Raw genomic sequence first — 72,089 nt, 5'->3', positions numbered from 1 at the left:
ATGCGTTAATGTAGTCAAGGGTTTTGCTATTTTGGAGAAATCTTGGATGAATCTTCTGTAGTAACCAGCCAATCCTAAAAATTGACGTATATGCTTCGGAGTTTTTGGGGTTTCCCACTTTTCAACGGTTTTGATCTTTGCCGGGTCCACCTGGATACCTTCTTTGTTCACTATGTGACCGAGGAATTGAACTTCTTCCAACCAAAATGCACACTTTGAAAACTTAGCGTACAGTTTTTCTTTCTTCAATACTTCTAGCACTTTTCTCAAATGTTCTTCGTGCTCTTGATCATTCTTTGAGTAAATAAGTATGTCATCAATGAAAACAATGACAAACTTGTCAAGATATGGCCCACACACTCGGTTCATAAGGTCCATGAACACAGCTGGTGCGTTAGTCAATCCAAACGGCATAGCCATAAACTCGTAATGACCATAACGCGTCCTGAAAGCAGTTTTTGGAATATCATCCTCCTTTACTCGCATTTGATGATATCCAGAACGTAAATCGATCTTCGAATAAACCGACGAGCCTTGTAGTTGATCAAATAAGTCGTCAATTCTCGGCAGTGGATAACAGTTTTTGATGGTAAGTTTGTTCAACTCTCTGTAGTCAATACACAATCTAAATGTACCATCCTTCTTATTGACAAACAAAACAGGAGCTCCCCATGGTGATGTGCTTGGTCAAATGAAACCACGTTCTAATAGTTCTTGCAGTTGGCTTTGCAGTTCTTTCATCTCGCTGGGTGCGAGTCTATAAGGAGCACGAGCTATTAGTGCAGCTCCTGGTACAAGATCTATTTGAAATTCAACAGATCGATATGGAGGTAGTCCCGGTAATTCTTTCGGAAATACATCGGGAAATTCTTTTGCGACGGGAACATCATTGATGCTCTTTTCTTCAGTTTGTACTTTCTCGACGTATGCTAGAACAGCATAGCAACCTTTTCTTATTAATTTTTGTGCCTTCAAATTACTAATAAGATGTAGCTTCATGTTGCCCTTTTATCCGTACACCATTAAGGGTTCTCCTTCTTCTCGTACAATGCGAATTACATTTTTATAACATACGATCTCTGCTTTCACCTTCTTCAGCCAGTCCATGCCAACTATTACATCAAAACTCTCTAACTCTACTGGTATCAAATCAATCTTAAATATTTCGCTACCCAGTTTAATTTCTCGATTCCGGCATATATTATCTGCTGAAATTAATTTACCATTTGCTAATTCGAGTAAAAATTTACTATCCAACGGCATCAATGGATAACTTAATTTAGCACAAAAATCTCTACTCATATAGCTTCTATCCGCACCCGAATCAAATAAAACGTAAGCATATTTATTGTCAATAAGAAACGTACCCGTAATAAGCTCCGGGTCTTCCTGTGCCTCTGCCGCATTAATATTGAAAACTCTTCCGCGGCCTTGTCCATTCGTGTTCTCCTGGTTCGGGCAATTTCTAATAATGTGGCCCGTTTTTCCACATTTATAACAAACTACATTGGCATAACTTGCTCCGACACTACTTGCTCCGCCATTACTTGTTCCGACACCATTTGTTCCTTTCGTTCTGTTAACCCCTGGTCTGTAGACCTCATACTTTGCCGCGCTATGACCATTTCTTTTACACTTGTTGCAAAATTTGGTGCAGAACCCCGAGTGATACTTTTCACACCTTTGGCATAGCTGCTTCTGATTGTTGTTGTTGTTGCGGTTGTTATTGTTGTTGGGATGATTGTTGTAGTTGCTATTGTTGTTGTTGTTGTTGTTGTTGTTGTTGTTGTTGTTGTTGTTGTTGGGCCATTTGCTGTAGTTGCGATTGATGTTGCGATTCTTGGGATAATTGTTGCGATTATTATTGTAATTGCTGTTGTTGTTGTATTGGTGATTCTTATCACCGTTTTCCTCCCACTTGCTTCACATTGGCCTCTTCAGCCGTCTGTTCTTTAATTCTTTCCTCAATCTGGTTTACTAGTTTGTGAGCCATTCTACATGCCTGTTGTATGGAGGCGGGCTCGTGTGAACTTATATCTTCTTGGATTCTTTCCGGTAATCCTTTCACAAACGCGTCGATCTTCTCTTCCTCATCTTCGAACGCTCCCGGACACAATAGGCACAATTCTGCGAATCGTCTTTCTTACGTGGTAATATCAAATCCTTGGGTTCGTAACCCTCTAAGTTCTGTCTTGAGCTTATTGACCTCGGTTCTAGGATGGTACTTCTCGTTCATCAAGTGCTTGAATGCTGACCACGGTAGTGCGTACGCATCATCTTGTCCCACTTGCTCTAGATAGGTATTCCACCATGTTAACGCAGAACCTGTGAAGGTATGCGTAGCGTACTTCACTTTGTCCTCTTCAGTACACTTACTTATGGCAAACACCGATTCGACCTTCTCGGTCCACCGTTTCAATTCGATCGGTCCTTCGGTTCCATCAAATTCTAAAGGTTTGCAGGCAGTGAATTCTTTGTAGGTGCATCCTACACGATTTCCTGTACTGCTAGATCCAAGGTTATTGTTAGTATGCAGCGCAGCTTGTACTGCGGCTATGTTTGAAGCAAGAAAGGCACGAAATTCCTCTTCGCTCATATTCAAGGTGTGTCGAGTAGTTGGTGCCATTTCCTTCAAAATAGTCAAATGAAACAAGTTAATCATACAGAATATTAAGAGTAGTTAATAGTATTTCGTAGCATAATATGAACTCATTTATAAAAGCTTTTTCTTCATATTAGCGTTTTATAAGTTTAAATTCGGGTAGTACCTACCCGTTAAGTTCATACTTAGTAGCTAATATACAATTAAACTACTACAATTCTATATGAAAAACTGATTATAATAATATTTCGCGTTCAAACTTTTATACAATATTTTACAAACTTACAATACCGCTTATTTTACATAAAGCATGAAATATAGCACACAATAACTTTGATACAAGATAGTTGTCAAGATAATTCTAGCTAGTATACAAGTCGTTCAGCAAAGGCAATAAAGATACGTAATTCATACGTCCAGAAACAAGTCATGCATTCTGGTTTTACTAGGATTACTTCCCATCCTTGGTCTTTTGGAACATAACCGTTATGGCCGTTGATAAGATAGCGTGTTGTAACGTCGTCAAAGGGACGAGGGTTACGTAATGACCAACAGTCTCGTAATAACCTAAAAACCTCATTTCTTACCCCAATTACCGACTCCGTCACTTGTGAGAACGTTTTGTTTAATAGTTGTAGCCCGATGTTCTTTTTCTCACTTTGGCGAGAAGCGAACATTACTAACCCGTAAGCATAGCATGCTTCTTTATGTTGCATGTTAGCCGCTTTTTCTAAATCATGAAGTCCTATATTCGGATACATTGAGTCAAAATAATTTCTTAACCCGTTGCGTAAAATAGCATTTGGGTTCCCCGCAATATATGCGTCAAAGTAAACACATCGTAACTTATGGGTTTCCCAATGTGATATCCCCCATCTTTCAAACGAAAGTCTCTTATAAACCAAGACATTCTTGGAATGTTCTTCGAATGTCTTACAAACTGATTTCGCCGTAAATAGTTGTGCCGAAGAATTCTGTCCGACTCTAGACAAGATTTCATCAATCATGTCTCCGGGTAGGTCTCTTAAAATATTGGGTTGTCTATCCATTTTGTGTTTTTATACTGTAAAATAGACAAGAGTTAGATTCATAAAAAAAAAATACTTATTAATACAGGCAATTTTTACATATATCATAAAGCATAAGCACACTATATTACATATATTACACCACACGAATACAACTATCTTATTCCGACTCGCTCGTTTCTTCTTCTTCGGTTTTGGTTCGTTTTGCCAAGTTTCTAGGGATATATGATGTTCCTCTAATACGAGCTGTCGTTTTCCACAACGGTTTAGAAAAACCTGGTGGTTTAGAGGTTCCCGGGTCATTGTTACAACTTAAGGGCTTCGGGGGTTGACGATACATATAAAGTTCATCGGGGTTGGAATTAGATTTCTCTATTTTTATGCCCTTTCCCTTATTATTTTCTTTTGCCTTTTTAAATTCAGTTGGGGTAATTTCTATAACATCATCGGAATTCTCGTCGGAATTCGATTCATCGGAGAATTGGTAATCCTCCCAATATTTTGCTTCCTTGGCGGAAACACCATTGACCATAATTAACCTTGGTCGGTTGGTTGAGGATTTTCTTTTACTTAACCGTTTTATTATTTCCCCCACCGGTTCTATTTCCTCCTCTGGTTCCTCCTCTTCCGGTTCTGATTCTTCTTCCGGTTCTGATTCTTCTTCCGGTTCTGATTCGGGAACTTGTGAATCAGTCCAATATATATTCGACTCTTCATTATTATTAGGTGAGTCAATGGGATTTGTACTAGAGGTAGATATCTATCACACAATATCAAACATGTTAAGAGATTAATATATCACATAATATATACATGTTAATAATATACAGTTTCCAACAAAAATGTTAAGCAATCATTTTTAAAGAAAACATGGTCGAAGTCCAGACACACTAATGCATCCTAACAAACTCGATAAGACACACTAATGCAAATTTTCTGGTTCTCTAAGACCAACGCTCGGATACCAACTGAAATGTCCCGTTCTTATTGATTAAAAACGTTTCATATTAATTGATTTCGTTGCGAGGTTTTGACCTCTATATGAGATGTTTTTCAAAGACTGCATTCATTTTTAAAACAAACCATAACCTTTATTTCATAAATAAAGGTTTAAAAAGCTTTACGTAGATTATCAAATAATGATAATCTAAAATATCCTGTTTACACACGACCATTACATAATGGTTTATAATACAAATATGTTACATCGAAATCAATTTCTGGAATGCAGTTTTTACACAATATCATACAAACATGGACTCCAAATCTTGTCCTTATTTTAGTATGCAACAGCGGAAGCTCTTAGTATTCACCTGAGAATAAACATGCTTTAAACGTCAACAAAAATGTTGGTGAGTTATAGGTTTAACCTATATATATCAAATCGTAACAATAGACCACAAGATTTCATATTTCAATACACATCCCATACATAGAGATAAAAATCATTCATATGGTGAACACCTGGTAACCGACATTAACAAGATGCATATATAAGAATATCCCCATCATTCCGGGACACCCTTCGGATATGATATAAATTTCGAAGTACTAAAGCATCCGGTACTTTGGATGGGGTTTGTTAGGCCCAATAGATCTATCTTTAGGATTCGCGTCAATTAGGGTGTCTGTTCCCTAATTCTTAGATTACCAGACTTAATAAAAATGGGCATATTCGATTTCGATAATTCAACCATAGAATGTAGTTTCACGTACTTGTGTCTATTTTGTAAATCATTTATATAACCTGCATGTATTCTCATCCCAAAAATAATAGATTTTAAAAGTGGGAATATAACTCACTTTCACAGATTTTTACTTTGTCGGGAAGTAAGACTTGGCCACTGGTTGATTCACGAACCTATAACAATATATACATATATATCAAAGTATGTTCAAAATATATTTACAACACTTTTAATATATTTTGATGTTTTAAGTTTATTAAGTCAGATGTCCTCGTTAGTAACCTACAACTAGTTGTCCACAGTTAGATGTACAGAAATAAATTGATAAATATTATCTTGAATCAATCCACGACCCAGTGTATACGTATCTCAGTATTGATCACAACTCAAACTATATATATTTTGGAATCAACCTCCACCCTGTATAGCAAACTCCAACATTCACATATAGAGTGTCTATGGTTGTTCCGAAATATATATAGATGTGTCGACATGATATGTCGAAACATTGTATACGTGTCTATGGTATCTCAAGATTACATAATATACAATACAAGTTGATTAAGTTATGGTTGGAATAGATTTGTTACCAATTTTCACGCAACTAAAATGAGAAAAATTATCCAATCTTGTTTTACCCATAACTTCTTCATTTTAAATCCGTTTTGAGTGAATCAAATTGCTATGGTTTCATACTGAACTCTATTTTATGAATCTAAACAGAAAAAGTATAGGTTTATAGTCGGAAAAATAAGCTACAAGTTGTTTTTGTAAAGGTAGTCATTTCAGTCGAAAGAACGACGTCTAGATGACCATTTTAGAAAACATACTTCCACTTTGAGTTTAACCATAAGTTTTGGATATAGTTTCATGTTCATAATAAAAATCATTTTCCCAGAATAACAACTTTTAAATCAAAGTTTATCATAGTTTTTAATTAACTAACCCAAAACAGCCCGCGGTGTTATTACGACGGCGTAAATCTGGTTTTACGGTGTTTTTCGTGTTTCCAGGTTTTAAATCATTAAGTTAGCATATCATATAGATATAGAACATGTGTTTAGTTGATTTTAAAAGTCAAGTTAGAAGGATTAACTTTTATTTGCGAACAAGTTTAGAATTAACTAAACTATGTTCTAGTGATTACAAGTTTAAACCTTCGAATAAGATAGCTTTATATGTATGAATAGAATGATGTTATGAACATCATTACTACCTCAAGTTCCTTGGATAAACCTACAGGAAATGAGAAAAATAGATCTAGCTTCAAAGGATCCTTGGATGGCTTGAAAGTTCTTGAAGCAGAATCATGACACGAAAACAATTTCAAGTAAGATTTCCACTCGAAATAAGATTGTTATAGTTATAGAAATTGAATTAAAGTTTGAATATGATTATTACCTTGTATTAGAAAGATAACCTACTGTAAGTAACAAAGGTTTCTTGATCTTGTATGATTACTTGGAATGGATTTAGAAAACTTGGAAGTAAACTTGCAATCTTGGAAGTATTCTTGATTTTATGAAACTAGAACTTTTGGAATTTATGAAGAACACTTAAAACTTGAAGATAAAACTTGAGAGAGATCAATTAGATGAAGAAAATTGAAGAATGAAAGTGTTTGTAGGTGTTTTTGGTCGTTGGTGTATGGATTAGATATAAAGGATATGTAATTTTGTTTTCATGTAAATAAGTCATGAATGATTACTCATATTTTTGTAATTTTATGAGATATTTTATGCTAGTTGCCAAATGATGGTTCCCACATGTGTTAGATGACTCACATGGGCTGCTAAGTGCTGATCATTGGAGTGTATATACCAATAGTACATACATCTAAAAGCTGCGTATTGTACGAGTACGAATACGGGTGCATACGAGTAGAATCATTGATGAAACTGAACGAGGATGTAATTGTAAGAATTTTTGTTAAGTAGAAGTATTTTGATAAGTGTCTTGAAGTCTTTCAAAAGTGTATGAATACATATTAAAACACTACATGTATATACATTTTAACTGAGTCGTTAAGTCATCGTTAGTCGTTACATGTAAATGTTGTTTTGAAACCTTTAGGTTAACGATCTTGTTGAATGTTGTTAACCCATTATTTATTATAACAAATGAGATGTTAAATTGTTATATTATCATGATATTATGATATATAATATATCTTAGTATGATATATATACAGTTAAATGTCGTTACAACGATAATCGTTACATATATGTCTCGTTTCGAAATTATTAAGTTAGTAGTCTTATTTTTACATATGTATTTCATTGTTAATGAAATGTCCTGTTCTTATTGATTAAAAACGTTCCATATTAATTGATTTCGTTGCAAGGTTTTGACCTCTATATGAGACGTTTTTCAAAGACTGCATTCATTTTTAAAACAAACCATAACCTTTATTTCATAAATAAAGGTTTAAAAAGCTTTACGTAGATTATCAAATAATGATAATCTAAAATATCCTGTTTACACACGACCATTACATAATGGTTTACAATACAAATTTGTTACATCGAAATCAGTTTCTTGAATGCAGTTTTTACACAATATCATACAAAAATGGACTCCAAATCTTGTCCTTATTTTAGTATGCAACAGCGGAAGCTCTTAGTATTCACCTGAGAATAAACATGCTTTAAACGTCAACAAAAATGTTGGTGAGTTATAGGTTTAACCTATATATATCAAATCGTAACAATAGACCACAAGATTTCATATTTCAATACACATCCCATACATAGAGATAAAAATCATTCATATGGTGAACACCTGGTAACCGACATTAACAAGATGCATATATAAGAATATCCCCATCATTCCGGGAGACCCTTCGGATATGATATAAATTTTGAAGTACTAAAGCATCCGGTACTTTGGATGGGGTTTGTTAGGCCCAATAGATCTATCTTTAGGATTCGCGTCAATTAGGGTGTCTGTTCCCTAATTCTTAGATTACCAGACTTAATAAAAAGGGGCATATTCGATTTCGATAATTCAACCATAGAATGTAGTTTCATGTACTTGTGTCTATTTTGTAAATCATTTATAAAACCTGCATGTATTCTCATCCCAAAAATATTAGATTTTAAAAGTGGGACTATAACTCACTTTCACAGATTTTTACTTCGTCGGGAAGTAAGACTTGGCCACTGGTTGATTCTCGAACCTATAACAATATATACATATATATCAAAGTATGTTCAAAATATATTTACAACACTTTTAATATATTTTGATGTTTTAAGTTTATTAAGTCAGCTGTTCTCGTTAGTAACCTACAACTACTTGTCCACAGTTAGATGTACAAAAATAAATCGATAAATATTATCTTGAATAAATCCACGACCCAGTGTATACGTATCTCAGTATTGATCACAACTCAAACTATATATATTTTGGAATCAACCTCAACCCTGTATAGCTAACTCCAACATTCACATATAGAGTGTCTATGGTTGTTCCGAAATATATATAGATGTGTCGACATGATAGGTCGAAACATTGTATACGTGTCTATGGTATCTCAAGATTACATAATATACAATACAAGTTGATTAAGTTATGGAATAGATTTGTTACCAATTTTCACGTACCTAAAATGAGAAAAATTATCCAATCTTGTTTTACCCATAACTTCTTCATTTTAAATCCGTTTTGAGTGAATCAAATTGCTATGGTTTCATATTGAACTCCGTTTTATGAATCTAAAAAGAAAAAGTATAGGTTTATTGTCGTAAAAATAAGTTACAAGTCGTTTTTGTAAAGGTAGTCATTTCAGTTGAAAGAACGACGTCTAGATGACCATTTTAGAAAACATACTTCCACTTTGAGTTTAACCATAATTTTTGGATATAGTTTCATGTTCATAATAAAAATCATTTTCCCAGAATAAAAACTTTTAAATTAAAGTTTATCATAGTTTTTAATTAACTAACCCAAAACAGCCCGCGGTGTTACTACGACGACGTAAATCCGATTTTACGGTGTTTTTCGTGTTTCCAGGTTTTAAATCATTAAGTTAGCATATCATATAGATATAGAACATGTGTTTAGTTTATTTTAAAAGTCAAGTTAGAAGGATTAACTTTTATGTGCGAACAAGTTTAGAATTAACTAAACTATGTTCTAGTGATTAGAAGTTTAAACCTTCGAATAAGATAGCTTTATATGTATGAATCGAATGATGTTATGAACATCATTACTACCTCAAGTTCCTTAGATAAACCTACTGAAAATGAGAAAAATAGATCTAGCTTCAAAGGATCCTTGGATGGCTTGAAAGTTCTTGAAGCAGAATCATGACACGAAAACAATTTCAAGTAAAATCATCACTTGAAATAAGATTGTTATAGTTATAGAAATTGAACCAAAGTTTGAATATGATTATTACCTTGTATTAGAATGATAACCTACTGTAAGAAACAAAGATTTGTTGAGGTTGGATGATCACCTTACAAGATTGGAAGTGAGCTAGCAAACTTGAAAGTATTCTTGATTTTATGAAACTAGAACTTTTGGAATTTATGAAGAACACTTAGAACTTGAAGATAGAACTTGAGAGAGATCAATTAGATGAATAAAATTGAAGAATGAAAGTGTTTGTAGGTGTTTTTGGTCGTTGGTGTATGGATTAGATATAAAGGATATGTAATTTTGTTTTCATGTAAATAAGTCATGAATGATTACTCATATTTTTGTAATTTTATGAGATATTTCATGCTAGTTGCCAAATGATGGTTCCCACATGTGTTAGGTGACTCACATGGGCTGCTAAGAGCTGATCATTGGAGTGTATATACCAATAGTACATACATCTAAAAGCTGTGTATTGTACGAGTACGAATACGGGTGCATACGAGTAGAATTGTTGATGAAACTGAACGAAGATGTAATTGTAAGAATTTTTGTTAAGTAGAAGTATTTTGATAAGTGTTTTGAAGTGTTTCAAAATTGTATGAATACATATTAAAACACTACATCTATATACATTTTAACTGAGTCGTTAAGTCATCGTTAGTCGTTACATGTAAATGTTGTTTTGAAACCTTTAGGTTAACGATCTTGTTGAATGTTGTTAACCCATTGTTTATTATAACAAATGAGATATTAAATTGTTATATTATCATGATATTATGATATATAATATATCTTAGTATGATATATATACAGTTAAATGTCGTTACAACGATAATCGTTACATATATGTCTCGTTTCGAAATCATTAAGTTAGTAGTCTTATTTTTACATATGTATTTCATTGTTAATACACTTAATAATATATTTACTTATCATTTAACATAATTAACCAAGTGTATCAATATCTTAATATGATTCATATGTACCTAGTAAGACGTTGTTATAACGATAATCGTTATATATATCATTTTCGAGTTTCTTAAATTAATAGTCTCATTTTTATGTATATAACTCATTGTTAAAATACCTAATGAGATACATACTTATAATAAAATCATGTTAACTATATATATAACCATATATATGTCATCGTATAGTTTTTACAAATTTTAACGTTCGTGAATCACCGGTCAACTTGGGTGGTCAATTGTCTATATGAAACCTATTTCAAATAATCAAGTCTTAACAAGTTTGATTTCTTAACATGTTGGAAACATTTAATCATGTAAATATAGTTTTCATTAAACATATACTCATATAAAGGTTTGGAAATGTTCGGGTCACTACAGTACCTACCCGTTAAATAAATTTCGTCCCGAAATTTTAAGCGATTGGAGGTGTTGGCTCATCTTCTGGAAATTAGTGCGGGTAATTCTTCTTCATCTGATCTTCTTCTTCCCAGGTGAACTCAGGTCCTCTACAAGCATTCCATCGAACCTTAACAATCGGTATCTTGTTTTGTTTAAGTCTCTTAACCTCACGATCCATTATTTCGACGGGTTCTTCAATGAATTGAAGTTTTTCATTGATTTGGATTTCGTCCAACGGAATAGTGAGATCTTCTTTAGCAAAACATTTCTTCAAATTTGAGACGTGAAAAGTGTTATGTACAGCCGCGAGTTGTTGAGGTAGCTCCAGTTGGTAAGCTACTGGTCCGACACGATCTATAATCTTGAATGGTCCAATGTACCTTGGATTTAGTTTCCCCCGTTTACCAAATTGAACAATGCCTTTCCAAGGTGAAACCTTAAGCATGACCATTTCTCCAATTTCAAACTCTATATCTTTTCTTTTACAGTCCGCGTAGCTCTTTTGTCGACTCTGGGCGGTTTTCAATCTTTGTTGAATTTGGATGATTTTCTCGGTAGTTTATTGTATTATCTCCGGACCCGTAATCTGTCTATCCCTCACTTCACTCCAACAAATTGGAGACCTGCACTTTCTACCATAAAGTGCTTCAAACGGCGCCATCTCAATGCTTGAATGGTAGCTGTTGTTGTAGGAAAATTCTGCTAACGGTAGATGTCGATCCCAACTGTTTCCGAAATCAATAACACATGCTCGTAGCATGTCTTCAAGCGTTTATATCGTCCTTTCGCTCTGTCCATCAGTTTGTGGATGATAGGCAGTACTCATGTCTAGACGAGTTCCTAATGCTTGCTGTAATGTCTGCCAGAATCTTGAAATAAATCTGCCATCCCTATCAGAGATAATAGAGATTGGTATTCCATGTCTGGAGACGACTTCCTTCAAATACAGTCGTGCTAACTTCTCCATCTTGTCATCTTCTCTTATTGGCAGGAAGTGTGCTGATTTGGTGAGACGATCAACTATTACCCAAATAGTATCAAAACCACTTGCAGTCCTTGGCAATTTAGTGATGAAATCCATGGTAATATTTTCCCATTTCCATTCTGGGATTTCGGGTTGTTGAAGTAGACCTGATGGTTTCTGATGCTCCGCTTTGACCTTAGAACACGTCAAACATTCCCCTACGTATTTAGCAATATCGGCTTTCATACCTGGCCACCAAAAATGTTTCTTAAGATCCTAGTACATCTTCCCCGTTCCAGGATGTATTGAGTATCTGGTTTTATGAGCTTCTCTAGGTACCATTTCTCTCATATCTCTAAATTTTGGTACCCAAATTCTTTCAGCCCTATACCGGGTTCCGTCTTCCCGAATATTAAGATGCTTCTCCGATCCTTTGGGTATTTCATCCTTTAAATTTCCCTCTTTTAAAACTCCTTGTTGTGCCTCCTTTATTTGAGTAGTAAGGTTAGTGTGAATCATTATATTCATAGATTTTACTCGAATGGGTTCTCTGTCCTTTCTGCTCAAGGCGTCGGCTACCACATTTGCCTTCCCCGGGTGGTAACGAATCTCAAAGTCGTAATCATTCAACAATTCAATCCACCTACTCTGCCTCATATTCAGTTGTTTCTGATTAAATATGTGTTGAAGACTTTTGTGGTTGGTATATATAATACTTTTGACCCCGTATAAGTAGTGCCTCCAAGTCTTTAATGCAAAAACAACCGCGCCTAATTCCAAATCATGCGTCGTATAATTTTGCTCGTGAATCTTCAATTGTCTAGACGCATAAGCAATCACCTTTGTCCGTTGCATTAATACACAACCGAGACCTTGCTTTGATGCGTCACAATAAATCACAAAATCATCATTCCCTTCAGGCAATGACAATATAGGTGCCGTAGTTAGCTTTTTCTTCAATAATTGAAACGCCTTCTCTTGTTCATCCTTCCATTCAAATTTCTTCCCTTTATGCGTTAATGCAGTCAAGGGTTTTGCAATTTTGGAGAAATCTTGGATGAATCTTCTGTAGTAAACAGCCAATCCTAAAAATTGACGTATATGCTTCGGAGTTTTTGGGGTTTCCCACTTTTCAACGGTTTCGATCTTTGCCGAGTCCACCTGGATACCTTCTTTGTTCACTATGTGACCGAGGAATTGAACTTCTTCTAACCAAAATGCACACTTTGAAAACTTAGCGTACAGTTTTTCTTTCCTCAATACTTCTAGCACTTTTCTCAAATGTTCTTCATGCTCTTGATCATTCTTTGAGTAAATAAGTATGTCATCGATGAAAACAATGACAAACTTGTCAAGATATGGCCCACACACTCGGTTCATAAGGTCCATGAACACAGCTGGTGCGTTAGTCAATCCAAACGGCATAACCATAAACTCGTAATGACCATAACGCGTCCTAAAAGCAGTTTTTGGAATATCATCCTCCTTTACTCGAATATTTGATGATATCCAGAACGTAAATCGATCTTCGAATAAACCGACGAGCCTTGTAGTTGATCAAATAAGTCGTCAATTCTCGGCAGTGGATAACGGTTTTTGATGGTAAGTTTGTTCAACTCTCTTTAGTCAATACACAACCTAAATGTACCATCTTTCTTCTTGACAAACAAAACTGGAGCTCCCCACGGTGATGTGCTTGGTCGAATGAAACCACGCTCTAAAAGTTCTTGTAGTTGGCTTTGCAGTTCTTTCATCTCGCTGGGTGCGAGTCTGTAAGGAGCACGAGCTATTGGTGCAGCTCCTGGTACAAGATCTATTTGAAATTCAACGGATCGATGTGGAGGTAGTCCCGGTAATTCTTTTGGAAATACATCGGGAAATTCTTTTGCGACGGGAACATCATTGATGCTCGTTTCTTCAGTTTGTACTTTCTCGACGTGTGCTAGAACAGCATAGCAACCTTTTCTTATTAGTTTTTGTGCCTTCAAATTACTAATAAGATGTAGCTTCATGTTACCCTTTTCTCCGTAGACCATTAAGGGTTCTCCTTCTTCTCGTACAATGCGAATTGCATTTTTATAACATACGATCTCTGCTTTCACCTTCTTCAGTCTGTCCATGCCAACTATTACATCAAAACTCCCTAACTCTACTGGTATCAAATCAATCTTAAATATTTCGCTACCCAGTTTAATTTCTCGATTCTGGCATATATTATCTGCTGAAATTAATTTACCGTTTGCTAATTCGAGTAAAAATTTACTATCCAAAGGCGTCAATGGATAACTTAATTTAGCACAAAAATCTCTACTCATATAGCTTCTATCCGCACCCGAATCAAATAAAATGTAAGCAGATTTATTTTCAATAAGAAACGTACCCGTAACAAGCTCCGGGTCTTCCTGTGCCTCTGCCGCATTAATATTGAAAACTCTTCCGTGGCCTTGTCCATTCGTGTTCTCCTGGTTCTGGCAATTTCTAATAATGTGGCCCGGTTTTCCACATTTATAACAAACTACATTGGCATAACTTGCTCCGACACTACTTGCTCCACCATTACTCGTTCTGACACCATTTGTTCCTTTCGTTCTGTTAACCCCTGGTCCGTAGACCTCACACTTCGCCGCGCTATGACCATTTCTTTTACACTTGTTGCAAAATTTGGTGCAGAACCCCGAGTGATTCTTTTCACACCTTTGGCATAGCTGCTTCTGATTGTTGTTGTTGTTGCAGTTGTTATTGTTGTTGGGATGATTGTTGTAGTTACTATTGTTGTTGTTGTTGTTGTTGTTGTTGTTGTTGTTGTTGTTGTTGTTGTTGTTGTTGTTGTTGTTGTTGTTGTTGTTGTTGTTGTTGTTGTTGTTGTTGTTGTTGTTGCTGTTGTTGTTGTTGCTGTTGTTGTTGTTGCTGTTGTTGTTGTTGCTGTTGCTGTTGTTGCTGTTGCTGTAGTTGCTGTTGTTGTTGTTGCTGTTGTTGTTGTTGCTGTTGTTGTTGCTGTTGTTGTTGTTGTTGTTGTTGTTGTTGTTGGGCCGTTTGTTGTAGTTGCGATTGATGTTGCGATTGTTGGGATAATTGTTGCGATTATTATTGTAATTGCTGTTGTTGTTGTATTGGTGATTCTTATCACCGTTTTCCTCCCACTTCCTTTTGACTTGCTTCACATTTGCCTCTTCAGCCGTCTGTTCTTTAATTCTTTCCTCAATCTGGTTCACTAGTTTATGAGCCATTCTACATGCCTGTTGTATGGAGGCGGGCTCGTGTGAACTTATATCTTCTTGGATTCTTTCCGGTAATCCTTTCACAAACGCGTCGATCTTCTCTTCCTCATCTTCGAACGCTCCCGGACACAATAGGCACAATTCTGTGAATCATCTTTCGTACGTGGTAATATCAAATCCTTGGGTTCGTAACCCTCTAAGTTCTGTCTTGAGCTTATTGACCTCGGTTCTGGGACGGTACTTCTCCTTCATCAAGTACTTGAATGCTGACCACGGTAGTGCGTACGCATCATCTTGTCCCACTTGCTCTAGATAGGTATTCCTCCATGTTAATGCAGAACCTGTGAAGGTATGCGTAGCGTACTTCACTTTGTCCTCTTCAGTACACTTACTTATGGCAAACACCGATTCGACCTTCTCGGTCCACCGTTTCAATCCGATCGGTCCTTCAGTTCCATCAAATTCCAAAGGTTTGCAGGCAGTGAATTCTTTGTAGGTGCATCCTACACGATTTCCTGTACTGGTAGATCCAAGGTTATTGTTAGTATGCAGCGCAGCTTGTACTGCGGCTATGTTTGAAGCAAGAAAGGCACGAAATTCCTCTTCGCTCATATTCAAGGTGTGTCGAGTAGTTGGTGCCATTTCCTTCAAAATAGTCAAATGAAACAAGTTAATCATACAGAATATTAAGAGTAGTTAATAGTATTTCGTAGCATAATATGAACTCATTTATAAAAGCTTTTTCTTCATATTAGCGTTTTATAAGTTTAAATTCGGGTAGTACCTACCCGTTAAGTTCATACTTAGTAGCTAATATACAATTCAACTACTACAATTCTATATGAAAAACTGATTATAATAATATTTCGCATTCAAACTTTTATACAATATTTTACAAACTTACAATACCGCTTATTTTACATAAAGCATGAAATATAGCACACAATAACTTTGATACAAGATAGTTGTCAAGATAATTCTAGCTAGTACACAAGTCGTTCAGCAAAGGCAATAAAGACACGTAATTCATACGTCCAGAAACAAGTCATGCATTCTGGTTTTACTAGGACTACTTCCCATCCTTGGTCTTGTGGAACATAACCGTTATGGCCGTTGATAAGATAGCGTGTTGTAACGTCATCAAAGGGACGAGGGTTACGTAATGACCAACAGTCTCGTAATAACCTAAAAACCTCATTTCTTACCCTAATTACCGACTCCGTCACTTGTGGGAACGTTTTGTTTAATAGTTGTAGCCCGATGTTCTTTTTCTCACTTTGGTGAGAAGCGAACATTACTAACCCGTAAGCATAGCATGCTCCTTTATGTTGCATGTTAGCCGCTTTTTCTAAATCATGAAGTCCTATATTCGGATACATTGAGTCAAAATAATTTCTTAACCCGTTGCGTAAAATAGCATTTAGGTTCCCCGCAATATATGCGTCAAAGTAAACACATCGTAACTTATGGGTTTCCCAATGTGATATCCCCCATCTTTCAAACGAAAGTCTCTTATAAACCAAGACATTCTTGGAACGTTCTTCGAATGTCTTACAAACTGATTTCGCCTTAAATAGTTGTGCCGAGGAATTCTGACCGACTCTAGACAAGATTTCATCAATCATGTCTCCGGGTAGGTCTCTTAAAATATTGGGTTGTCTATCCATTTTGTGTTTTTAAACTGTAAAATAGACAAGAGTTAGATTCATAAAAAAAATTACTTATTAATACAAGCAATTTTTACATATATCATAAAGCATAAGCACACTATATTACATATATTACACCACATGAATACAACTATCTTATTCTGACTCGCTCGTTTCTTCTTCTTCGGTTTTGATTCGTTTTGCCAAGTTTCTAGGGATATATGATGTTCCCCTAATACGAGCCGTCGTTTTCCACATTGGTTTAGAAAAACCTGGTGGTTTAGAGGTTCCCGGGTCATTGTTACAACTTAAGGGCTTCGGGGGTTGGCGATACATATAAAGTTCATCGGGGTTGGAATTAGATTTCTCTATTTTTATGCCCTTTCCCTTATTATTTTCTTTTGCCTTTTTAAATTCAGTTGGGGTAATTTCTATAACATCATCGGAATCCTTGTCAGGATCCGATTCATCGGAGAATTGGTAATCCTCTCAATACTTTGCTTCCTTGGCGGAAACACCATTGACCATAATTAACTTTGGTCGGTTGGTTGAGGATTTTATTCTACTTAACCGTTTTATTATTTCCCCCACTGGTTCTATTTCTTCTTCCAGTTCCGATTCTTCTTCCGGTTCCGATTCTTCTTCCGGTTCCGACTCTTCTTCCGGTTCCTCTTCGGGAACTTGTGAATCAGTCCACGAATCATTCCAATTTACATTTGACTCTTCATTATTATTAGGTGAGTCAATGGGACTTGTGCTAGAGGTAGACATCTATCACACAACATCAAACATGTTAAGAGATTAATATATCACATAATATATACATGTTAATAATATATAGTTTCCAACAAAAATGTTAAGCAATCATTTTTAAAGAAAACACGATCGAAGTCCAGACTCACTAATGCATCCTAACAAACTCGATAAGATACACTAATGCAAATTTCTGGTTCTCTAAGACCAACGCTCGGATACCAACTGAAATGTCCCGTTCTTATTGATTAAAAACGTTCCATATTAATTGATTTCGTTGCGAGGTTTTGACCTGTATATGAGACGTTTTTCAAAGACTGCATTCATTTTTAAAACAAACCATTACCTTTATTTCATAAATAAAGGTTTAAAAAGCTTTACGTAGATTATCAAATAATGATAATCTAAAATATCCTGTTTACACACGGCCATTACATAATGGTTTACAATACAAATATGTTACATCGAAATCAGTTTCTTGAATGCAGTTTTTACACAATATCATACAAACATGGACTCCAAATCTTGTCCTTATTTTAGTATGCAATAGCGGAAGCTCTTAGTATTCACCTGAGAATAAACATGCTTTAAACGTCAACAAAAATTTTGGTGAGTTATAGGTTTAACCTATATATATCAAATCATAACAATAGACCACAAGATTTCATATTTCAATACACATCCCATACATAGAGATAAAAATCATTCATATGGTGAACACCTGGTAACAGACATTAACAAGATGCATATATATAATAATATCCCCATCATTCCGGGACACCCTTCGGATATGATATAAATTTCAAAGTACTAAAGCATCCGGTACTTTGGATGGGGTTTGTTAGGCCCAATAGATCTATCTTTAGGATTCGTGTCAATTAGGGTGTCTGTTCCCTAATTCTTAGATTACCAGACTTAATAAAAAGGGGCATATTCGATTTCGATAATTCAACCATAGAATGTAGTTTCACGTACTTGTGTCTATTTTGTAAATCATTTATAAAACCTGTATGTATTCTCATCCTAAAAATATTAGATTTTAAAAGTGGGACTATAACTCACTTTCACAGATTTTTACTTCGTCAGGAAGTAAGACTTGGCCACTGGTTGATTCACGAACCTATAACAATATATACATATATATCAAAGTATGTTCAAAATATATTTACAACACTTTTAATATATTTTGATGTTTTAAGTTTATTAAGTCAGCTGTCCTCGTTAGTAACCTACAACTAGTTGTCCACAGTTAGATGTACAGAAATAAATCGATAAATATTATCTTGAATCAATCCACGACCCAGTGTATACGTATCTCAGTATTGATCACAACTCAAACTATATATATTTTGGAATCAACCTCAACCCTGTATAGCTAACTCCAACATTCACATATAGAGTGTCTATGGTTGTTCCGAAATATATATAGATGTGTCGACATGATAGGTCGAAACATTGTATACGTGTCTATGGTATCTCAAGATTACATAATATACAATACAAGTTGATTAAGTTATGGTTGGAATAGATTTGTTACCAATTTTCAAGTAGCTAAAATGAGAAAAATTATCCAATCTTGTTTTACCCATAACTTCTTCATTTTAAATCCGTTTTGAGTGAATCAAATTGCTATGATTTCATATTGAACTCTATTTTATGAATCTAAACAGAAAAAGTATAGGTTTATAGTCGGAAAAATAAGTTACAAGTCGTTTTTGTAAAGATAGTCATTTCAGTCGAAAGAACGACGTCTAGATGACCATTTTAGAAAACATACTTCCACTTTGAGTTTAACCATAATTTTTGGATATAGTTTCATGTTCATAATAAAAATCATTTTCCCAAAATAACAACTTTTAAATCAAAGTTTATCTTAATTTTTAATTAACTAACCCAAAACAGCCCGCGGTGTTACTACGACGACGTAAATCCGGTTTTACGGTGTTTTTCGTGTATCCAGGTTTTAAATCATTAAGTTAGCATATCATATAGATATAGAACATGTGTTTAGTTGATTTTAAAAGTCAAGTTAGAAGGATTAACTTTTATTTGCGAACAAGTTTAGAATTAACTAAACTATGTTCTAGTGATTACAAGTTTAAATATTCGAATAAGATAGCTTTATATGTATGAATCGAATGATGTTATAAACATCATTACTACCTCAAGTTCCTTGGATAAACCTACTATAAATGAGAAAAATTGATCTAGCTTCAAAGGATCCTTGGATGGCTTGAAAGTTCTTGAAGCAGAATCATGACAAAAACAATTTCAAGTAAGATCATCACTTGAAATAAGATTGTTATAGTTATAGAAATTGAACCAAAGTTTGAATATGATTATTACCTTGTATTAGAATGATAACCTACTGTAATAAACAAAGATTTCTTGAGGTTGGATGATCACCTTACAAGATTGGAAGTGAGCTAGCAAACTTGAAAGTATTCTTGATTTTATGAAACTAGAACTTTTGGAATTTATGAAGAACACTTAGAACTTGAAGATAGAACTTGAGAGAGATCAATTAGATGAAGAAAATTGAAGAATGAAAGTGTTTGTAGGTGTTTTTGGTTGTTGGTGTATGGATTAGATATAAAGGATATGTAATTTTGTTTTCATGTAAATAAGTCATGAATGATTACTCATATTTTTGTAATTTTATGAGATATTTCATGCTAGTTGCCAAATGATGGTTCCCACATGTGTTAGGTGACTCACATGGGCTGCTAAGAGCTGATCATTGGAGTGTATATACCAATAGTACATACATCTAAAAGCTGTGTATTGTACGAGTACGAATACGGGTGCATACGAGTAGAATTGTTGATGAAACTGAACGAAGATGTAATTGTAAGCATTTTTGTTAAGTAGAAGTGATTTGATAAGTGTCTTGAAGTCTTTCAAAATTGTATGAATACATATTAAAACACTACATGTATATACATTTTAACTGAGTCGTTAAGTCATCGTTAGTCGTTACATGTAAATGTTGTTTTGAAACCTTTAGGTTAACGATCTTGTTGAATGTTGTTAACCCATTGTTTATTATAACAAATGAGATGTTAAATTGTTATATTATCATGATATTATGATATATAATATATCTTAGTATGATATATATACAGTTAAATGTCGTTACAACGATAATCGTTACATATATGTCTCGTTTCGAAATCATTAAGTTAGTAGTCTTATTTTTACATATGTATTTCATTGTTAATACACTTAATAATATATTTACTTATTATTTAACATAATTAACCAAGTGTATCAATATCTTAATATGATTCATATGTACCTAGTAAGACGTTGTTATAACGATAATCGTTATATATATCGTTTTCGAGTTTCTTAAATTAATAGTCTCATTTTTATGTATTTAACTCATTGTTAAAATACCTATTGAGATACATACTTATAATAAAATCATGTTAACTATATATATATATAACCATATATATGTCATCGTATAGTTTTTACAAATTTTAACGTTCGTGAATCACCGGTCAACTTGGGTAGTCAATTGTCTATATGAAACCTATTTCAATTAATCAAGTCTTAACAAGTTTGATTTCTTTACATGTTGGAAACATTTAATCATGTAAATATAGTTTTCATTAAACATATACTCATAGAATGGTTCGGAAAAGTTCGGGTCACTACATTTAATACACTTAATAATATATTTACTTATCATTTAACATAATTAACCAAGTGTATCAATATCTTAATATGATTCATATGTACCTAGTAAGACGTTGTTATAATGATAATCGTTATATATATCATTTTCGAGTTTCTTAAATTAATAGTCTCATTTTTATGTATATAACTCATTGTTAAAATACCTAATGAGATACATACTTATAATAAAATCATGTTAACTATATATATAACCATATATATGTCATCGTATAGTTTTTACAAGTTTTAACGTTCGTGAATCACCGGTCAACTTGGGTGGTCAATTGTCTATATGAAACCTATTTCAATTAATCAAGTCTTAACAAGTTTGATTGCTTAACATGTTGCAAACACTTAATCATGTAAATAACAATTTCATTTAATATATATATAAACATGGAAAAGTTCGGGTCACTACATATGAATTGTCCCTGAATATTCTCCGGATTCTCAATTGTGAGGTCGGGTTCAAAAAATGGATTATCGAAAATTTGAACTGGAGTACTTGGTCGACTGGATGACGATTCTAAAGAAAAATCAACGGCGGTAATATTTGCTAGATGTCTTGATCTAGTTACAGGTGGTGAACGTACAAAAGGTGGTGAACGTCTTACTCGATGCATTCACTGAATATCCTATTAGTTTTTAAAAGGAAAGAAAAATTATATAAGTTATCCAATTAATAGACTTTTCTGATTTTGCCCATGTTTCGAATAGCCAAAAGATGCAGCAGAGGGGCAGGATTCGTTTGGTCTCAATATAATTGAGGACTGTTTGGTTCCAATAACTCGGTCCACGTACAAATCCAACTATTACTACGAACCAGAAAATTTTGATGTCTATCAATTTAACCACTTAAAATAAATTTTCGTAATTTTAAGAAATTTAGATAAGAAGTAGAGAAAATTCTAAGTCCTAAAAACTAGAATAGCGAGAAATAAGAAAGAAAAAGAGCGCGTCGAAAAAGAAAAGGGTTGAAAAATAAAAGGCGTCGAAAAATAAGAAATAATAAAAAAATGACTTATAGAACTTAAAAACACTCGACTAACCCAACCTTATTACTATCACTAACTTAAAATTATAATCTCAAATTGAGATTACTAATTGGAGTGATAATTGATACATAGGTAAAAGGCGTCGAAAAATAAAAATAAGAAAGTAGCGCGTTGAAACTTAAAAAGGCACTAAAAACTAAAAATTAAAAGTTGCTTATAAAAATATTAAAGCTTACAAGTAAAACTATATCCCAAATGGCAATATCTTAAAAAGGAACTAAAACTTAAAAAGGCGTCGCAAAATTCTAAAGCACCTAAATCTTAGTCTAAAGAAAAAGCACTTAAGGGGTTTTACGGCAAAGCCTAAAAATCTAGAAATAAAAATAACTATGGCAAAAACTATGTTTTAAAACTAAAAATGAGCAAAAAATACAAATATTATGCTAAAACAAATAAAAAGGGACAAAATATAAAAATATACTAAAAGTTGTAAAAAGTACAATTTTTATAAAAATATTATTTTTATATTATTTATTTTATAAAACTATTAATTTTATAAACTAATTACACTAATTTAACTAAAAATACAAAATAAAAATAAAAACTAAATTATATAATAAAAATACCCTAATTAGGGTTTAATTTAAATAATAATAATAAAAACCCGTAATAAATGCAGGATTAGGGTTCTGTGTAACCCGTGTCAGACGGCTCCGCGAGTCGCAGTGTTTCCAGTTAAAAATCCCCGCAAGTCGCGGGGTATGTATTTTCAAACGTGTACCAGGCTAAAATCGTTCGGTTTCTGTTTATATATATATATATATATATATATATATATATATATATATATATATATATATATATATATATATATATATATATATATATATATATATATATATATATATTATTTTTCTGTTTTTAATTTAATTAAAATATTTATATAATTTAAATAAAACTTATCTTTAAAAACTAAGATAGAAATAAAATACTTTATAACAATCTAAAAAAAATAGATTTATATATATTTTTATTTTTTTTCGGTTTTTTAAAATTTTTTTATATTTTAAATAAACACAAAATATTTAAATAAAACTTATATTTTTTATAAAATAAAAATAAAGAAACTTTATAAAACTTAAATATTTAACAAACTCTTAAAAATATTTATATTTTTATTTTTCTTTTTATATTTTTGTATATTTAAAACGTATTTTTACAAAAGCGTATTTTTTTATATTAGTAAACTAAAAATAATTTTTTTTTTTATATTAGCGTTACGCTTCCGGCTTTTAAGCTAGATGTTCCCCGGCGGCGGCGCCAAAAATACTTGATGTTATGCGAGGTGTATATAAAATAGCTTAAATTTTACTAGGAAATACTATTAAATACGATACAATTTTACACAAGATATTTATTTATTTATTGAACGGATATACTTAAACTTTGCTACAACACTTATAGAGAGTGTACCTAATCGTACAGTAGTGTAGTTTTTAGTAAGTCCGGTTCGTTCCACAGGGAAAAAAAATCTTTAAACAAAGCTTAACGCTATATTAGTTTTATTTTATAAAAATACAAATATATATATAAGTAATATTATTATTATAAAGGGGGTTTTTACCGTTTAACGACCGGTTTGTCGATTTTAAAAACTTTAGTCGCAGTTAAAACCTGATGTAAAATAATAAAAATAAATATAACTTAATTTAAAGCGTAAAGTAAATAACAATAATGAAATTGCGATAAATAAAAGTGCGATAAAATAAAATTGCTATAATTAAAAAGTACGATAATTAAAAGTGCAATTAAATACAATAACAATTAATAAAAGTGCGATAATTAGAAGTGCAATTAAATATAAAATAAAGGAAATTAAATATGAAATAAAATAATTATGCTTATTTAAACTTCCGTAATCATGATGTTTGACGTGTTGATTTTAGTTTTATGCCCATGGGTTAATTGTCCTTTGTCCTGGATTATTTAATATGTCCGTCTGGTTTTTGTCCATAACAGTCCATCAGTCATAAATATAAAGTGCGAGTATCCTCATCAAATTATCCTTATACCCGAAGTTAAATATTCCAACTAATTGGGGACTTAAACTGTAACAAGATTTTAATACTTTGTTTAATAATTACACCAGGTTATCGACTGCGTGTAACCCAAGGTTTTAATACTTTGTTAACAATTATGCCAAGTGTCCTTGTATATAATTTCACCCCTGTTTTAATAATTCTAGTGGCTATTAATCCATTCCCGTGTCCTGTTAAATGAACGATTATTCGTACATATAAATATCCCACCCATCGTGTCCGATTGAGTGTATATGGTTATTTATAGGGACGTCTAATTGTAAATCTTTATATTAAAATTAACAAACTATCATTTAGTTAAACAAATATAAAGCCCATTAATAGCCCATAGTCTAATTTCCACAAGTGTCGTTCTTTTGTCCAAACCCCAATTATGGTACAAAGCCCAATTACCCAATTTTAGTAATTAGCCCAACATCATGATTACTTCGTTTTAAATAAGCATAATAATAACTTAGCTACGAGACATTAAATTAAAAAGGTTGAACATAACTTACAATGATTAAAAATAGCGTAGCGTTACACGGACAGAATTTCGACTTACACCCTTACAACATTCGCTAACATACCCTTATTATTAGGATTAAAATTAAAATTAAAATTAAAATATAAATATAAATATTTACGTATAGTTATAGAGAGGATGGATATTTGATATTTTTTTACGTCGAACTGCGCTGGCTATTATAGGAATTTTCGTCCAGGGGAGCTCCGCGACTCGCGGCATTTTTTGCCTTCAAACTCCGCGAGTCGCGGAGTTTGTTTTTACAGCTCACCCAGCTTTGGCTCTTTGTTTACCGACGATTTTTAAATATATTATAATATATATATTAATTTTAAGAATTAATTATATATTATATTATATTCATGTGCATAGTTGACTTGTAATTTTTAGTCCGTTGCGTCGAGCGTTGAGAGTTGACTCTGGTCCCGGTCCCGGATTTTCGAACGTCCTTGCGTACAATTTAATATCTTGTACTTTGCGTTTTGAATCTTGTACTCTTGTAATTTCGAGACGTTTCTTATTAATAATTGGAACCTCTTTGATTGTCTTTTGTACTTTTGAGCTTTTTGATCGTTTGCGTCTTCAATTCGTCGAATCTGCCTTTTGTCTTCACCTTTTATTATTTAAACGAATATCACTTGTAAATAGAACAATTGCAACTAAAAGCTTGTCTTTCTTGAGGAATAATGCTATGAAATATATGTTCGTTTTTAGCATTATCAACCTCTATCAAATTTCGGGGACGAAATTTCTTTAACCGGTAGGTACTGTGATGACCCGGAAATTTCCAACCAAATTTAAACTTTAATCTTTATATGTTTCTGACATGATAAGCAAAAGTCTGTAATGTGAGTCTCGGAATTTTTGAACTGTTTACATGGATAACATTTACCCTTTGACTATGTCCGATGATTCACGAACGATTATGTGTAAATAAATATGTAAATATATTTATAAATATAAACATAAGAGTATATATATAATATTTGAATAATCAAATACACATTAATCAATTGGAATTAAAAAGGTAAAATAATAAATAAAATAGTTAAGTTACCATTAAAATAAATATATATGTGATTTATATTAATAAGTATTTGTATATATATATAAAAATATATAAATATTAAATAAATGTTACCATATAATAAAATATATATTGATTGAAAAATTAATATGTTAAATGTAATTACAAGTTTAATCATAGTTATTATATTATTGTTAGATATTATTACTAACATATATAAAATGTAATACTTACTATGATATAATACATATTATATAGTTATGTTACATAATCTATACTGTGTAAATACTAATATATTAAATATAGTAATTATAATAAATTTTGTTATTACTTTTAATATTAACATCAATATCAGTGTTATTAATCTCATTATTTTAAAATATAATATATAAATATGAAATGTGATATTATTATTACTAATGCTATTATCAATACTAATATAATTAGTATTATTATAATAATATTGTTATTATTATCAATTTTATTAAAATTATACTATTGTGACTTATTATTATTATTACTCTTATTATTATCATTATTAATATTATCGTTATTATTATTATTTGTATTTAGATTATTATTAATATAATTATAATTATAATCATTAATTAATAATAATAATAATAATAATAATAATAATAATAATAATAATAATAATAATAATAATAATAATAATAATAATAATAATAATAATATAAAAACATACGTATGACTATAAGATCCAATTCAGTTTCACAAAGCTTTCAACTGTATTAGATTGAAGATTCTGTCTGATTTACATAACAAATTGATTCCACAATCAAACAAATTCAGTTGGATGTTTGTATCATTTTTTTATTTTGTTTTCTTCTTCTTAACCTTGTCTGATGGAATAATTATCTGTCGACATTCTTCTTTGCAATAAACCAATCCACAATAGCATTTTAATGAAAACTAATCAATTTATCCTCCTTCTTAGTTGTTCAAAACCCATAATCAAACGAACCACCTTCTCATTGTTGCCCGAACCACAAACTTCACCACCCACACAACTGAACCATCAAGAACATCATCAACGTCTACTATTATTTTGTTGCCATTACTATCTGTCTCCATTTTCACACAACAACACGAAATTCAAATCACCAAACAGAACCTATGATTGCACCTGCTATTCGCTACTGCTACAAGGTTATTATTATTATCATTATTATCTTCTCTTCATCTGTTTATTCGAACTCTACTAAAACTCCACTAAAACAGTCACAACAAAACTGATATTCGAACCAGCTATTTTGTTATATTGTTTCTGTTTCTATGGCTAGTTGTCACACACCTCCATCACAAACCAAAATGCCATAACAACTACTATCTTTTTTCTTTGGTTCTGTCATATGAAACCACAACAAAACCACTAAGGACTGCTCGAGTTGCTGCAACCAGTCACCACCTTAACCCACGATTCACACCTTGATCAAACTATCACCGAGAACACTCAACAACAGAACACCGTCATCATCTAATCACCACTACCATCATGAACAACTACAACACCACCTTTTAATTTTTTTTTTCCTTTCTTTCTTCTTGTATTCCAAACATCGACAACCACTCATTTATAAACCACCAACGCCATCCCTTCATTCACCTTCAATCCATTGATACTGCACTATTCGATACCTTTCTGTTCCGTTTCTGTCACACCAAACAGCTGCTATTTGTTGCTTTCTTGTTTCCATTTCCTGATTAATAACGATGATAATGGTGAATGAACACGATAATGATTATGATTTTTTTTATTGAATATGATTTTATGAGTATGGAAGTGATAAGATTAATGATGATGAACGTGATTAGTGAGGGTGATTGATGAAGGACGCCATGGTGATTAGAAAACAACGATTTATATCAATTATTGTTATTGATGGCCGACAAGCTTAATCAACGAAACCCTTTATTGTATTTATCTGTGCCGCTACCGATTTTTTTTTTACAAAACCACGATCTTAATTTTAATACTTGGGCCGTGCTTGGTTTGGATTTGTTGTTGGGCCGTGGAGTTAATTTTCTTGTTGGGCTTCTGTTTCACTGTTGGGCCGAATCAAGTCTGGGCCAGATTTTATGCTAGGGATGAGTTAAATAAATTATTAGATACGTATAATTACTGAAAAACTTAAATGGTTGAATGGTTGAAGGTGTATTAGGCAAACTGGAGGTCATGGGTTCGAGACCCGGTTAAGGCATTTCTTTTTATTCCGAATTTTTGAGGTAGTTTTCTATATCAAAACTATTATTATTATTATTTATCATTTATTGTTATCATTATTATTATTATTGCTATTATTAATATTCTTATACAAGTATTATTGTTATTAGTATTATCATTAGTATTAGGACTAGTAATATAAGTATTATTAAATATCATTATTTTATTATTATTATTATTATTACTACAAATATTATTGTTATGAAAACGAAAATGATAATAACCCCATTAAGAATTGATTAAGTATAAATGTAATATTATGAACGAGATTGTAATAATATAAGATTATAAACATTATGAATTGATTACGAATATAATGAGGATTATGTGTCAAGTTCTAAAAGATTATAAAATGTTTAAGATGTAGAACATGAATATGATTATGATATACAATTAATTATAGTTATGAACTCTTTAAACAAAGTATTATAATTATTAACATTATTACTATTATTAATTTTATCATTTTATAAGTATAATTATTAGTATTATTATTATTATTATTATTTTTAACATCATTATTATTAATTTTATCATTATCATTATTACTACCATTGTTACTATTATCAATATCACTATTAATATTATCATAATTTCTACAACAAATATTATTTAGAAAAGAATATATTACCTAGTATTACATTCTAAAATATTAAAAATTATATAATATTATGCATATAAATATTTTTATGAGAAACTTATTATATTAATAAACTTAATTATAATAACAAATATAAATACTTAAAATGTATGAAACGGATATATATAAACATATAAAGTATTTAAAATTATATCACTAGTAATTCTATATATATTTGTTCGATTACGTGCTTTAATATATATACTTAATATAGGTTCGTGAATCCGAGGTCAACCCTATACTTGTTCAATGTCATCATATGTATTTTTACTACAAAATACATTAGGTGAGTTTCATTTGATTCCCTTTTTACTCTTTACATTTTTGGGACTGAGAATACATGCGCTTTTATAAATGTTTGACGCAATAGACACAAGTACCTTAACTGTATTCTATGAAAGAATTATCTGGGATTGGGGTTGATTATTATGACACGCATTAGCCCCCGGTTTCCATTAGAGCGTATGAGCTCCCGAGCCGGGTGGATGGTTTATTATTTATGACATTTTGGCACCGGTTGTCCTATATTTTAAAAACATGTGTTCAGCCGTGGGGTGTAAAGACCGGCACAGTGGTTCTATATTTTGAAGGCACATATATTCAGCCGTGGGGTGAAAGACCGGCACAGATGGTTACTATTATATTTTGAATCCTCACCAGGTGTTCTTCATATGAAAGATATTTTTTGTGCAGTTGGAATGGGACTTCTGCACGTTTTATAATATTTAAAAATCTTGTGGTCTATTAAAATGATGAAAATGAAATGATTACTATAAACTGATGAACTCACCAACCTTTTGGTTGACACTTGAAAGCATGTTTATTCTCAGGTGTGAAAGAAATCTTCCGCTGTGCATTAGCTCATTTTAAGGATATTACTTGGAGTCATTCATGACATATTTCAAAAGACGTTGCATTCGAGTCGTTGAAGTTCATTAGAGATTATTATTAAGTAAATGATAGATTAGGTCATTTATAGTTTGGATATTTTGAAATGGTATGCATACCTGTTAACTTTCAATGAAATGAAAGATTGTCTTTTAAAAACGAATGCAATGTTTATAAGAGGTCAAGTACCTCGCGATGTAATCAACTATTATGAATCATTTATAATCAATATGGACTTCGTCCGAATGGATTAGGACGGGGCGTTTCACCTTCTTTGTTCACTATATGACCGAGGAATTGAACTTCTTCCAACCAAAATGCACACTTTGAAAACTTAGCGTACTGTTTTTCTTTCCTCAATACTTCTAGCACTTTTCTCAAATGTTCTTCGTGCTCTTGATCATTCTTTGAGTAAATAAGTATATCATCGATGAAAACAATGACAAACTTTTCAAGATATGGCCCACACACTCGGTTCATAAGGTCCATGAACACAGCTGGTGCGTTAGTCAATCCAAACGGCATAACCATAAACTCGTAATGACCATAACGCGTCCTAAAAGCAGTTTTTGGAATATCATCCTCCTTTACTCGCATTTGATGATATCCAGAACGTAAATCAATTTTCGAATAAACTGACGAGCCTTGTAGTTGATCAAATAAGTCGTCAATTCTCGGCAGTGGATAACGATTTTTGATGGTAAGTTTATTCAACTCTCTGTAGTCAATACACAACCTAAATGTACCATCCTTCTTCTTGACAAACAAAACAGGAGCTCCCCATGGTGATGTGCTTGGTCGAATGAAACCACGTTCTAATAGTTCTTGCAGTTGGCTTTGCAGTTCTTTCATCTTGCTGGGTGCGAGTCTGTAAGGAGCACGAGCTATTGGTGCAGCTCCTGGTACAAGATCTATTTGAAATTCAACAGATCGATGTAGAGGTAGTCCCGGTAATTCTTTCGGAAATACATCGGGAAAATCTTTTGCGACGGGAACATCATTGATGCTCTTTTCTTCAGTTTGTACTTTCTCGACGTGTGCTAGAACAGCATAGCAACCTTTTCTTATTAGTTTTTGTGCCTTCAAATTACTAATAAGATGTAGCTTCGTGTTGCCCTTTTCTCCATACACCATTAAGGGTTCTCCTTCTTCTCGTACAATGCGAATTGCATTTTTGTAACATACGATCTCTGCTTTCATCTCCTTCAGCCAGTCCATACCAACTATTACATCAAAACTCCCTAACTCTACCGGTATCAAATCAATCTTAAATATTTCGCTACCCAGTTTAATTTCTCGATTCCGGCATATATAATCTGCTGAAATTAATTTACCGTTTGCTAATTCGAGTAAAAATTTACTATCCAATGGCGTCAATGGACAACTTAATTTAGCACAAAAATCTCTACTCATATAGCTTCTATCCACACCCAAATCAAATAAAACGTAAGCAGATTTATTGTCAATAAGAAACGTACCCGTAACAAGTTTTGGGTCTTCCTGTGCCTCTGCCGCATTAATATTGAAAACTCTTCCGCGGCCTTGTCCATTCGTGTTCTTCTGGTTCGGGCAATTTCTAATAATGTGGCCCGGTTTTCCACATTTATAACAAACTACATTGGCATAACTTGCTTCGACACTACTTGCTCCGCCATTACTCGTTCTGACACCATTTGTTCCTTTCGTTCTGTTAACCCCTGGTCCGTAGACCTCACACTTCGCCGCGCTATGACCATTTCTTTTACACTTGTTACAAAATTTGGTGCAGAACCCCGAGTGATACTTTTCACACCTTTGGCATAGCTACTTCTGATTGTTGTTGTTGTTGCGGTTGTTATTGTTGTTGGGATCATTGTTGTAGTTGTTGTTGTTGTTGTTGTTGTTGTTGTTGTTGTGCCGTTTGTTGTAGTTACGATTGATGTTGCGATTGTTGGGATAGTTGTTGTTGTATTGGTGACTCTTATCACCATTTTCCTCCCACTTTCTTTTGACTAGCTTCACGTTGGCCTCTTCGGCCGCCTGTTCTTTAATTCTTCCCTCAATCTGGTTCACTAGTTTGTGAGCCATTCTACATGCCTTTTGTATGGAGGTAGGCTCGTGTGAACTTATATCTTCTTGGATTCTCTCCGGTAACCCTTTCACAAACGCGTCGATCTTCTCTTCCTCATCTTCGAACGCTCTCGGACATAATAGGCACAATTCTGTGAATCATCTTTCGTACGAAGTAATATCGAATCCCTGTGTTCGTAACCCTCTAAGTTCTGATTTGAGCTTATTGACCTCAGTTCTGGGACGATACTTCTCGTTCATCAAGTGCTTGAATGCTGACCACGGTAGCGCGTAAGCAGCATCTTGTCCCACTTGCTCTAGATAGGTATTCCACCATGTTAACGCAATACCTGTGAAGGTATGCATAGCGTACTTCACTTTGTCACCTTCAGCACACTTACTTATGGCAAACACCGATTCAACTTTCTCGGTCCACCATTTCAATCCGATTGGTCCTTCGGTCCCATCAAATTCTGAAGGTTTGCAGGCAGTGAATTCCTTGTAGGAGCATCCTACACAATTTCTTGCTCCGTTAGCTGTATTGCTAGATTCAGAGTTATTGTTGGTATGTAGTGCGGCCTGTACTGCGGCTATGTTTGAAGCAAGAAAGGCACGAAATTCCTCTTCGCTCATATTCAAGGTGTGTCGAGTAGTCGGTGCCATTTCCTTCAAAATAGTCAAATGAAACAAGTTAATCATACAGAATATTAAGAGTAGTCAATAGTATCTCATAGCATAATATGAACTCATTTATAAAAGCATTTTCTTCATATTAGCGTTTTATAAGTTTAAATTCGGGTACTACCTATTAAGTTCATACTTAGTAGCTAATATACAATTCACTACAATTCCATATGAAAAACTGATTATAATAATATATCACATACAAATATTCTTCAAACTTACAACTTCGGTATATTACATATAACATGAAATATAGTACACTATGATACCGGACAGTTTTGAAGATAAATCTAGTTAATACGCAAGTTATTCGGCAAAGGAAATAAAGACACGTAATTCATAAGTCCAGAAACAAGTCATGCATTCTGGTTTTACTAAGACGACTTCCCATCCTTGGTCTTGTGGAAAATAACCGTTATGACCATTGGCTAGGCAGCATGTTGTAATGTCGTCAAAAGGACGAGGGTTTCGTAATGTCCAACAACCCCGTAATAATCTAAAAACCTTGTTTCTCACCCTAACTACTGAATCCGTCACTTGTGGGAAAGTTTTATTTAAAAGCTGCAATCCAATGTTCTTTTTCTCACTTTGGTAAGAAGCGAACATCACTAACCCGTAAGCTTAACATACTTCTTTATGTTGCATGTTAGAAGCTCTTTCTAATTCACGAAATCCTTTGTTGGGATATGTTGAGTCAAAATAGGTTCTTAACCCGTAGCGTAAAATTGCATTTGGGTTCCCCGTATTTAAAGCTTTAAAGAAAACACGTCGTAACTTAAAGTCTCCCCAATGTGATATACCCCACCTATCAAAGGAAAGCCTTTTATAAACTAAGGCATTTCTGGAAAGTCTTTCAAATGTTTGACAAGTTAATTTCGCCATAACTAAATGTGCTGATGAATTCTGACCGACTCTAGACAAGATTTCCTCAATCATATCCTCTGGTAGGTCTTCTAAAATATTCGGTTGTCTACCCTTAACATCCATTTTGTTTTTATACTGTAAAATAGACAAGGATTAGATTCGTAATAACAAACAATACAAGCAATTTTTACATAGAACATAAAAGTACAAGCACACTACAATACATTTATTATACAACATGCTCACACCCCTCTAATCTGAATCACTGGTTTCTTCTTCTTCGGACTTGGTTCTTTTTTCTAATCTTCTAGGGATATATGATGTTCCTTTAATACAAGTCGTCGTTTTCCACATTGGTTTAGAAAAACTTGGTGGTTTAGAGGTTCCCGGGTTATTGTCACGATATTGAAAATACGGGTGTTGACGGTACATATAAAGTTCATCGGGGTCGGAATCAGATTTCTCTATTTTGATGCCTTTTCCTTTATTATTTTCTTTTGCCTCATTAAATTGGGTCGGGGTAATTTCTATAACATCATCGGAATCCTCATCAGGATACGATTCATAGAAAAATTGGTAATTTTCCCAATATTTTGCTTCCTTAGCGGAAACACCGTTGACCATTATTAACTTTGGTCCATTGGTTGAGGATTTTCTTTTATTTGACCAGTTTTCTGTGGTTCCTACTATTCCCCCCTCCGGAATCTCTTCTTCTTCCGGTTCCTCTTCTTCCGGTTCCTCTTCTTCCGATTCCTCTTCTTCCGGTTCCGTTTCCTCTTCTTCCGGTTCTTCGGGAACTTGTGAATCTTGCCAATATATATTCGACTCTTCGTTATTATTAGGTGAGTCAATGGAATTTGTGCTAGAGGTAGACATCTATCACAAAATATCAAATATGTTAAGAGATTAATATATCACATAATATTTACATGTTAATAATATATAGTTTCCAACAAAAATGTTAAGCAATCATTTTTAAAGAAAACACGGTCGAAGTCCAGACTCACTAATGCATCCTAACAAACTCGATAAGACACACTAATGCAAATTTTCTGGTTCTCTAAGACCAACGCTCGGATACCAACTGAAATGTCCCATTCATATTGATTATAAATGTTCCATATTAATTGATTTCGTTGCGAGGTTTTGACCTCTATATGAGACATTTTTCAAAGACTGCATTCATTTTTAAAACAACCATAACCTTTATTTTATCAATAAAGGTTTTAAAAACATTACGTAGATTATCAAATAATGATAATCTAAAATATACTGTTTACACACGACCATTACATAATGGTTTACAATAGAAATATATTACATCGACATATGTTTCTTGAATGAAGTTTTTACACAATATCATACAAACATGGACTCCAAATCTTATCCTTATTTTAGTATGCAACAGCGGAAGCTCTTAGTATTCACCTGAGAATAAACATGCTTTAAACGTCAACAAAAATGTTGGTGAGTTATAGGTTTAACCTATATATATATATCAAATCGTAACAATAGACCATAAGATTTCATATTTCAATACACATCCCATACATAGAGATAAAAATCATTCATATGGTGAACATCTTGTAACCGACATTAACAAGATGCATATATAAGAATATCCCCATCATTCCGGGACACGCTTCGGATATGATATAAATTTCGAAGTACTAAAGCATCCGGTACTTTGGATGAGGTTTGTTAGGCCCAATAGATCTATCTTTAGGATTCACGTCAATTAGGGTGTATGTTCCCTAATTCTTAAATTACCAGACTTAATAAAAAGGGGCATATTCGATTTCGATAATTCAACCATAGAATGTAGTTTCACGTACTTGTGTCTATTTTGTAAATCATTTATAAAACCTGCATGTATTCTCATCCCAAAAATATTAGATTTTAAAAGTGGGACTATAACTCACTTTCACAGGTATTTCCTTCCTCAGAAATAAGACTTGGCCACGGATCGATTCACGAACCTATACAAATATGTACATATATATCAAAGTATGATCAAAATATAATTACAACCATTTTTATTATGTTTTAAAGATTTGAGTGTATTAAGTCAGCTGTCCTCGTTAGTAACCTACAACAAATTGTCCACAGTTAGATGTACAGAAAAAATTGATTTATATTATCTTGAATCAATCCACGACCCAGTGTATACACGTCTCAGGCTAGATCACAACTCAAAGTATATATATTTTTGGAATCAACCTCAACCCTGTATAGCTAACTCCAACATTACTGCATATAGAGTGTCTATGGTTGTTCCAAATAATATATATACATGGGTCGATATGATATGTCAAAACATTTGCATACGTGTCTATGGTATCACAAGATTACATAATATATTAGAATACATGTATAATACAATATAAGTTAGCTAGGATATGATTTGTATAGATTTGTTAAACATTTCCCGTAGCTAAAAATATCAAAAATATCCAATCTTGTTTTACCCATAACTTCTTCATTTTAAATCCGTTTTGAGTGAATCAAATTGCTATGGTTTCATATTGAACTCTAATTTAAGAATCCAAATAGAAAAAGTATAGGTTTATAATCGGAAATTTAAGTTACATGTCAATTACTAAAGAAGTAGTCATTTCCGTCGAAAGAACGACATCTTGATGACCATTTTGAAAAACATACTTTCTCTTTGAGTTTAACCAAGATTTTTGGATATAGTTTCATGTTCATATGAAAAATCATTTTCCCAGAAGAACAACTTTTAAATCAAAGTTTATCATAGTTTTTAATTATCCATACCAAAACAGCCCCCGGTTTCACTACGACGGCGTATATCCGATTTTATGGTATTCATCGTGTTTCCAGGTATTAAAACATTAAGTTAGCATATCATATAGATATAGAATATGTGTTTAGTTGATTTTAAAAGTCAAGTTATAAGGATTAACTTTTGTTTGCGAACAAGATAGCTTTATATGTATGAATCGAATGATGTTATGAACATCATTACTACCTCAAGTTTTCTGGATAAAACTACTGGAAATGAGAAAAATGGATCTAGCTTCAAAGGATCCTTGGATGGCTTGAAAGTTCTTGAAGCAGAATCATGACACGAAAACAGTTCAAGTAAGATTTTCACTCGAAATAAGATTGTTGTAGTTGTAGAAATTGAATCAAAGTTTGAATATGAATATTACCTTGAATTAGAAATATAACCTACTATAAATAACAAAGGTTCCTTGATCTTAGATGATTACTTGGAATGGATTAGAAAGCTTGGAAGTAGACTTGCAAACTTGGAAGTATTCTTGATTTTTATGAAACTATACTTATGAATTTATGAAGAACACTTAGAACTTGAAGATGGAACTTGAGAGAGATCAATTAGATGAAGAAAATTGAAGAATGAAAGTGTTTGTAGGTGTTTTTAGTCGTTGGTATATGGATTAGATATAAAGGATATGTAATTTTGTTTTCATGTAAATAAGTCATGAATGATTACTAACATTTTTGTAATTTTATGAGATATTTCATGTTAGTTGCCAAATGATGGTTCCCACATGTGTTAGGTGACTCACATGGGCTGCTAAGAGCTGATTATTAGAGTGTATATACCAATAGTACATACATCTAAAAGATGTGTATTGTACGAGTACGAATACGGGTACATACGAGTAGAATTGTTGATGAAACTGAATGAGGATGTAATTGTAAGCATTTTTGTTAAGTAGAAGTACTTTGATATGTGTCTTGAAGTCTTTCAAAAGTGTAAGAATACATATCAAAACACAACATGTATATACATTCTAATGGAGTCGTTAAGTCTTCGTTAGTCGTTACATGTAAGTGTTGTTTTGAAACCTTTAAGTTAACGATCTCAATTAATGTTGTTAATCCAATCTTTATTATATCAAATTAGATGTTAAATTATTATATTATCATGATATTATGATGTATGAATATCTCTTAATATGATATATACATTAAAATATCGTTACAACGTTAATCGTTACATATAAGTCTCGTTTCGTAATTCTTGAGTTAGTAGTCTTGTTTTTACATATGTAGTTCATTGTTAACACACTTAATGATATAATTAAATATCATTTTATCATGTTAAATATAGTGTATCAATATCTTAATATGATACATATATATTTAGTAGATGTTATCATAACGATAATCGTTATATATATCATTTCGAGTTTCTTAACTTAGTAATCTCATTTCTTATGTATATCACACATTGTTAATATACTTAGTGAGATACTTACTCATCATAATCTCATGTCAACCATATATATATGTCTATATATACCACAACATGTAGTTTTTAAAATTTTGTAACGTTCGTGAATCGCCGGTCAACTTGGGTGATCAATTGTCTATATGAAACTTATTTCATTTAATCAAATCTTAACAAGTTTGATTTCTTAACACGTTGGAAACATTTAGTCATGTAAATATCAATCTCAATTAATATATATAAACATGGAAAAGTTCGGGTCACTACACGATACGTATTAATTAATTCGAATATTATATATTAAACTACATATGAATTATTGAATTGCTAACTGTGGACTATCAACTGAGGACTACCAACATTGGAAAAATTAAAATGAATTAAAATATTGATTATAACATATGAAACTAAACAATTCTTCAAGTTTTCCACTTGATTTCATCCTAAACCTCATTTGTATCTTGACGATTTCAATCTGCGTTCAAACCTTTCATGATTCTTGAAAACACCTCAATCGAGAGAATGAACCAACCGCACTTCATCTACGGAAGAAAAGATTTATGCATATAGTTATGCACCTGAAAAACACTTAGAACCTGAGTAAACGTTTAACACGTATCCGTGCTAGCTTCTTTGGCATTGTTATTACCGACAATAGCCGTACAATCCCTTTCCAAATTAGCCAATTTTATCACAGCTCCAGCAAATCAACTTCGACTATTCATTCGAAACAACCATATTATAACCTTGATATATATGCGTGCTCTTTTATTGTTACCGGGGAACCTTTTATATTCCACCTTATTACCATCAGCTTTTAATCATCTAAAAACACAATTCTCTTGAAACCACCTCGGATTGATAACTGATGATTCAGATATCGTAGCATTAAATGCAGAGGAAATAGAAAAATTATAGATGGTCGAAACGGCCAAAAGTTTGATGATAAAGAAGGGAGTGTTAGGAACGCTCGATAGAAAATTTGGTACTGAAGAACAGATTGAGTAAACCATGTAGGAGACCAAGGCCAAATATAAGGACCATACCATATATTCAAAGAATCCAGGTAATTCTGGATCCGATGAAATCTTTAGAGAATATCTTGCTCCGAGGTCATGTTAAAATCTTGCAGAAAATCTTTCTTCATCAACCATCGAACTTAGAAATTCCAAAATATCATCATAAATATCTTTGATATTTCTGAAGATATTTTCATAAATATTCTCGTCCGAAATTATTTATCTCTTCGTGCTATCTATATTACATCATAAAGGAAACTACCATAGTTTCTAAATTCCTTTAAAATTTGAGTTTGAATTATGAATGATTTTGAAGTAGTGTTGAAAATTGATGCATGAGTTTGTATAATATAGTGACACTTGATCAACGTGATTATATTAAAGTAAGTCATGCTGAGTTTCTAATAGGACGTGATGATTCACAGATCACAACGTCATCATGTGCCATGTTACACGACTCTTACATTCTACTTAATATCCAAACATATCGAGAACATATCTTCTTGATAGTACTATCTTTTCCCTTGAATTCTGGTAATTTGACAAATCAAGATCATGCTATTACGTTTATTCTTGTTTAGAACATTAAGTTCATTCAAAACTCCATACTTACGAATTCTGGACCGTTACTCGCTTTAATAGAGGCCGAGAAGATAATAAAAAGGCAAAGAGCTCCAAAATATTAGAGAAAATATAAAGCTCAATAACAACACGGAAATTACAAACCGTGTATATCAATGTTTATCGCAACATAAAGACACGGGAGAATTAAAAACACTATAACCCCAAGGGCGAAGTAGAAGAAAACAGATTCCTCCGGTGGAATTTGGAAAAGGAAAATGATTGTTGCGATAGTAAGGATAAGGACAAGGATTAGAACTGGATTAAGCATTTTCACAATCTTTTGAATTTGGGAATTGAGCATAGGAGTGATAAAAGCAATGGAACGGAAGAAGTTAATTTATAGTGAAATATCTGATAAAGAGATCGAGGCAGATAATCGCACTTAATTAAAGAGATTTTATTCACCAAAGAATCAAATCTTTCAGATCTCGACGATTTTCTCTAAATCCCTTGAATTCCGAAAATCAATCATATCTACGTCAAAAGATTTGACGAAACACTATTTCTTTAACGGGTAGGTACTGTGACGACCCAGAAATTTTCGACCAAATTTAAACTTAATCTTTATATGATTTCGGCACGATAAGCAAAGTCTGTAATGTTGAGTCTCGAAAGTTTTGGAATTTAACTCATGTAATCAATTACCCTTTTGACTGTGTTCGATGATTCACGAACAATTGTGGTTAATATATATACATATTTATAATTAAATATAAGTGTATATATTAATTTGATGTAATAAGTACAATTTAAAATATAAAGTAATATATAAAATAACTAAACTTTTATTTAAAATGACATCTATATATAATTAATATTATATGTATTGTAATGTATATATAAAATACATAAATATTAAAACATTCAAATATCTTATTATATAAAATAATTATTACATATTTAACAAAATGTGAAGTTAATATATTAAAATTTTAAGTAAAATTTGTTACATTAATATTTACATTATCAGTATTATTAATAAGATTAATATTAATATCTATATTATTGATATTATTATTTCAAATATAAAAGATATAGATATGAGATTTGATATATGTAATTTATTATATCCTAATTATTAATTATGTTATCATTATTATTATTATTAATATTATCATATTATTATTATTATTATCATTATTTTTATTACTTTTTTTATTATTAGTATTATTTTGATACTATTATTATTAATATTATTATTATTATTATTTCTATTAGTATTATTATTGGTATCTTTATTATTATTAATATTTCAATAGTACTATTTTTATAAATATAATTAATATAATTAATATAATTATCAATTATTAATATTAATTAAATATAAAGTAAATGAAATAAAAAGGCATAAAATTACGAGATATTAGTTGCATATCACTATCAGATTCATTTTTTTTCTTTCCTATTCTGCTCGTGATTCATCCTGGCGACCACCATCAAACAATCTTGATCAATTATTTGTTGTTGTATCAATCATTAAATTATGCTAGATATATCCTTGCTGTTTTAAAAAAAAAGAGATAAAACAGACAGGAACAAAGCCTTTTCTCTGTTCGAGTCACCTTTAAACCATAAACCAAATTCGAATCAAATATTACAAATTATAGATACAGAAGTGTTAGAAATTACCTAATTATACTACCTGTAAGTTTTCAAGTCTCAAATCCTTCTCTTGATTTCGAATTTGGAAGTCAAAGTTTTTAAAACAAAAAGTCAACACTTTTGTTCTTGGTGAAATTCGAATTCGTTTTGAAGATTCTAGTTAAATTAATGATGTAAAAAGTTTCTAAGATTGATTTGAGATATATTTTGTGTTTTAATCTTTGTCTATTACAATCGTATAAAAGAAATCAATATTTGTTTTTATTTTTAAACCGTCGACGAGCAAATGCTGCTGTTTCTTCATTTTTATTTATTTATTTATCCTTTTTCTGTTAATTGATATCACATTTACATATCGTTTCTGTGTTACATCAAATAATCAATGATGTTAGGAATTAAGTTTGTTAGTCGAAGGAAATCTTAAAAGTTGTGGAGGAAGAAGAAGATAGGGATTATGTAATTAAGGGTTATAAAATTTTAGTCTTAGAATAACACAGAAAAACGGATACAGCAGAGGGGTTAAGTGTTGGTGCGGGTATCGAGAGGTCGGGGGTTCGAGCCTTGGCTATGGCATTTGATGTGGTAGCGTGGGGGTACGTGATAGTACTATATTTTACTACGAAAAGTGATACAAACTACACAAGTTTTAATTATTTATTTACAAAATGGATATACCTAAATCTTGCTACAACACTATAGGCAGTGTACCTAATCGTAGAGTAGTATAGTTTTTAGTAAGTCCGGTTCGTTCCACAGGGAGCGGGCTTATTGCACACTATATTTTTAAACAACTATATTTGTACAAAATATATAAATATATTGAAGGTTTTTCGTATGCCCAAGAGACATATTGGATTAATGTGGCTAATATGTTATGATCCAAGTCGGGTCATACCCAATAACAAGCTTGCCGACACCTTAATCGTATTTAATCTTAATGAATGGATCATTAAATAAATACGCGACACTTGGATTTTAGAAAATCAGTTTTTCAAAATGTTATCACTTGAGATAAATTATTTGGATAATTTATATATAATTGTTTATAAGTTTAAATGATTATATTGTGTTATATTTTATAAAAGGGTTTATAAAATATAAAAGTAACATAAAAATATATACATGTTTTATATATATATCTAGTTTATATATATGTATAAATACATTGTTATATAATATATATAGTGCAGAATTTGTGACTCCAAGACTCACAAGCATGCCTTGTTTATGTTTACTTTTAATAACACACAAGTGCCAAGGTGCATGCTCATGTATTAACCAAGGCCTTGACTCAAGAGTGAGAGTATAACACACATAAAAGTGACTTCAAAATTCTGGTTCTGCAGCCCCCTTTGCCGAACTGTTTTGGAGAAAAAGGAGGTTCCTTTGCTTGCTATTTGATCACATTCAAGTGTTCTAAATCCTAACTAAATACAAAGGGTGTGTTGGTGATCAAAGCTTGGGGTATACTACACTTGAGGCTTCAAGTTAGAGGCTACATTCTCATCATCTCCTTCATTAGTTTCTGCACTTTTCAGAGGTGCTGCTGTTCGGTTTTTACAAAGAGAAGAAAGAGGGTTTGAAGCTAGGATTCAAGGTGCTTAAAGTCTAGCCAATACAAGGGTGTGTTGGTACTTTGTTTCATCATCTTTCTCATCATCATTCAAGCAATTTTCAGCCCTTAAACTTAGTTTAAGGAGGTATAAAATTCTATCTTTTCTTGTTAATTAGTAAGCATAATATTCACAACTTGATCCAAGAAGGGATTTGGCTTTAATTGGTTTAAAGATAACAAGTTTAATTTGTAATTACACGCTTCCGTTTTGATTATAATCTTAAACGGTTTTAAGAGTTTCAAACTTGTTAAATCCCAACAATGGTATCTAGAGCCGAAGTTGTTGAAATATGCTTCGAATTGTTGTTTTAAACCCACTATATTTGCAATCTATGAACATGCATGAATGTAGATTGCAAAAACAAATGGGTTTGGGTGGGTTTATGATGAATGCCGAATTCAAAAGGGTCCAAAAGTGGGTTTGGGCTCTTCCATTTGGTTCATATTTGGTTGCATGTTAATGTTCACAATCTTAGCCTTGACCTTGTGTTGCATGCATGTATGTTTGGTTGATTTGTAATGTTATTTGGCTTGTAATATTATTCATTCATATGGCATGTAATAATTCATTCATTTGGCTATGTAATTTGTTTTACATTTGGTATGTAAAATAGAATAGGTTGTATTTTCATTTTCTAGATAAAAATGTATTAGGATACATATTTTGTAAAAATGAAGATACAAGATGATGAAGACTTGAAGAACACAAGGAGCATATGGATGCAAGGTTAAGTGGGAGATTTGAAATCTCCTACTTTGTATTATTACCCCTTAACCCGGTGACATTTGTTTTCGGCTAAACAAATGTCCACCAAAATGGCTAGATTGTGAACATACTTGTTTTGCATGTGTGGTTGTTTGTTTGTTTATTGTATTGTATGTTTGGTTGATACAATTAATCACAAGATAACAACAAGCAAAACGACAATTTAAATGGTTAAATTAGATGTATTAATGACATGAAAAACGACAATTTAATTGGTTAAATTAAAAGCAACTAAAGACGTTAATAAATGGTTATTAAGAACAAGAAAAGGATCACATATATATAAAATGGTTTATATCAAGTAATTGGCAAATTACAAGACATGAAAATGGTTTTTCATAAGTACCATACACTAAATGCATGTTGGTGTATGGCATAAAAGTTTTCTCAAACTAGAATTAATGAAAACTTAAAATCCCTTTTACAAACAAGGTAAACAAGTTAAACGCCATCCTTTGTGGAAACACTTAGACATATTAGGAATCTCTTGATGGGATAAAGGTCACCTAACCGTCATGAGTGAACTAATATGAATAAGGTACACTTCGCATACATGTGGGATAAAGGTCACCTAACCACTTGTATGTTAAGTCTACATGTTTACACAAGTAGGACGACTTGATTTGGAAATCATGAACTTAGGGTCACCGAAGCATGATGAACAAATAGGCGTTGATGGGATAATATGTCATGCAAAAGGATTGCATGATCCCATAACTTAGAAGTTGCAAAAGGATTGCAATTGTCATATAATGACTACCTAGCTAAACCAAATGACGGGATAAAGGTCACCTAACCGAAATTTGGTTTACCGTTGGATTCTAAAATTTAATAAATATCAATTGGATTTAAAGGGTATTGATTATTAAATTAAAATTGATACTTAAACAACTTTGTTAAATTTTGTAGATGGCCGCCAATAACAACAACAACATACCAAATGCACCACTTAACCTAAACAACCTATCATTAAGGTCTCTCTTAGAGAAAGACAAACTCAACCATACCAACTTTATGGATTGGTTCCGCAATCTTCGGATTGTCCTCAAACAAGAGGATAAAGCGTATGTACTTGAGGACCCCATTCCCGATCAACAGGATGAGGATGATGAGGAGGCAATGGCCTTTTACGATAAGTATTGCCGCGACTCCCTTCAAGTCTCATGCCTAATGCTTGGGACTATGATTCCCGAACTCCAAAAGGATTTCGAGCATCATAGTGCATACGACATGATAATGCAATTGAAGGAGATGTTCCTTCAACAAGCGCGTGTCGAGCGTTTCGAGACCGTTCGGGCGCTACATGCTTGTCGTATGGACGATACCCAATCGGTTTCATCTTATGTGCTTAAGATGAAAAGCCTTATTGATCGTGCTAACCGTCTTAACCTAAACATATCAAATGAGTTAGCCACCGATCTTATCCTTAACTCCCTATCAAAAAGGTTTGATCAATTTGTAATTAATTACAATATGAATGGGATGGATAAAAGCATAGGTGAGCTTCACGGTATGCTTAGAACGGCGGAAACTAGCATGGGTAAAAAGGCTTTACCCGTGTTAGCAATCGATCAAGGTGGATCCAAAGGTAAGACCTCTAAGCCAAAGGTGGCTAAGAGAAAAGGACTCGACTATCAAGGCAAAGGGAAGGGGAAGATGGTTACCCCAACCATCAACAAGGCTAAGAAGCAAAAGGTAGCTGAGAAGGCAAACCCCAAAGAAGACCCGTGTTTCGGTTGCGGTGAAATGGGTCACTGGAAGCGAAATTGCCCGGTCTATCTTAAGGAGTTGAAGGACAAGAGGGATGCAGGGTAAACCTCAGGTAACATATATATGGTATATATTGAGCTTAATATTACTTCTTCTAATACATGGGTATTAGACACAGGATGTGGAACTCATATTTGCAATTCTTTGCAGGGGTTCAAAAGAAGTGATCATATGGCGGGAACATCAAGTCTCTATATGGGCAATGGTGCAAAGGTGCATGTTAAAGCTCAAGGAGATTTTGTTTTGAAGCTTCCAAGCGGATTGGAACTTATTTTAGAAAATGTTTTGTATGCTCCGGATTTGTGTAGAAACATTATTTCTATTTCTCGCTTAAAACAATGTGGTTTTTATCTTAATTTTGTTAATGATGATATCCACGTTTATTTAGATAATGTATTCTATTTTAAGGCTTCGCCTTCAAATGGAATTTATGAATTGGTTCATGATGACACATCATCTAGTAGCTCAATATACCATACTAGTACCAAGAAACTCAAAAGGGATTTGAGTGATTCCTACTTATGGCATTGTCGCCTTGGTCACATAAACAAGAACCGAATGCGTACACTTCAAATGAATGGACTTTTGAAATCAAATGAAATGGACTCATTTGATGTATGTGAATCTTGTTTACAAGGCAAAATGACTAAAGCGCCTTTCAAAGGGACCTATGAAAGGGCTAAGGACTTATTGGTATTAATACATCCGGATGTATGTGGACCCTTTAAGCCCATAGCTAGGAATGGTGAAAGATACTTCGTTACTTTCATTGATGACTTCAGTCGTTTTGGATATGTCTACTTGTTAAGACATAAGGACGAAACTTTTGAAGCATTCAAAGAATATCAAAGCGAAGTACAAAATCAACTCAATAAGACAATCAAGGTACTTCGTACCGACAGAGGAGGTGAATACCTAAGCGATGCTTTCTAAGATCATCTTAGGAGTTGTGGGATTATCTCACAACTTACTCCACCTGGAACACCCCAACTTAATGGAGTTTCCGAAAGGAGGAACCGAACCCTAATGGATATGGTTCGATCTATGATGGCTAGAAGCACGTTACCTCTATCATTTTGGGGTTATTGTCTATGCTCCGTGGCTCGTATTTTAAATATGGCCCCAACCAAGAAAGTGGAACGAACACCTCATGAGATGTGGTTTGGAAAACCTCCATCTCTATCATACTTAAAGGTATGGGGATGTGAAGCTTATCCTAAGCGTTACGTCCCTAATAAGTTGAATGCTCGATCCACGAAGTGTATCTTCATAGGATATCCCAAGGATAATATGGGATATTATTTCTATGATCCATCTGAGCAGAATGTATTTGTTGCTCGGAAGGAGGAATTCCTTGAAACTAAGTTCCTAATGGAAGGAAGTAGTGAAAGGAAGATAGATCTTGAAGAGGTTCAAGATCAAATAGATGATACACAATTGGTTGACACTAGCACTCAACATGAAAATGTTGATAGTGATCAAATGGATGATCAAAATACACAAGACATTCGTAGATCTGGTAGGATTAGCAATCCTCTTGAGAGATATGGTTTTCTCATAGATGGTTGCTATACGGTTGATTTGGATGAACCAACAAACTACCAAGATGCTTTATCAAGTATTGATAAAGATAAATGGCAGGAAGCCATGAAATCTGAGATGCAATCCATGTATGACAACCAAGTTTGGGAACTTGTTACGCAACCTCCTGGCTCTAGGCTAGTTGATTGTAAATGGCTTTTCGAAATGAAAACCGACATACATGGAAACTTGGATACATACAAAGCTAGACTTGTAGCAAAAGGTTTCACTCAAACTCAAGGGATTGATTATGATGAAACTTTCTCGCCAGTGGCAATGCTAAAGTCTATTAGGATATTATTTGCCATTGCTGCTCACTATGACTATGAAATATGGCAAATGGATGTCAAAACCGCTTTCCTAAATGGATATCTTGAGGAAGATGTTTATATGGTACAGCCCGAAGGTTTTGTTGATCCGAAAAATCCTAAAAAGGTATGCAAGTTAAAGAAATCAATCTACGGATTGAAACAAGCATCTAGAATGTGGAATCATCGTTTTAATGAAGAGGCAAAGAAATTTGGCTTCATTAAAAATGGTGATGAAGCTTGTGTATACAAGAAGGCTAGTGGGAGCTCTATAATGTTCCTTGTGCTATATGTGGATGATATATTATTGTTTGGGAATGATATAACCACAATGCAAGAGGTCAAAACTTGGCTAAAAGGTTGCTTCTCCATTAAGGATCTTGGAGAAGCACAATACATATTGGGGATTGGGATCTATAGGAATAGATCCAAGAGATTGATAGGTTTAAGTCAAAGTACATACATTGACAAAATCTTGAAAAGGTTCAAGATGGAAAACTCTAAGAAAGGTTTGGTACCTATTCAAAGAGGAACCATTCTCAGTTCATCTCAGTGTCCTACCACGAAAGATGAACAAGAGAGAATGAAGAAAGTCCCATACGCATCTGCTATTTGTTACATTAATATTTACATTATCAGTATTATTAATAAGATTAATATTAATATCTATATTATTGATATTATTATTTCAAATATAAAAGATATAGATATGAGATTTGATATATGTAATTTATTATATCCTAATTATTAATTATGTTATCATTATTATTATTATTAATATTATCATATTATTATTATTATTATCATTATTTTTATTACTTTTTTTATTATTAGTATTATTTTGATACTATTATTATTAATATTATTATTATTATTATTTCTATTAGTATTATTATTGGTATCTTTATTATTATTAATATTTCAATAGTACTATTTTTATAAATATAATTAATATAATTAATATAATTATCAATTATTAATATTAATTAAATATAAAGTAAATGAAATAAAAAGGCATAAAATTACGAGATATTAGTTGCATATCACTATCAGATTCATTTTTTTTCTTTCCTATTCTGCTCGTGATTCATCCTGGCGACCACCATCAAACAATCTTGATCAATTATTTGTTGTTGTATCAATCATTAAATTATGCTAGATATATCCTTGCTGTTTTAAAAAAAAAGAGATAAAACAGACAGGAACAAAGCCTTTTCTCTGTTCGAGTCACCTTTAAACCATAAACCAAATTCGAATCAAATATTACAAATTATAGATACAGAAGTGTTAGAAATTACCTAATTATACTACCTGTAAGTTTTCAAGTCTCAAATCCTTCTCTTGATTTCGAATTTGGAAGTCAAAGTTTTTAAAACAAAAAGTCAACACTTTTGTTCTTGGTGAAATTCGAATTCGTTTTGAAGATTCTAGTTAAATTAATGATGTAAAAAGTTTCTAAGATTGATTTGAGATATATTTTGTGTTTTAATCTTTGTCTATTACAATCGTATAAAAGAAATCAATATTTGTTTTTATTTTTAAACCGTCGACGAGCAAATGCTGCTGTTTCTTCATTTTTATTTATTTATTTATCCTTTTTCTGTTAATTGATATCACATTTACATATCGTTTCTGTGTTACATCAAATAATCAATGATGTTAGGAATTAAGTTTGTTAGTCGAAGGAAATCTTAAAAGTTGTGGAGGAAGAAGAAGATAGGGATTATGTAATTAAGGGTTATAAAATTTTAGTCTTAGAATAACACAGAAAAACGGATACAGCAGAGGGGTTAAGTGTTGGTGCGGGTATCGAGAGGTCGGGGGTTCGAGCCTTGGCTATGGCATTTGATGTGGTAGCGTGGGGGTACGTGATAGTACTATATTTTACTACGAAAAGTGATACAAACTACACAAGTTTTAATTATTTATTTACAAAATGGATATACCTAAATCTTGCTACAACACTATAGGCAGTGTACCTAATCGTAGAGTAGTATAGTTTTTAGTAAGTCCGGTTCGTTCCACAGGGAGCGGGCTTATTGCACACTATATTTTTAAACAACTATATTTGTACAAAATATATAAATATATTGAAGGTTTTTCGTATGCCCAAGAGACATATTGGATTAATGTGGCTAATATGTTATGATCCAAGTCGGGTCATACCCAATAACAAGCTTGCCGACACCTTAATCGTATTTAATCTTAATGAATGGATCATTAAATAAATACGCGACACTTGGATTTTAGAAAATCAGTTTTTCAAAATGTTATCACTTGAGATAAATTATTTGGATAATTTATATATAATTGTTTATAAGTTTAAATGATTATATTGTGTTATATTTTATAAAAGGGTTTATAAAATATAAAAGTAACATAAAAATATATACATGTTTTATATATATATCTAGTTTATATATATGTATAAATACATTGTTATATAATATATATAGTGCAGAATTTGTGACTCCAAGACTCACAAGCATGCCTTGTTTATGTTTACTTTTAATAACACACAAGTGCCAAGGTGCATGCTCATGTATTAACCAAGGCCTTGACTCAAGAGTGAGAGTATAACACACATAAAAGTGACTTCAAAATTCTGGTTCTGCAGCCCCCTTTGCCGAACTGTTTTGGAGAAAAAGGAGGTTCCTTTGCTTGCTATTTGATCACATTCAAGTGTTCTAAATCCTAACTAAATACAAAGGGTGTGTTGGTGATCAAAGCTTGGGGTATACTACACTTGAGGCTTCAAGTTAGAGGCTACATTCTCATCATCTCCTTCATTAGTTTCTGCACTTTTCAGAGGTGCTGCTGTTCGGTTTTTACAAAGAGAAGAAAGAGGGTTTGAAGCTAGGATTCAAGGTGCTTAAAGTCTAGCCAATACAAGGGTGTGTTGGTACTTTGTTTCATCATCTTTCTCATCATCATTCAAGCAATTTTCAGCCCTTAAACTTAGTTTAAGGAGGTATAAAATTCTATCTTTTCTTGTTAATTAGTAAGCATAATATTCACAACTTGATCCAAGAAGGGATTTGGCTTTAATTGGTTTAAAGATAACAAGTTTAATTTGTAATTACACGCTTCCGTTTCGATTATAATCTTAAATGGTTTTAAGAGTTTCAAACTTGTTAAATCCCAACATATATATATATATATATATATATATATATATATATATATATATATATATATATATATATATATATATATATATATATATATATATATATATATATATAAAATATATAAAAAGGGGGTTTACCGTTTAATGACCGGTTTGTCGATTTATATTTTAAGTTACAATTAAAACCTAATGCAAAATATAAATGACGATAATTAAAGTAGCGAAAAATAAATGACAATAAATAAATGACGTTAAATAAAATAGCTAGTAAATAAAAGTACGATGAAAAATACAATAAAACAATTATGCTTATTTAAACTTCCGTAATCATGATGTTTGACGTGTTGATTTTGGTTTTATGCCCATGGGTTAATTGTCCTTTGTCCTGGATTATTTAATATGCCCGTCTGGTTTTTGTCCATAACAGTCCATCAGTCATAAATATAAAATGCGAGTTTCCTCGTCAAATTATCCTTATACCCGAAGTCAAATATTCCAACTAATTGGGGACTTAAACTGTAACAAGGTCTTAATACTTTGTTTAATAATTACACCAGGATATCGACTGCGTGTAACCCAAGGTTTTAATACTTTGTTAACAATTACGCCAAGTGTCCTTGTACATAATTTCACCCCTGTTTTAATAAGTCAATAGACTATTAATCCATTCCCGTGTCCGGTTAAATGAACGATTATTCGTACATATAAATACCCCGCCAATCGTGTCCGATCGAGTGTATATGGTTATTTATAGGGACGTCCAATTGTAAATCTTTATATTAAAATTAACAAACTATCATTTAGTTAAACAAATATAAAGCCCATTAGTAGCCCATAGTCTAATTTCCACAAGTGTCGTTCTTTTGTCCAAACCCCAATTATAGTACAAAGCCCAATTACCCAATTTTAGTATTTTAGCCCAACATTATGATTACTTTGTCTTAAATAAGCATAATAATAACTTAAGTACGAGACATTAATTTAAAAAGGAGAACATAGCTTACATTGATTATTTATCGCGTAGTGGTACACGGACAGAATTTCGACTTCAAAAACCCGTAAAATAACCTTTACATAACCCGAACTAATCTAATATAAAACTACCCTATACTATATATATTATATATATATTTATTTATTTATTTATTACAGAGTATTATTATTATTATTTATTATTTTTATCGAACGAATGCATGGCCTTTTATAGGCGTTTTGATTTCTGACAGCTCCGCGAGTAGTGGAGTTTTTGGCCTTCAAACTCCGCGAGTCGTGGAGTTTGAAAATCCAGCTCAAGATCCTTTGTCTCATAGCTTGTCGACATGATTATATATATATTTATAATATATAAATAATTTATATAATTATTTATATATTATATTTTATTCTTGTGCATAGTTGACTCATAATTTTTGGTCCATTGCGTCAGGCGTTGATAGTTAACTCATGTCCCGGTTCCGGATTTTCGAACGTCCTTGCGTACAATTTAATATCTTGTACTTTGCGTTTTTTAACTTGTACTCTTGTCATTTTTAGACGTTTTTCATCAATAAATTGAACCTTTTGAATTGTATCTTGAACATTTGAGCTTTTTGGACGTTTGTGTCTTCAAATCTTCGTTTTCGCCTTTTGTCTTCACACTTATTTATTTAAACAATTACAATGAAAATATAATACAATTACATATGAAAACCTATTATTTAGGAGGGATATTGCTATCAAATATATGTTCCTTTTTAGCCTTATCAAATATCCCCACACTTGAGCGTTGCTTTTCCTCAAGCAGTACAGAACTTGAAATAAAAACATACATGAATCACTTTTTTATTCATCACACTTTGTACATTAGTGATTTCGATATGGTGGTATAAACACTGATAGTAACGATAGAACCATGGTTAAAGGTGGGTGTGTCATCCACAGTTGCCTCGGGTTTAGGTCAACGATACTTGCAATCAAATAGCCGATTTACTTTCGGTTTCTAAAGCAAAGTGCACATTTGAAAGGCGGTTTACAGTCCCACATGACTATGAAAATTTAGATCCTTTAGGAAAATGGATCTTTATGAAAATATTTGAACTTTTGAAAATTCAATCTAGCTTTTACCCTAGACAAGTTTTCCGTAATAACCCTTCACCGGTGTTGCAAAATATTTTTGTGGGTTTTGTGGGTTTCAGATTTGAAAATTTTAGCTCAAAACTTATGGTTTTGTGTCACCCACTTGCTAACCTTGTATTAGGAAAGCAACACGTCCAGTTTACTTGTCCCGTATATTACCTTTCGGCAAACTACCGTCCGGTTGTAAATTAAAGCGATGAACAAGCAACTGTTAAGGCAATGTCCCGTGACATGCTTTTGATTATGGTCTATAAACGTGTCGGACGCAATTACTATCCTTTGTAGGAGCAATAGTAAAGCTCACCCTTATAATTTTCAGGTCTGGCACAAGGTCCTGTCTTTGACCATGCTATGCAACCACCGTTCTTACGATTGACACCCGATTTGGTTCAGGTGACCTAATGAATTCCAGGTGAATTCCTAGGATTTTACGTTCAATGGTAATGAACGCATTGAAAATGGGTTTTCAGAAAATAAATCGGTTTATAATTTTGATCCAAATATTTTCTCGTTCAAGCTCGAGTTTAGATATCATTGAATTCCATGAGTTTGAATTCTCAATCTTTAAGGTCAATCTCAAGGATTGAGTAATATCAGTCTTAAAAGCTGATTTTTAATCTTTAAGGAGATTATCCTTTCTGGGGGTCTGATTCATTAGTCTTATCAAGCTAATTTGCACGGCGCCCTCCCCATTTTACGAGACAGATCCTCTCATGGTTAGGATAAGTCTGACCACATGGCGACCCTGTTTGATGCTGAGGTCCGTGGATTTCCTGCTGATTTTAGAGATGACTTTTCTAGATTTTTCGTCAACCTACAGCTGGTCTGGATGACAACTTCCTGACCTAAATCAAGAAGCGCGTGTCTTTTTCGGAAGACTTTACTTCCTTTTAATGATGGAATTGATTCATCGTGTAGATCCATCTTTCATTACAGTAAATCGGGTAAAACAGTTAATTTAGTCCAAAACAAAAGCACTTGCAATAAACTTTACAGAAACATGTGATAGATAATTTTTTATTGAATAACTTGGTATATTCTCCCCACACTTGGCTTTTTTCATGCGTCTTTTTATATCCTAATAAATAAATTCAAGCGTTTTAGTTGTTTCTCAATTTATGTCCTTTCCGAGGTAACGATAATTTCGGTATTAACACCTAATTTTCATCGTTCATAAATATGTATAAACATGATTTTGAATTCATTTATTTGAAATTTTTTTTAAAATTTTCACAAAATTTGGCAAATAAACTAAGTGCAAACCCGAGAGAATTTATAACCCTTCCCCACACTTAAGATCATGCAATGCCCTCATTTGCATGAAATCAGACTCTAATTATAACTTCATGAGGGTGATTAGTGTAGAAAAGTGATTGAAAATACCCAGTTTGTAATTACAAAGCTCGTCGAATGATAGATAGTTCGCCTCATCGTTCATTCCTTCTTGTTTTATCACACATGTTTTTCTTCAAAAACGGTTGCTTTTCTGAACTGTTATCTTAGTTTTGAAAATACGTCTTTTACCCTAACTCATCATGCATTTTTATTAACGAGTTATGCACTAACCCGAACCCCTAATTTAATGTTAAGTGGGGTTAGACTTCCCCACACTTAGCTGACGACATGTGAAGTCGGTAGAATAAGTTCCAAGAATTAAAATAGTGAGCCAGTTATTTACATCTCGGGTGGTATATATTATATCAATGGGTTTAAAGTTTTGACCCACCCGATCGTCACTACTTAATTCTTTTTTAAGTGTAACTTTTAGTAAATGGATATGTCTCTTTTCTGGTTCTTGGTCAAATGGATCGATATACACCGACATACATATTTCTATAGGGTGGACAATTCCTAATATTTCCTTCCTTTTATTCTCAGGATCAAAGTTTTCACCTCTATTACCCAATTGGGTGAAATTCGAGGTGTCATTATCTATTACAGCTCGTAGTTCATTTCCGGTGGATGACTCGTCTATTGAGAATATTGGGTTGGAAGGTTGTGGAATGGTGAAGTTCGGTTTGGCCTCGGGGGTAAAATTTTCAACGTTATCGTATTCCCAAGAGTACAAATTTGTCACCCTTACTTCTTCTTTATCCATTGATGGATCGATGATTTCGTCGGTAGAGGCTAATGTGTCGATATGTTGTGAAATTGGTAAGACTGAATAAAAAGTATCATCGGGATAGTTGGTGATTTCGAAGCTCTCGAATTCATCAAAATTCGATGATATGAGATTTTCTTGCACACGAATCCTCAGATCAACAGGTGTGTAGTCTGATAGAGTTTCAGCTTGCCGGTTTACAAACTCTCTCATTTGTTCATTTTGAGCATTGAGTTCTTCGAGTTTGATTTTCATATTGTCTAATAAATTTTCAGACACGTAATTTTTCTCGTCTACTGGTTGTTGAGTTTGGAAATATTCTTAGGAATAATCCCAATTTGAATTGTATTCTTCGTAATCGTTCCATTCAGGTTCCGTGGGTGCGTAATTTTCCATAGGAACGTAATAGTAACATTCCCATGTTGAGTGATAATCTCCACAAATTTCACAACCAGTTATTGTTTCGTCATTCGTGATCCAAGATTGACCGAACGAATTGTCATCAACACCCGTTTGAGAGTATTGATTAAATTGATTTTGGATATCAAAAAGAGTTTCCATAGCCTTGTTTTCAAAATTTTCCATTTTATTGCGATGGCCAAATTTTAGCTACAATGTGGTGCATTTACTAATTATCCTATTAGTTATAAAAATAGAAAAACTTATATAAGTTGTCCAATTAATAGACTTTTCTGCTTTTGTCCACGTTTCGAATAGCCAAAAGATGCAGCAGGGAGCCAGAACCCTTTAAATCGGAAGCTCACAACTCAGCCACTAACAAATCTAACTATTACTACGAAGCAGAAAATTGTCAACGTCCATTAATTTAACCACTTAAATAATTTTTCTTTCCGTTTGAGATATTAGATAAGAAATAGAGAAAATTTCTAAGTCCTAAAAAAAACTAAAGCGTCGAGAAATAAGAAAGAAAAAGAAGTGCGTCGAAAAATATTGAAAAATGAAAGTATCGAAAAATAATAGGCGTCGAAAAATAAAAATAAGAAAGTAGCACTTCGAAACTTAAAAAGGAATTAAAAACTAAGAATTAAAAGTTGCGTCTAAAAATATTAAAGCTTAAAAGAAAAACTATATCCCAAATGGTAATAACTTAAAAAGGTACTAAAATATAAAAACGGCGTCGCAAAATTCTAAAGCACCTAAATCTTAGTCTAAAGAAAAAGCTCTTAAGGGATTTTATGACAAAGCCTAAAAATCTAGAAATAAAAATAACTATGGCAAAAACTATGACTTAAAACTAAGTACGAGCGATAAAATACAAATATTACGCTAAAACAAATAAAAAGATACAAAATATAAAAATAATCTTAAAGTTGTAAAAAGTACAATTTTTATAAAAATATTATTTTTATATTTTTATTTTATAAAAGTATTAATTTATATATAAATAAAACTAATTAAAATTTAAAATACAATTTAATTAAAAATTAAAACTAATTATATTAAACTAATAAAGTAATTAGGGTTTAAAAATAATAATAAATAATATTACTCCGTAATTAAAGCAAAAATAGGGTTTCTGTTAGCGCGTCAGAGCAGCTCCGCGAGTTGCGGCGTTTTAAGCCTGCAAACTCCGCGAGTCGTGGAGTTTGCATTTTCGGTTTTTTTTTTTTTTTACTTAAGTTTTATATTGTTTTTCTAAAAATATATATATTTATACAAAAATAAATTAAAAATATAGAGTTTCGCCGACTTCCCCGGCAGCGGCGCCAAAAACTTGATGTGGTAGCGTGGGGGTACGTGATAGTACTATATTTTACTACGAAAAGTGATACAAACTACACAAGTTTTAATTATTTATTTACAAAATGGATATACCTAAACCTTGCTACAACACTATAGGCAGTGTACCTAATCGTAGAGTAGTATAGTTTTTAGTAAGTCCGGTTCGTTCCACAGGGAGCGGGCTTATTGCACACTATATTTTTAAACAACTATATTTGTACAAAATATATATATATATATATATATATATATATATATATATATATATATATATATATATATATATATATATATATATAAGGGGGTTTACCGTTTAATGACCGGTTTGTAGATTTATATTTTAAGTTACAATTAAAACCTAATGCAAAATATAAATGACGATAATTAAAGTAGATAAAAATAAATGACAATAAATAAATGACGTTAAATAAAATAGCGAGTAAATAAAAGTATGATGAAAAATACAATAAAACAATTATGCTTATTTAAACTTCCGTAATCATGATGTTTGACGTGTTGATTTTGGTTTTATGCCCATGGGTTAATTGTCCTTTGTCCTGGATTATTTAATATGCCCGTCTGGTTTTTGTCCATAACAGTCCATCAGTCATAAATATAAAATGCGAGTGTCCTCGTCAAAATATCCTTATACCCGAAGTCAAATATTCCAACTAATTGGGGACTTAAACTGTAACAAGGTCTTAATACTTTGTTTAATAATTACACCAGGATATCGACTGCGTGTAACCCAAGGTTTTAATACTTTGTTAACAATTACGCCAAGTGTCCTTGTACATAATTTCACCCTGTTTTAATAAGTCCATAGACTATTAATCCATTCCCGTGTCCGGTTAAATGAACGATTATTCGTACATATAAATACCCCGCCCATCGTGTCCGATCGAGTGTATATGGTTATTTATAGGGACGTCCAATTGTAAATCTTTATATTAAAATTAACAAACTATCATTTAGTTAAACAAATATAAAGCCCATTAATAGCCCATAGTCTAATTTCCACAAGTGTCGTTCTTTTGTCCAAACCTCAATTATAGTACAAAGCCCAATTACCCAATTTTAGTATTTTAGCCCAACATCATGATTACTTTGTCTTAAATAAGCATAATAATAACTTAAGTACGAGACATTAATTTAAAAAGGAGAACATAGCTTACATTGATTATTTATCGCGTAGTGGTACACGAACAGAATTTCGACTTCAAAAACCCGTAAAATAACCTTTACATAACCCGAACTAATCTAATATAAAACTACCCTATACTATATATAAATATATATATATATATATATATATATATATATATATATATATATATATATATATATATATATTTATTACAGAGTATTATTATTATTATTTATTATTTTTATCGAACGAATGCATGGCCTTTTATAGGCGTTTTGATTTCTGACAGCTCCGCGAGTCGTGGAGTTTTTGGCCTTCAAACTCCGCGAGTCGTGGAGTTTGAAAATCCAGCTCAGGATCCTTTGTCTCATAGCTTGTCGACATGATTATATATATATTTATAATATATAAATAATTTATGTAATTATTTATATATTATATTTTATTCTTGTGCATAGTTGACTCATAATTTTTGGTCCATTGCGTCGGGCGTTGATAGTTAACTCATGTCCCGGTTCCGAATTTTCGAACGTCCTTGCGTACAATTTAATATCTTGTACTTTGCGTTTTGTAACTTGTAATCTTGTCATTTTTAGACGCTTTTCATCAATAAATTGAACCTTTTGAATTGTATCTTGAACATTTGAGCTTTTTGGACGTTTGTGTCTTCAAATCTTCATTTTCGCCTTTTGTCTTCGCACTTATTTATTTAAACAATTACAATGAAAATATAATACAATTACATATGAAAACCTATTATTTAGGAGGGATATTGCTATGAAATATATGTTCCTTTTTAGCCTTATTAGCATTCTATTTTTTTGAAGCTCAATTAGTGTGAGGTAGTAATCCTATTATTATTATTTTTATTATTATTATTATTATTATTATTATTATTATTATTATTATTATTATTATTATTATTATTATTATTATTATTATTATTATTATTATTATTATTATTATTATTACTATTATAATCATTATTATTATTATCACTAATTAGTATTATTGTTATTAGGTGAATATTATTATCAACAAAACGATTAATAAATAATTTATGAAATTATCATTATTATTACTAGTATTATCATTTAAAAATTTATTAGTATTATCATTTATAATATTATTGATATTATTAGCATTATTATTATTGTGTTATTATTGTTAGTCTTATTATTATGAATTTAAGGTTATTAAACATGTTAATATCACAACTATATAATAAAAGGTGTTATATTAGAGATTAAGGAAATTGGTTATAATTATATGAAAACATGTAAAATTATATTATGATTACAAATTAATGTTAAAAGAAAGTATCATCATTAGTTATAAATTAAAAGTGAAGGTTATGATTATTATAACTATGATTATATACATTTTAATAATATCGATAAGATAATAAATATAGAAAGTTATTATTATGGAAATGATTAAAATCCTAATTAAAATATGCTTGAATAGAATTATTAAAAGTCTTATAATTATTGTTATCATAATTATCTTTATAAAACTTAGTATTATTATCATTATTAATATCATAATATTCATTAACATTATTATTATCAGTTTTATCATTATATAGTATCAATATTATTACTAATACTAGTATTATTATAAATATTAATTTCATAAACAAATGATCTTCATATAAAAGATATATTTAATATACATAACTTAATTATATTAATATTACTATATATATAAGATAAAGATATAAAGATAAATAATGAAACATATAAATGATTAAAAATAACAATTACATCACTAATATTAATATATAAATTTGTTCGATTACAAATATACGTTTTAATATATATACAAATGATATAGGTTCGTGAATCCGAGGCCAACCCTGCATTGTTCAATGTCGTCATATGTATTTTTACTACAAAATACAGTATTGTGAGTTTCATTTGCTCCCTTTTTAAATGCTTTTGCAATATATATTTTTGGGACTGAGAATACATGCGTTGCTTTTATAACTATTTTACGAAATAGACACAAGTAATTGAAACTACATTCAATGATTGAATCGTTATACCGGATATCGCCCTTTTTAAACTTGGTAACCTAAGAATTGGTGTTTATTATAATTGCCACCAGTTGAAGCGAATCCTAAAGATAGATCTATGGGCTTTGACACGCCCCAGTCAGAGAATTTGAACTGCTTTAGTACTTCGATGTTTATATATGAGGATATTCTAGATGCATTTTGTTAATGTCGGTTACCAGGTGTTCAATCCATATGAATGATTTTTTAAACAGTTGCGAGTGTATGATTATTGAATAAAGGAAATCTTGTGGTCTATTAAAATTATGGAAATGATTGATTATGATAAACTAATGAACTCACCAACCTTTTGGTTGACACTTGAAAGCATGTTTATTCTCAGGTATTAAAGAAATCTTCTGCTGTGCATTTGCTCATTTTAGAGATATTACTTGGAGTCGTTCATGACATATTTCAAAAGACGTTGCATTCGAGTCGTTGAGTTCATCAAGATTATTATTAAGTCAATTATAGTTGGATATATTATGATATGGTATGCATGCTGTCAACTTTCGATGTAATGAAAGTTTGTCTTTTTAAAAAACGAATGCAATGTTTGTAAAATGTATCATATAGAGGTCAAGTACCTCGCGATGTAACCAAATATAATGTATTCGTCCAGATGGATTAGGACGGTTCATGAAATGAATAAATAAAAAAAAAAAAGATAACAATGCTTTAACTATTGATCGACGATCATGTTTTTGGGCCATGTTGTTTGGTCCAAACAAATGAAAAATGAATTCATTAAATATGGCCCAACCACGGTTCCCAGCTGAAAGTCCGGTCAGTTATACACACATTTTTAACAAAAGTGAAATAATACGACTTAAATAGTAAATGTCATAAGAGCATTTTTTTTTCGCAACCACAATTTAAGGGTCCTATGATTATTAGGACCTTAAATACCCAAGCGTCCTATTCTTATGACCTTATATCTTGTTGGTCACTCATTATGAGACAACAACACGATAATGTCCTAATAAGTCCATTTTTTCGCAACCACAAATTAAGGGTCCTATGATAATTAGGACATTAAATACCCAAGCGTCCTATTTTTATGACCTTATTATCTTGTTGGTCACTAATTATGAGACACCAACAAGATAATGTCCTAATAAGTCCATTTTTATACAACCACAATTTAAGGGTCCTATGAGAACTAGGACCTTAAATACACAAGCATCGTATTGTTATGACCTTATATGTTGTTAGTTACTCATTATGAGACACCAACAAGATAATGTCATAATAAGTCGATTTTTATGCAACCACAATTTAAGGGTCCTATCATAATTAGGAGCTTAAATACCCAAAGGTCCTATTGTTATGACCTTATTATCTTGTTGGTCACTCACTAAGTGACAACAACAAGATAATGTCCTAAGAAATCAATTTTTATGCAACCACATGTTAAGGGTCCTATGATCATTAGTACATTAAATATCCAAGCGTCCTATTGTTATGACCTTATTATCGTGTTGGTCATTAATTATGAGACGCCAACAAGATAATGTCCTAATAAGTCCATTTTTATGCAACCATAATTTAAGGGTAATATGAGAATTAGGACCTGAAATACCCGAGCATACTATTATTATGAACATGTGTATCAAATAAATGACTCACTCGTCCTAAGATAATATGACCAAAAAATTATGTGTCCTATTATATAGATTTTATTACACCAGTTTATACAATCATATCATAGTGTGACTCACATTCTAAGTGTCCTATAAAAATATAGAATAATAGGACCCCAACAAATAATGTGTCATATTAAACAACTTTATAGGACCAAGATTATAGGCGTATCTAATAATATGACCCAAAAATCATGTGTCCTATTCTGTAACTTTTTAGGACCCCACTTTATAAGCGTAATATGTTTTAGGACACCACTACTTTTGCATATATCTAATGGGACCCCCAGAATTACCCCATCCCAAATTATGGTTTCTTAGGACGCTTTTTCAGCGGGGTCCCAGACGAGGGGTCCTAAGATAACAGTTTTCTTGTAGTGAACCATTCATCAATATCAGATGCTTGCTCTTTTCCTTTCCCTTTGTAAATCACCTGAAATAAAGATGAAAACACACAACAAATGCATCCACAATTTCATAACATTAGCAAACATCTAACTTCTTGCATTCAAACATCAATGGGGCAACACGCCCCCTACATTTAATCCATTAACAAAAGCTTCAAAATTGTCATGTTTAGGCTAAGATGATCAATATGCAATGACGGTACAATAGTCAACTTGGGTCAAACTAGATAAGTGAAATTCTAGAAAACCTAAATTACTTTGCAAGCATACCGAAAACACATATTAAAATCACAAGCCAGAGTGTTTCATGCTTCAAATCACAATTTTAACGTCAAAAATTCAACGCCGCTCAAACCCTAAAGTCAATAACCCTAATTGGAATTCCATAACAAAAGAAACACTAAATTATAGGGTACATGGCATTAGCATGTTGGTTAACTAGCAAACAACCTTAGACAACACTCAATTTCATCTCAAACAACCAAACTTAAAAAGTCCCAATTTATGAAAACCCTAGAATCACAAAGTTGAAATTGTTCAATTAAACATGGCAAATATGTAAATCAACAACATTGCAACCTAGAATCAACAATTATATCATCATAATCAACTTAGATCTAGCATAATTGACAAGCATGGCACACAAAGCAAAAAGCATGAAGATTTCACAAATAAGTGCAATTAAGTGTATTAAGTGCAAGATCATACTTGAAACATGTTTGATGTTGACAAATTAGCAAGATCCTTGAAGACAACTTATAAATTTGACTTTAGGAATCAGGTTTTTAAGTGTGTAAGTCGGAAGTAATAGAATTATATAAGTGTGAAAAAGTGATTCAAATAAACCCCCAAAACACGTTCAAAATAGGGCTTGGAACGTCGTTCCAGTTTCCAGGAAATAGGAACACAGTTCCACAACACAGAATGACGTTCCTAACGTAGGAACGTCGTTCTTAGATGTTACAAACGTCGTTCCTCAAACGTCCTAGAAAGTGCCACTGATCAAATTTACACCCCAAAATGTCGTTCCACTATTCAGGAACGTCGTTCCTAGGTAAAACTCACTTTTTCAGTATTTTAACTCAAACAAGCACATTCCTACCCAAATCACAAACTATTTTTGGTCTTTTCATATTTCTCAAATGCATGAAATGCAACTACATGACAATGCAAGCTAACAAAAATGCAAAAGCAAATAATTCTACATGAAATGCAAACTATCATGAACAAATATACACAAGCGCGATCGTTTTGGTCCAGGGTCTATCACATGACCCATTGAAGCACAAGGGTATCACTTTGGGTAGAGGTTGATGTCATCAAGCTCGCAAGCATTGATTTCATCAAAATAAGGTCTCAATCGGTGCCCATTCACCTTAAAAGTGTCGTTATCTCCATACAACTCAACATAGCCCGTTGGGTTAGCTCTTTTGACTATGTAAGGACCCGACCATCTAGACTTCAACTTACCTGGTGAAAACTTAAATCAAGAGTTAAACACTAGAACCTTGTTGTTTGGGTGTCATTCCTTAGGTCCTTTAAGTCGGGCATCATGCCATCGCTTAGTTTTCTCTTTGTATGTCAAAGTGTTATCATATGCGTCAAACCTAAGTTCTTCCAATTCATGCATTTGCATGACCCATTTTTCCTTTGCTTGGTCTAGATCTGGGTTTACTTCCTTCAATTCCCAAACTGCTCTATGCTTAACCACCACCGGGAGGTGACATGCTTTCCCATAGACTAAATGAAATGGTGTAGTGCCTATTGGTGTCTTAAATACGGTTCTAAATGCCCATAAGGCGCCATCAAGCTTTTTTGACCAAACCTTAGGGTTATTGTTAACCGTTTTTTCCGAAATCCTTTTCAAAGCACAATTCGTATTCTCCACTTGACCTCTCGTTCGAGGGTGGTAAGGGGTGGAGAAACGATGTGTAACACCATATTTTTCTAGCACTTTTTCCATAAGACTATTAGCAAAGTGCGTGCCTCTATCCGAGATCAACGCCTTTGGGACTCCAAATCTAGCAAACAAACTCTTCAAAAACTTAACTACTACCCTAGCGATATTGGTTGCCAAGGCTTTAGACTCAGCCCATTTTGAAACATAATCAACCGCAACCAAGATATAGAGACACTTGTTCAATTTCAGAAATGGGCCCATAAAGTCTAGGCCTTACACATCAAATATCTCGCATATTTGGATCCCGGTTTGAGGCATTTCGTAGATCTTTGAAATGGATCCAGACCTTTGGCAAGAATCACACCTTTTTACCAACTCGTGGGCGTCTTTGAATATCGTGGGCCAATAAAAACCAAAATTGAACACCGTTTTTGCGGTGTGATTCGGACCAAAATGCCCTCTCGTAGGTCCACTATGACAACTCTTCAAAATCTCATGGGCCTCTTTCCCATATACACACCTCCGGATTACTTGATCCGCCACATCACATCTTTCACACCCTACTTGCATTGCGACAATTGATTGTTGCAACTTCTTCAACTCCTTCCCATATGATTGAAATTGATTATTTAAGCTTGCAAGCGTGATTTGACCGTTGTCACTCTCCACTTGAGCTACACTTTTCCTTGGCAAATCTCGAGGTGAAGGAGTCCACTCATAGGTATGAACCGAGATGTCTTCCAACAAAGTTTTGACCGCATTCCATTTATACATAAACACTCCTCCAGCGGAGGAATCAAGAGTTTGTCTTGTCAAAGGATTAGTACCCCGGTAGAACGTGTTGATGTACTCTTTCTTAGTCAATCCATGTGGTGACAAGCTCTTAGCATCTTCCTAAAACGTATCCATTCATCGTATAAAGACTCATCACTCCGTTGAGCGAATGCATTAATCTCCATCCTAATTCGTTCCGCCTTTGATGGTGGGAAGAAGTGATTGATAAAAGCATCACCTAAATCTTGAAAAGTTCTAATCCAGTCAGAAGGTAGATTCCTTAACCAAACTTTCGCATCACCTTGAAGAGTGAAAGGGAATGCCCTTAACTTATAAGCATCTTCGGTAACATCTTTGTGCTTATAAAGATCACAAATATCGTTAAATTGTTGAAGGTGTTTAAAAGGATTTTCTTCCTTTAACCCATGAAATAGCACATCTTTGATCATTGTGAAGAAATTACCCTCGGCTTCCAATTATCGGTCCCAATGGGCGGTTTAGTAATAGCCGGAGGCACCACTGTTGGTGCAACCAACCTAGCATTCTACATTGGTGTGTCATTTGGATCAACTTGTTCTTCTTGATTAACCGGTAGACCATGACCAAATGGATTACCCTCAGGATGAATTGGTTGACCGTTATCATCCATATCTTCAATACAAGATGGCAAAACCTCAAAAAATTTCTTTAATACCCTTTCTATTCTACGCTTGTAAACCCCATGAACGTGTCTCTCCGGATCGGAAAATGGATGTTTGAACTCTTTATCCTTTTGGGATCTCCTTTTCATACATCAAGGTACCTAACCTTCGATCACAACACAAACACAAACGGTTTTCCAAACAGAAATAATATAATAAAGACAAGAAAAGTAACTTTTGCAAGAATAATCCTTACAAAAGGATCGAACAATTTAAAGCTTAAACTCAAAGATAGAACTAGCTAACCGCTCCCCGGCAGCGGCTCCATAAAGTTTGACGTTGCTCTCACACACATACTTTAATTCTTTTATATTTTTACTCAAACGTAGACTCAACTATGTGACAAGCATTCGAGAAACAATGACTCGGTAGTTGTAACTAGTAAGTTTTCCTTTTAAGAATCATCCAAAGAGAGTGGTGAATGCTAGTTGAATCGATGAAAAATCATAATCATCCTAAGGTTTGTTTGATTGGGGGGTTTGAAGTTGAGATATTAAGAAAACAATTGCAAAATTAAACAAAGAAATAGAAATGATTAAGTAATTATCAATATTAAAAGCATGCACACTTGCTTAATCCACTTGAAGCATTCGGATTGTTCTATTGTTCACTTAAGATCTAATTGTGTTCAAACTTATACTAGTATCCCTACTAGATGTTCTTATGATCAAATTAACACTTGCAAATTCCCATAAGCTTATGTTAATTGATCTAGTTGAATCATGCAATTATCATTTGTACTTAACCTAGGTTGAAGTCCCCTAAAACCCTTTGGAAATCGAAATCCCTTAAGAAAACCAAACTTCAAAAATTTTAACTAAGGACCAATTGAAAACCAATCAAAACCAAGACCCCAATCCCTTGAAAGCCTCAATTTGATTGTCCAGATCACCTAAGTGTTGAAGTATAAGATGTTTCACTAATCAAATCCCTAAGAGTAGCTACACACCTTATATAATCAAAGTAAAGTTCAAAACAAACACATCAAAGGATCTTTTGGCTATTTCTAGTAACAAATCACAATCATCAACTTATAGATTCATCCAAACACAATCAATAACATAGATATGAAAAATCCTTAGCTACCAAGCTTCATAAACAAATGTACATAACAAAATCTAGCCAATCATGGCTAGAAAAATATTAATACAAGTAATAAGAGTAAATATAAGCATCATTATTAAGAGTATATTGTACCAAACTTATGAAAATTACAATAAAGCTAAATGAAGAAGATGAAGATGATGAAGAACAAGCCCTAGATCTTGATTCAATCTCCAAATCATTGATGTAGAATGAAATAAATGATGGAAACTTGATGAAAAACTCAATAATCTAACTATCCAACCCTAATTTTCTCAGCCACCACGAATTTACTGCTCTATTGATGATGTATATGAAAAACCCCTCATCTCATTCTATTTATACTTCTGAAAAACTGCCCAGAATTTTACAGAGGAACGTCGTTCCTCTTTGAGGAACGTCGTTCCTGGGCTCGTAATGAGGAACGACGTTCTTGTGCTACAAATGTCGTTCCCAAATCGTACTCTAAATGCCCACTTTTTCTGTTACCATTTTCTTTGTAAATTCCCAGGTAGAATGTCGTTCCTGGCTTGGGAACACCGTTCTTGATGTTGGAACGACGTTCTGATATACAGGAACATCGTTCTTGTTGCCAGTTCCATCACTTTGCAGTTTTCTTGATACACTTTGCACACTTTGGTCAATTTTACACCAAAAATACACTTTGAGTCGCAATAGTACTCAAAACGCGATTAAACCCAAGATCATAACTTTTTACCACTTTGGAAACGAAAATTGAGTAAAACGAGGTAGATATAGCATGAGAAACATGGCTTGGATGAGCAATATCAGACACCCCGACCTTGTGTTTCCTTTGGAATTGTACTTAGCTTGATGCTAGGTTCCTATGACTATTGGGATGTTTCATTCACATAACCTTGTGCTAACCCCCATAACTCCTCCCTTACAGCTTAAGTTATGTAATACTGTGATTTTTGAAGAAGCTTGTTTAGATATGTTTCACATAGTCAAATCTGATGGTTGTATATCCATACTATTTGTATATTACGATTTTTGTAATAACATAACTGATGTGTCAAAAGTGTGTGCAGTAGTGCTTTATCTTTTATTTCAACTTTTAAATTTATAAAACCTTTATTTTACTTTTAACACCCTAACGGGAAAAGTAGTAAAAAGATGGGTTAGAGTAGGAGTTTTTGATGCTAATCATCCCGGACCCAATATACATTGGGTACCAAAGTTATTAATCAACCAAATATAGGTTTGCCTAAATGGAGTTGTACAAGGGGAAGATTGGATAATCGATAGTGGATGTATAACGCACATGACGGGGAACAAAGATTTCTTCACAAGGTATAAAGAACATAATGGTGGTGACGTAATCTTTGGCGGCGATGTACGAGGTAAAATCGTTGTTAAAGGTAACATCACTAATTCTAAAATTACCCTTGAAGATGTCTTGCATATTAAGAATCTAAGCTTTAATTTGCTAAGTGTTGGTAAAATATGTGATAAAGGTTATAACTTGACATTCACTAAATTATCATCACATATAACCAAAGATGGTAAAAATGTTTTTAATGGAATTAGGAAAAAGGGCATTTACACATGTAAACTAAATGACTTTAAACATTTATATATATGTCTCACTTCCATTCATGACAATACCACTTTGTAGCATAGGAGACTTTGGCATGCTAATATGAAACTAATTCACAACATATCTTCTAAAGAAATGGTTAGAGATTTACCTAAGCTAAAATATGAAAGTCGTTTTTGTGATGCATGTATAGTTGGAAAACAAGTCCATGCTAGTCATAAACCTAAGAACTTCATTTTAACTAAAAGATATCTAGAACTCTTGCACATGGATTTGTTTGGTCCATCATCCGTTCAAAGCTATGGTGGGAATTTCTACACCCTAGTAATTATTGATGATTTTTCTAGATACACATGGACAGTTTTTCTAAAACACAAAAATGAAGCTTTTGAGAGATTCGTAATTTTTTCTACAAAAATACAAAACTAGCTTGGGTGTATAATTGTCACTAGATGAACGGATCATGGAAGAGAATTTGATAATGATGCCCAATTTGGAGTCTTTTGTGATTTACATGGAATTTCTCATAATTTCTCGGCTCCTCATACTCCCCAATCAAATGGGGTTGTTGAAAGGAAAAACTGAACTCTTCAAGAAATGAGTAGAACAATGTTAAATGAACAATCAATCCCTCAAAATTTTTGGTATGAAGCGGTCGCAACCTCTACGTATATTCAAAATAGAGTTCTAATTAGGCCTTCAATGGATAAAACACCCTATGAAATTCTAAATGTGTAACAACCCGAATTTATCCGTTAACTTTTTCGTTAAATACTTAACGACCGTTAGTTAAATTCTATGAATTTATACGCCAGAACTTTTTTTTTTTTGAAAATAATATTTTAGTATGTGCTACATATTACTTGATTTCATACTTTGGTTTAGAAGTATGCGAGAAACTTAGAAAACGCAAGAAAAACGTACGGTTAGTGAAAATCGGAATAACGTCTATAAGACAACAAAACGACTGATAATTCACTTTTAATAATTATTTTATATAATTATTATGCTTTAAAGATACTTTTAATTTATTAGAAGTTTTAAAAATATAATACGCGTAGAATTCGCTAAAACGCTCGGTTAACGTTCGAGATTTCGGTTTCGGTTAATGACCTTAGCAAAGAATTAAATAAGTATTAAGAAAAATAATCATTCCATGTATTTTATAAAAATTAGAATTCTTTTATGATTAAGAGAATTAAATTTAATTTAAGAATACGATAGAATTAACGTTTAGCGATTCGGTTCGCGTTTTCGGTTATCGAAACATAGAAACGGAACATAGAATCGTTCTAGCTAGCCAAGAGAGCCCATGGGCATCTCATTCCAGCCCCAATTGGCTACCACCCTCCTCTAGCCCATTCTTTTGGATTTAATTGCGGCCCGATTAATGATGAATCCATTTAATGACTTAATCTAGCCCTAATCTAACATTAAAAAAAAAACATACACACTCTTCCTCCCCCCCAAATTCATGACCTACATCAGCCCCCAAATCCTCTCATCTCTATCGATCACTTCCAAGGCCAAGGACACATCGATTAGTTGCTTTATCGCTTGCCCGATCACATATTCTTCTTCCTCGCGAGGAGCTCTACACATCTATACCACTAATTGCTTGCTTAGAGTAAGATCCAAAAACTCTATTTTTCCAGATGTTATTCTTATTAAACATGTATGGGGTTATAATGGTTTCTAGTGCTCAAACCATGATGCGTGTATGTCTGATTTTTTCGTTATATGACCGTATATGCTATTTTATTTAACCCACGAATTTGAACAGACCCTAACTGATTTTTACATGTTAAATAATGTTAATATTATTGAATATTTGGATTGCTCTCGAAAAACTATTAAATTTGCACATAGATAACGCGCAATTTCGATAAACGGTTAACATGATACGTGCAATTAGGGTTTCGATATGAAATTGTGATGAATCTGATTTTTTTTTTGAATAACATGATTCTTTAATGATAATAATATTTTTTATTGAATATCTTGTGATAATTTAATAATTTTACATTTAGATATCGCATGTTTTCGATTTTTGGTTCGAAAGTTAGGATTAAAACAAATTCGGTAAGATTATATGTGTAATTAATTTTTTGGAATTTCATGCTTATGAATTAGTTCATAAAATGTTGATAAATAGACTTCTTATGAAAAATTAATAAGTTTACACTAAGATATTGCGTGATTACGATTTGTAAAACTTAAGTTACGATCGAAACATCGTTTTGTAACATTTACTCGATGTTTGCATGAATAAAATGTAATTGTGACTAATTGGTAAGATTTTTTGCCATGATTTCCTAGAATATCAATTAGAACATGATTAGGAAGACTTTCTAGTTGGTGGTATATTGAATTGTTGTGTTATGTGGCGGTAATGCTATGCAAGATAACATGCTTCCGAAATATCTTTGAGAACAGAGTGACTGACTTGCACGAATAAACTGTACTAATTGCCTAAACCAATAATTATGATTTCTATATATTAGGTATAGGAACTTGTTTTCAAAATTCTCCCATTGGTATCATAGTGTTTAGAATTTTTATGCTTAACTTATAAGCGTTATGCTTTGACTGCTCGAATTGCATTTTTATAACATACGATCTCTGCTTTCACCTTCTTCAGCCAGTCCATGCCAACTATTACATCAAAACTCCCTAACTCTACTGGTATGAAATCAATCTTAAATATTTCGCTACCCAGTTTAATTTCTCGATTCCGGCATATATTATCTGCTGAAATTAATTTACCGTTTGCTAATTCGAGTAAAAATTTACTATCCAACGATGTCAATGGACAACTTCATTTAGCACAAAAATCTCTACTCATATAGCTTCTATCCGCACCCGAATCAAATAAAACGTAAGCAGATTTATTGTCAATAAGAAACGTACCCGTTACAAGCTCCGGGTCTTCCTGTGCCTCTGCCGCATTAATATTAAAAACTCTTCCGCGGCCATGTCCATTCGTGTTCTCCTGGTTCGGGCAATTTCTAATAATGTGGCCCGGTTTTCCACATTTATAACAAACTACATTGGCATAACTTGCTCCGACACTACTTGCTCCGCCATTACTCGTTCCGACACCATTTGTTCCTTTCGTTCTGTTAACCCCTGGTCCATAGACCTCACACTTCACCGCGCTATGACCATATCTTTTACACTTGTTGCAAAATTTGGTGCAGAACCCCGAGTGATACTTTTCAAACCTTTGGCATAGCTGCTTCTGATTGTTGTTGTTGTTGCGGTTGTTATTGTTATTGGGATGATTGTTGTAGTTGCTGTTGTTGTTGTTGTTGTTGTTATTGTTGTTGTTGTTGTTGTTGTTGTTGTTGTTGTTGTTGTTGTTGTTGTTGTTGTTGTTGGGCCGTTTGTTGTAGTTGCGATTGATGTTGCGATTGTTGAGATAATTGTTGCGATTATTATTGTAATTGCTGTTGTTGTTGTATTGGTGATTCTTATCACCGTTTTCCTCCCAATTTCTTTTGACTTGCTTCACATTGGCCTCTTCAGTCGTCTGTTCTTTAATTTTTTCCTCAATCTGGTTCACTAGTTTGTGAGCCATTCTACATGCCTGTTGTATGGAGGCAGGCTCGTGTGAACTTATATCTTCTTGGATTCTTTCCGGTAATCCTTTCACAAATGCGTCGATCTTCTCTTCCTCATCTTCGAATGCTCCCGGACACAATAGGCACAATTCTGTGAATCGTCTTTCGTACGTGGTAATATCAAATCCTTGGGTTCATAACCCTCTAAGTTCTGTCTTGAGCTTATTGACCTCGGTTCTGGGACGGTACTTCTCGTTCATCAAGTGATTGAATGCTGACCACGGTAGTACGTACGCATCATCTTGTCCCACTTGCTCTAGATAGGTATTCCACCATGTTAACGCAGAACCTGTGAAGGTATGCGTAGCGTACTTCACTTTGTCCTCTTCAGTACACTTACTTATGGCAAAAACCGATTCGACCTTCTCGGTCCACCGTTTCAATCCGATCGGTCCTTCAGTTCCATCAAATTCCAAAGGTTTGCAGGCAGTGAATTCTTTGTAGGTGCATCCTACACGATTTCCTGTACTGCTAGATCCAAGGTTATTGTTGGTATGTAGCGCAGCCTGTACTGCGGCTATGTTTGAAGCTAGAAAAGTACGGAATTCCTCTTCATTCATATTCACGGTGTGTCGAGTAGTCGGTGCCATTTCCTTCAAAATAGTCAAATGGAACAAGTTAATCATACAGAATATTAAGAGTAGTTAATAGTATTTCGTAGCATAATATGTACTCATTTATAAAAGCTTTTTCATCATATTAGCGTTTTATAAGTTTAAATTCGGGTAGTACCTACCCGTTAAGTTCATACTTAGTAGCTAATATACAATTCAACTACTACAATTCTATACGAAAAACTGATTATAATAATATTTCGCCTTTCAAACTTTTATACAATATTTTACAAACTTACAATACCGCTTATTTTACATAAAGTATGAAATATAGCACACAATAACTTTGATACAAAATAGTTGTCAAGAAAATTCTAGCTAGTACACAAGTCGTTCAGCAAAGGCAATAAAGACACGTAATTCATACGTCCAGAAACAAGTCATGCATTCTGGTTTTACTAGGACTACTTCCCATCCTTGGTCTTGTGGAACATAACCGTTATGGCCGTTGATAAGACAGCGTGTTGTAACGTCGTCAAAGGGACGAGGGTTACGTAATGACCAACAGTCTCGTAATAACCTAAAACCTCATTTCTTACCCCAATTACCGACTCCGTCACTTGTGGGAACGTTTTGTTTAATAGTTGTAGCCCGATGTTCTTTTTCTCACTTTGGTGAGAAGCGAACATTACTAACCCGTAAGCATAGCATGCTTCTTTAT

Source organism: Rutidosis leptorrhynchoides, chromosome 3 (assembly GCF_046630445.1).
Source record: "Rutidosis leptorrhynchoides isolate AG116_Rl617_1_P2 chromosome 3, CSIRO_AGI_Rlap_v1, whole genome shotgun sequence".
In the NCBI taxonomy this organism is placed as follows: domain Eukaryota; kingdom Viridiplantae; phylum Streptophyta; class Magnoliopsida; order Asterales; family Asteraceae; genus Rutidosis; species Rutidosis leptorrhynchoides.
The sequence above is the reverse complement of the archived record's forward strand: the minus strand, read 5'-3'. Positions refer to the sequence as shown.